General features: G+C 38.0%; 1 protein-coding gene across 1 annotated transcript; it reads right to left on the reverse strand.

Moving 5' to 3' along the window:
- Positions 1–1,703: 1,703 nt before the first annotated feature.
- Positions 1,704–39,936, reverse strand: NOX3 (NADPH oxidase 3). Its single transcript, XM_065834964.1, has 13 exons — positions 39,892–39,936; positions 39,143–39,238; positions 38,828–38,938; positions 36,759–36,843; positions 28,061–28,206; positions 25,357–25,538; positions 22,508–22,637; positions 19,342–19,434; positions 18,001–18,254; positions 14,234–14,396; positions 7,334–7,480; positions 3,991–4,115; positions 1,704–1,830 (listed from the first exon to the last, which is right to left on the reverse strand). The coding sequence occupies exons 1-13, from the start codon at positions 39,934–39,936 to the stop codon at positions 1,704–1,706; spliced, it is 1,704 nt and encodes a 567-aa protein (XP_065691036.1).
- Between the last annotated feature and the right edge of the window lie 32,153 nt (positions 39,937–72,089).

Consider the following 72,089-nt stretch of genomic DNA (forward strand, 5'->3'; position numbering starts at 1 on the left):
CAACAATCCCATATTTTTTATTTTGTTTTTCCCCTATTCCGACAGCATTCTTCTGAAGAAAGTGGCAGCTCATGGCTTGGATGGGCATACTGGGTAAAGAACTAGCTGGATGACCAGGCCCAAAGAGTTGTGAGGCAAATAGCAAGATCACAGCCCTGGACTTCAGGAGACCAGATTTTGGCTTGTTGAAGGAACTGCTTGGAAGGACCTCATGCAATATGGTCCTAGAGAAGAGTCCAGTCAAACATGATGATTTTCAAGAATCACCTCCTCCAAGCTCAATCATCCATCTTGCTGTGGAGTAGATCAAGCAAAGGTGATAGGAGGACTGCATGCATGAAAAAGTTCCTCCTGACAAAACTCAAGCACAAAAAGGAGGTTGTACAAGAGGTGACGAAAGGGACAGGTAGCCCAGGGGGAGTATAGAGACACTGAGTGTGCAGGAATGGGGCTAGGGAAGCCAAAGGTCATCAGGAGTTGAATTTGGTGAGAGAAGTGAAGGGCATCAAGAAGGGCTGCTGTGCATGCATAAGTCGCAAAAGGATGAGTAGCACAACATTGACCCACTGCTGAATAGGTGGGAGACCTGATACGCAAGGCCATGGAGAAGGCTGAGGTATTCAATGCCTTTCTCACCTTGGTCTTTACAGGTAAGGCTGACCTTCAAAGATCCCAGGCCCATGAGGCAAGTGGGAAAATCTGGAGTAACTAAGACTTACCCTCAGTGAAAGAGCATCAGGTTAGGGAGCATTTAAAGCAAGCCATGGGAACTGATGGGACGCACCGAAGAGCGCTGAGGGAGCTGGCCATTCTTCAATATCTTCAAAAGGTCATGGTGTTCCTGAGGACTGGAAGAATGTAAATGTCACTCCTGTTTTCGCAGAATCAGCTCTGAGCAGGGGGTTTGGAGTAGATGATCTCCAGGGATACCTTCCCACCTCAATCACTCCATGATATCTGTGATTCTGTATCTTTTAAAGCCCATTCTTCCATGCCCAATTTAAAAGACACATGAAACTTTTTTCCACAGTTTCTGTTGCCTGTCTCAGGAGATCTGTTTGCTGAGTGCAAAAATTTCTGGAGTCTGCTTAAAGTATTAACCCTTAGAACATATTAACTTGTGGCGTGCACAGCCACCACCACTGCAGAAATGGCAAGTTTAAATTACGCATAGTTTGGCAGGGCAAAAGGATTTTGTTGAACAGGTGTGTTTAAACAGTATTGCTACAGCACAAAAACTGATGTGAATGTGGATGCTGTAAGAAGTGCAAAATTAGAACACCAGGAAGGAAAATACCTTCAATGGCTGGGCATGATTTAAACAGTAGGAACACGAGTATTGCCTGTGGTAGTAGTTTGATCATAGACAACAGTGAAGTACAGTTCTAAATGTTCATTTTTCTCATGCCTTTTTCTTCAAAGTTTAGTGGTTTGTGCTTGCTTTCACATAGGTGTGGTTGGATTCACAGCACGGTCAAGTAAGAAATGGAATATCGACCATTCAGTTCTTCAAAGGAAAGGCTAAGGATGGGGTCCATATCTTTAGTTGGCAAAGGATGGTATTTTTCCACTGAAGTCAGCACACTTCAACTTACAACTCCTAATATCTGACATGAATGTTACAGAATGAGTTGAGGAAAGGAGAAGGTGAGGAAAAAAATACGCAGTTTGGTAGCACCTATTATGTAGTTGAAAAGTACAGCTTAGAAACTTTCTTTGTTGTAGTGAAACTGAACTCCTCTTGGATCAACTGATGAATACGAGTTGCACATCTTTCGAATGATCTTAGAGAGAGTCTTGGGTCCACAGAAGAATACTCCAATACTGTTGCTGTAATCGCAATAACAACAAAAACATGAGAGTAGCAGAGTAAATGGATGAACTGTACCTTTTGGCTGCCTCCAGCCTTGTCTGCATCTTTTGAAATGGCTTTTTTAGAAGTACATTTGAAAAAATTTGTGTGCTGTCACAAAGTATTACAGTATAATTATTTTAATACTTTAATGTTTATTATGTGTTATTGCATTATTTATTTGGCTTGCAATATTAGAGGTCACAAATGATTTTAAGTGGTAGTTCTTTGATTTTGATCTTCACAGGGTTTTTTTTTAATCATAGAAACAAACATGCAGCTTGGGTTGAAAATATTCAATGCTTTTTCTCCAGCTGAAGTTATTTGTTTTTTTCTAAAAAATGCACAACCCCCTCAGTTATTTCTGATTTTTCTTCCTTTTTTTTTTTTCCATTTTAACACTTTTCTGCCTATTGGACATTTTTTAAAGGGCTGATTTAATAACAAAATTTGTAAATAGATAGTTCTTATTTTTATAAGAATAAAAACATGACCGATGTAACAAAGAATTGTGTTCATAACGGCACAAATCTGTTACAAGGAACTGGAAACCTGGTTCCTTCCTGCAAAGTGCCTTAAAGGGTTTGCTTCTATAATAAGTATACAGCACATATTCCTTTAAAACGTATATGTACACACAGATACACATGCTGTGCTACTGGGGAAAGCTAAATCTACGTAAATGAATTGCAAGTGACAAGTGACAGCATGAGTTCCAAAACGTTTGCTTCTCTAAAGGAGGGGCTGTAGATATGATTTGGGTGTCCAAGACAGAGTCCCCGTAAGTCATACCCATATTGCTCCAGAGCTTGGTTGCACTAGGTTTAACCTGGAGTGGTATATTTCTGCTAAGCTGCTGAAAGACACAGTTGCCAGCAAGGGAAACTCCATGGACCTAGGTGTAGGGACCCAATATTTATTCATTTTGTAAAAGTTGATTGTTCCATCACACAACAGAAACTCTTGAGTTTCTTTGCCTCTTGAACCTTCTGTAACGCAGAGCAAGAAAAGGTAGGGTACTTTTTTTCTCATAGGGAATCCTTATTTTGTGCAAGGTGTTCTTTAAAAGGTTCAACATTGACCATAACATGACCCTCTAGGTTCAGAAGCAAATGCAGAGTTTTCTATTGCTTTAGCACTGGCTTTCTAAGAAATACCACAAGATCCAGTACAGAAAGTTAGTGCTCATCTCCCTCCCTGATTTTTCTCAGTTATACTTGGGAAAAGTAACAAAAAGTAATGCTTCAACTATAAGAGCTCTGATTATGCTGTAGGATCCCTATAAAAGGTCTTTCAAAAATCACATTTTCTACTCTTGCCCTTTTTCTCTTTTTAATCTTTCATATATCCTGATTGTATTTATTTTGACCTCCATCGAGTGGCTTCTCTATTACAGTTATTTTTGCAATTTTATGGTATTCTTGTAGCTTACTGCATTCTCTTTGATCTCCTTCCTTTCAGCATTTTCTTGAGTCTTTTTCATCTTTAAAAAAAGTTTTCTTCTTTTTGTATCTTTGTCTCCCAAGTGCAAGCCTTTATTTTGCATTAGCAGGTAAATGTTTGGAAATCATAAAGAGTCACAAAGATTCTGGACTTTTCTACTGCTGAACACAAAATATTTCAAATTCTTGCTTCAAAGGCTTTCAGGAACAAAGAAGCTTTTCTTAGACCGCTAGCAAATCCACCAAGTTCACATGAACTGTCTTTGCCAGCAGAGATGAACTAATAACAGCACAGCATAGGCTTGCAAGAGTAGCCAAATATGTTAGGGAACAAACATATCCTTGACATCATAAGAAAAAAATCACAGTTTATCTCTTTAATAACCATCTTCAAGGGAAATTAATGCTACTTTGTCCTTTGTGCAGAACAGTAATTGGATTGTGTGTTTCAATTATATCTGGACAAAGGCCAGGATATTGAAATACTTCTAAATATTAGATTTTCTTGTTCAAAAATTAGATTTTATTGGCATTCTCTTTCCGAGATTTCTTCATTAAAAGCTTCATTAAACATAAATCTTCTTTCCACACAGAAAAAAATCCCCTAAATTATTTTAAAAGGGTCATTTAGAAAGATTTGCCCTCACCTTCTCCCACTGTTTATTCTGAGAGTTACCTCAAGCCAATCTGCCTTACCTAGGATGGTTTTCAGCTAGTTTCTTGAACTCATTGTCCCAGTTTGGCCTCCCATAGCAGGTCTTCTGTCTCAAACCAGTAATTACATCTATCTTGTCATCATAATGCAGGGCTATGTGAGTAGCCTAAAGACAACGTTACAAGATAATAATTTTAGAGTCAACAACATGTATTCCAAGTAAGACAAAAAAGCAATAATGCTGCTTCACTGTGAAAGATGAAAGTATTAATGAGGGAAAGGAAACTGTAATTGGAGAGGAGAGAGGAGAGGAGAGGAGAGGAGAGGAGAGGAGAGGAGAGGAGAGGAGAGGAGAGGAGAGGAGAGGAGAGGAGAGGAGAGGAGAGGAGAGGAGAGGAGAGGAGAGGAGAGGAGAGGAGAGGAGGAATACTCAAGAGTTCATAATATTACTGAAAGTTTGAAAAAGCTCTTCTAAAAGTGTCAAAGACCTCAAAGGAGTTCAGTTTCTTGAGATGAAATGTTTGAAATTAGATGGGATTAAAATTCTGTCTTTACTAGCCTGGGCCTAAGTGCCTCAGTCACTTTTAGGGGCAGTCTTAGATTCTTAAACCTCTTATCAGCCTTTGAATATCTCACTCTACCCTTCCTTCACTGCAGATCCCAAAATGACAGTCACCATTTTAAAGCTAAGTTGGAGTTTAGGAAGGGGAGTGAAATGTACTGTAACAGAGTTTGACAATAGATATTAGAAATGACATGTATCTTAAGTAAGTCCAGAGCATTCTGCTGCTGATGGAAAAGACAACGGATGTACCAGCTCGGCAGGGGTAAAACCCTGAATGTCTTGACTCTCCTTCTCAGGTGGAGGTAGATGCATAAAGTGGATCAGCTCAGGTAAAGCACTGTACTAAGTGAGCTGCACAACTCCCAGTGCCAGTAAAATAAATCCTGACTTCATGGGCATTTACTGTCTCTAAGCTCCTATGCTACACCCCTTATGATACTGTGTGAGTACTTCCCAGATACATTTAAAAACAAAACCACTGTCTCTCCTAATTGTGCTGCTATTGTGTAGGAGTAATGTGCTTGCTTTCACTACAGACTATCATCATTACTATCACTGTCAAGAAACTACCACAGGAAAGCTAAGTTTAAAAATGGGCTTTGCATTTAGTTCACACCCTAGCATGAACTAGGCATCATTATAATCTCTTGCAGAAGTGGTTGCTGAAATTTAGATCCATATCCTGGAATATTGTATATTTCTCCTGCTAATGAGTCTTCTGTGTTGCTTAACAACTCAGTTACTCTGGTCAAGCACAGTTGTCACAAGAGGTCATGTTTCTAAAAGACTCTTCTTGTTAATTTTGGCCAGTGTCATGGAGGACTTGGAATAGTCTAAGAAATAACTTGAAGTGTTTGATGGGAATGGGAGGTGGGGAACTGCAAAATCTTTTAATTGTTTACAGCAAAATTGTGCCACTGAGCAGATGGGCTTTTTCTGTTCATATTAAGTGGAACTTTTCCAGGATTTTTGGTGTTAGCCATTGTTATAGCTCACAGCATTAAAGTTGCCTACGAATTTCAGGGGCATTGCAAGGAGCAGTAGGCTGAAACATGATTTCTTGTTGAAGCAAAGTCAGAAACTTGCCATTATCTGTTTGACCACCTGATGACAACATGGAACCTACAAAGAGCTCAGAGCATTGAAGAAACTTTATGTCAGTAATGGAAGGTGCACTAGAAGATGTAAATTGCCCATCCAGCTTGGGTTCAGTTTCACCTGACTACTGATCATCTCTATGGTGAGACAGGGAGAGAATGGGGAGAATGTTGGTTATGTTGTTTGCTAAGGGAGAAGTAAAGCAAAGCATCATTCAGATATTAATGTTGCTGAAGCTCAAATTTTGAGGAGTGATGAATGGGAGTTCATCTAAATACAAGTAAGACCTATAAGATGAGGGAGCTTTGTGGATTTTTAAAGAATGTGGAGCTATTACCTAGCATGCTTCCCTGGGCTTGGCCAGAGTAGGAGAAGCAGCCACTGAAAAGCATTCCTCTTCCCCCACAGCCCTTTAGAGGTGGAATTCTGGGGCGCTTCAGGAGCAGGAACAGTACCAGTGTAGGCTGGGAGGCAACACAGCTCCAGCGATGCTCCTGTGTCACCAGCAGCACAGAATAGGCAGTGCTGACAGGAGATGGAACGATGGGGCTTGAAGAGAAGAAGGAGGCACTTCAGAAAAGTGCAGGGCACATGAATTAAGAAAGTCAGGCATCCCAGCAAGAATAGTTGTCTCCCTACGTGACTCCTGGCCCGATGTTTGCCCAAGAGGGAAGTGGGATAATGGCAGTTGAGAGACGAGGGCAGCCTAGTGTTTTGTGAGGTTCCTCAATGGCTTCTTAGAAAACAGTTTTTAGGTAATACCCTGTGATATTGTTAATGCACAGTGGTGGTTTCTGTAACTGCCATATACCTCATGATGGGAGTAGATTTTTCTGAATACAGCTTTACACTCATACCTAATTAATTGACAGAAGCCCTAAGGAAAGCAGGAAGAAACGGTGGGGTTTTTCTGGCAGCAGAGGTAAGAAGGGAAAAACTGTATGAAATCTATTTTTTAAATCTCTACCAGAAAGTCCTTCATTTAACAGAGACAGCAGGAAATGAAACAGTAGAGCAAAGACTTTCCTGTGATAGGCAGGTGCCTAACTCTGATCTCAGTGTCATCTAAGTGATCCATTAAAAATAAGAGGGAGACAAAATCACCTCCATCTGGGTCTAGGTAGACTAAAGAAATTGAATAAAATTGACCCAGTCAATTAAGTGCCTCGAGTTGGGATGAACTGAATACATTATAAGAGAGCAAATTTGAAGTCAACCAGAGAAAATATATTTTCAAACAATGTGAATTAGTCCTTTGAGTTGGTTGCCAAAATGTCCTAAGCCCAGCAGAGCTCAAAAGTGTACTGGATGTACATGTGAACAACAAAAATTCTACAAAGTAATAAGAGTAAAAACCACATTTTTATACAATCTTCCATGTTTCAGTGCAAAAATGCCAGAATCTGTTGAAAGACTATTCCAAAGATGTGGACAAAATGCCCCTTCACAAGCTCCTGAAAGGCTTCCTGCACTTTTCTGCAAAACACCTGGTAATCAGCGCAGCCCAAGGCAAGATATAGGGCTGGAAGGATCACTGGCTTGATTTCTCCATTCCTGTTTTCCTAAATCCGAGATGGAAACAGACAGCTTGGTGTCTCTTTATTTACAGTTCTTTGTCTCTCTGCTTCATCCATCATTTATTCAGCTGTTCCCGTTCCATATGTTACCATACTGGAAAAGCAAGGTACATTAACTCAGACTCATAAGAGTTTCATTATTACCTGACTTTCATCCCAACCAGTAAGAAATATATGATAACTTAGAAAATAATTTTTCCCTTTTTCAGCCATTTTTGTTTCCAAATGGAACAGAAGATCAGCAAACCACTCAAATGCTGATGGGTCTCGACAAATCCAGTAAAAATAAACCTGTCAGATAAAAGTAAAGAGATTTAACAAACAACAAACTTTCAATAAAACTTCCCAATCATTGGCTCAAGTCATTAAGTACATAGCATATGACTGTTCTCCGCTGTAAATTTAAACATAATTAGACACCATTTTGATCATGTAGAGTTTTGATATTTTAAAAATTTCATTTTCATCTTAAAGACTGAGTGAATATGTTAATATGTTAGTGAGGATAGGCAATGTACAAGTCTCCCATCTCCCCCTGCCACAGCATCTCTAACTTATAATACCTAGCCCTGCATTTGTTGCAAATAACTTGATTATTCCTTGAATTTTTTTATTTATTTTCAGTCATATTAAAAAGGGAATTTCAGTTTCATTACTCACTGAAGCAATGAATTTCTGTTTCTCAAAACCATATGCCATAGGTTAACAGTTGATGTGGTCAAAAGATAGTTACATTTTTTAAGGCAGGTACCCTACCTACAAGCTGCAGAATGCTGTCCCATCATTGGTTTTCCATTGATTGAAAACATCCTCTTTATGAAAAATTTACACATTTTTTCTCATCCAGATTCCTCTAGCTTCATCTCCTATGTGCCACATCTCATTTTAGTGTATTGGATTGGAGAGCCTGTTAAGAAAGTTTTGTTCCCAGGTAGAAATTAGAGGCTGGGATCAACTCATGCTATAATCTTCTCTATGGTAAACCAAACACTCCTGGGATCTGTCACTGAGAGTCTAATTTGCCATTGTTTAATCATTCCTATCACTTATTTCTACTTATTCCTCTACAGCAGTCAGTCATATACAGAGCAGAGTTTGTTTAATTTAAAAAAGGAACAGTATGGAGGACAATGTAAAAGTTTAGAACAAAGGGATGGCTGGAACTTCTATTATTGTGACTGTGATTTTTATTTTGTTGCAAAATCCCTTGATTTTCTCCAACCTATATCTCTTTGTGCTCACCAACCCCTCTGTTTTGTTGTACCTCAATATCAAAAGTAATCTCAAAGGTCTGTCCCCAAGGAAATAAATGTGGGAGTTCTGATGATTTGGAAATTGTAGCCCTTTTTCATAGTGAAAAATCAGAGAAGAAACTAGAAAGCCATAAAGAGATTCCCAAAGATTTAATATACTAGGTTGTCAGGCTTCTGGTAAGGTGGTGTGAAAAAAAGATGTGGTAACACCATGCTTCACTGGAGATTTGGTGAAAGAAACTAACAGTAATTTGAGATGCTTCCTAGATCTGAGTGTACCGTAAGGGACCATCTGCAGTTTTTGTAAGAAATATAAATGAAGTATCATCCCAGGAAACAGAGAGAAAGCATTCAGGGTTAAGTAGGGTAATTTTACAGCCCAGGAATAGGAATGTCTGCAGAACTTTAGTACCAACCATCTTGGCTGTTTGCTTTTTTCCTTTCTATTTCAGTGTTTTGCCTTACATACAACCTCATTTCTTTACAGGGGGTTGCTGCAGATTTACAATGGCATAGATTATGAGGAAAATGCAAGTTCACTGACTTCATAGCGTTTCATTTTTGTGACCAACAACAGCATTATTTTAAATTACTGAAACTAGGTAAGATTTATAGCTTTAACCTTTATGTGGCTTTTTGTGTCTGAATCCTGAACTCCTCTCTTGTTCATCATCCTCAGCACCTCAAAAATCAGGCCACTGAGTGCTGTCAGTCTGTATCACACTGTGGCTGTTGATTTGTAGTGAGAAATTTCTTCCCCCAGCCTCGACTTGATCACCTTATTTCTCAGGTCTTTTCAGCAGTTCATTTTGTGGAAATGTATATTTAGTACACATGCATGGAGAGGAGATGTGCTTCTAAATGAATAATGAATTGTGCATGGAGTAGCACCTGGGAGTGTGGGGCAGGACTGGGAGCCATGCACATTCAGGGAAGGAGGAAGAAAATCCAGCTGAAGAGCTGAGACAACGTGGTCTTGAATATGGAGGACCATTTTCCAGAATATCAGGCTATGGAGCTTGAAGCAGTGCTTTTAGCTGGTTGCAGACCTAGCTGTCACAGTAACAGCCAGTCCAACTGAATTAGGTCAAGCTACCTCTGGCAGAGTCCTCTTGAGAATGGATGTAGCTTTCTGAAGCCACAGAAATTTCTTAAACTCATCCCCGGTGCAGTTCCGCTGAAGCAGTATCTGTTGCACTGCCTCTAATTTTTGCCTGTTTGAGGTGGAGAGCATTTGGTAATGAAGAAAGGCTGTCATTATAAGAAGTATTTTTGGTCATGATTATAATCTTAGTAAGGACATAGTGAAGAAGGATGGCCTGTGGGTAAAAGGTCTCCTTTTCCTCTCGATCAAAGAGGACTTCTAGTATAATACATTAAAATAAATGCTGTTTACAAAAGAGCCTTCCTTTCATTACACTGACTGCCCATAATATAGCACAACATATTACATGTATAATTAAATACAATAAATGCACAATAAAATTAATCCTTATTAAAACTGTAGAATAAAGCCAGCTTCAGTGCATTTCTATAATTAAACAATTATTCTGAATCCTATATTTTTTCCTTGTAAGCCTCATACTATTAACTGACTGCAATTATTGAGGACCCTTAAAAATCTGTTTTAGATTTCTGTTTCATTAGTCTCCACCCACCCTACCCCCATCAACTACATTCATCAGCTTGATGGCTTGCCCAAGTAAACTGTCTTAAATTTTCCAAGTGCTCTTTTTGCAAATTGAGTTAGATGCATTATTGCTATTAATCAGATCTGTAATGCGGGGGGTTGAGTAGTCACTTATTTCTGTGATACTCCGCTCCCTTGCAATGCATCCGTATTTATAATTCAGTTTCCCACATCCTGAATTTTGTACAATAGACAAGAGCAAGGACTCCAATACTTCTTTCCTGTAAGGTGAAAGAACACACTTTGGAAATCAGCTTCCATCATGCTGAAAGTTGTTAATAGTTACCTGTTGATGACCATCCCTCTGTTTCAAACTGCTTCCTGAAGACAGAGGTGGAGCTGCGGCTCTGAGCAAAGCCAGCTTTTCACCAAGGGGGCTGTTGTGGTTTAACCCCAACTGGCAACTAAGCACCATGCAGCCGTTACCTCATTTTGCGCCCCCCACCCTCCATGGGATCGGGCAGAGAATCATAACAGTAAAAGTGAGAAAAGTCATGGGCTGAGAGAAAGACAGTTTAATATTAGCATATGACCATAAATATGAGCAGAACAAAACAAATGACTCAATCACTACTTCCCATGGGCAGGCACGTGTTCAGCCATGGCCAAGAAAACTGGGCTCTGTGATGCGTAATGGTTACTTGGGAAGAAAAGACATCATAACTTTGAACACTACCACACTTCCTTCTTCTTCCCCCAGCTTTATGTGCTGAGCATGACATGATATAGTGTGGAATATCCCTTTGACCAGTTAGGGTCAGCTGTCCTGGCTATGTCTCCTCTCAAGTTCTTGTCCACTGCCAGCCTTCTCACTGCCAGGATAATGAGAAGATGAAAAGTCCTTGACTTGGTGTAAACCCTGCTTAGCAACAACTAAACTATCAGTGTGTTATCAACATTATTCTCATACTGAGTCCAAAACACAGTACGATATCAGCTACTAGAAGAAAATTAACTCTATCCCAGCCGAGAGGGGTATAAACGGTGGTGAAGCAGTGATGCCCAGGAAGGCACCTTCATCCCTGGCTCTTGCTGCTCCCTCTTAGACATGACTACTCCCTGCAAAACCTAGTCTTTCCTGCTCCTGAATATACCACACGGGCTGTAGCTTACCAAAAAAGATAGAGATCTTCCTCAGCCCAATTAATTGATTCAAAGGGCCACTACAGGGAAGGGGCAGCAGTGCTTGCAGCCTGGGGCATACAGGAGATGGGGCATCATCAGCCTGCACAAGGCTCCCATTTAGAGCTAGAGTGACAGCAAGCATCAGTTTGTATGAATGCAGGACAAGGTTTGAATTTATACCCCTAAATTTGAAGCAGGGGCCTAGACTGTTCTCAAACACAGCTCAGAAAGACAGTTACGTTTGATCGCAAAAAGAGCCCAGGTTTTTACATCTTCGGGAGGAGGTGTTTTGCAGACAAGTCTATGGGCTGGGGTAGAGCTCGAAGCAGAGGGTTACCTCAGGCAGGGAAAGTTGGTCTCAAAGCAAATGGAAGAGGATGTTATTGTTTTTCTCACTGCATGTAGCTGAATTTATTGCCAAACTTGCTGTGGCTGTCAAAGCTCTACATGGGTTCAAAAAGCAATTATACAAACCAATGGAAGAAAAATCTACTAACAGATACAAAACACAGAGATGCGGCTCTTGTATCAAGACGCTACTGAACTGCAAGTTGCTCAAAGGCAAGAAGGTGTCCACTGAAGAAGTATTGCTGTATGATTTTCTGGACTGTATACATTTCCCTAGGTGTTCATGAACAGCCACTCTCAGAGACAGCATATTAGGCTAGATGGATGTTTGGTGAGACCCAGCAGGAGCTTTCTTATGTCCTTATGTAGGGTGAAAGAGAAAGTGTATATTTGCTAATATTATAATCTGATGAATTAGTACAATTTTATCAATTTCAGCAGAAATTGGTCTGAAAAATGAGACCACTAATGTGAAAAAAAAATGATTTTATGCATAACTAAAACCAGTAAAAACTTTCCAGCCATGACTAGTTGTAGCGTCCTTCCTCATCACAAAAAATGATAGGGAAATGAAGGCTCTAAGGCTATTTAATTGTGAAGAATCAATTAGATAAATGTGTACTCCTTTCTATTTGCTGGGTTTTTTAAATTATACAGCTGCAGACATTATGGAAGCTATGAGTATTTATATCTGAACCGTATGTGGGCAACACTAAGAAATATTAGTTCAATAAGCGTAATGATAGCTGTACTCAAATCAAAATGAAGTTGTTAAAAAAAGAAAAACCTCTTATTTATTTCCTTATTAGACATTTCTATGGTACTCATCATGACAGAAAAAGAGTGCTGAATACTTTGAGGAAGATTAAATTATTTGTAATTATACCACAAGTGGAAGCTTTTAACCAATGGAAAAAAAATGTGGAGCTACCCTGAGATTAATCATTCCAACTAAGATGGCTGCTAAAATTTTTAAGTTATGCTGTGAACTTCCCCAGCACCTTTCAAAATATTTTACAAATACCAATGAAGTTTAGCCTTATAACACCTGTGAAAAATAAGCATCACTATTCCCACTGCAGCAATAGGGAAACCAAGATTATAGAGAAAGGATATATAGAAATCATTACACTTTTGTATTTCACAGGAATTCAGAAAAACTGAACTCTATAGCAGAAAAGCATGGCAGAAGGCACCATGCACTTATCTTTGTAGGCAGACTTACCCAAGATTCTCCCTAAGCCGTGGATGAACACCCTGAAGTATACTGTAATCTAAATGCATAGTTAAATTCTGTTCTTTTCCCCTTAAGATAACAACAGCAATGACAATAGTAACAATTTTACTTCTATACAAATAGAATATACATAATATATGTATATAATGTATATGTAGCTCTCCTTACAGTGGAAAAGATCATTCCGGTACAGTGGCAGTGTTTGCAAATGCACTTCTTTTCACATCTAGCACATATTTTCATTTTTATTTCCCTCCCTTCTCAGTGCTTTTTGTGCCTCAAAGATCCCTCCTGGCAATTTGAACCTGTCCTCAACTCCTCAGTTACTAAAATCCCAGATGCTTTTTCAGTGGCAGCTTGTCATTAAGATGCCAGTTTTAACACTCTTCCATTTAAAAAGATCAGCCCCTTGGTCCTGCAATCAGCTCTGTATGCACTGACCCTCTCAGAGATCTGTCCACTCCAATGCAATTTCAACGTCTGTCCTTAAATGTGAAATGTTGAACAGTTTCTCATTCAGCTTTTGTATTGGAAAAAGAGCTAAAAGAAGCTGTAAGGTCTGCAAGTTACCACTTGACATGATGGATAAGGAAGATAATGTTTAATGCTGATCTTTTTCTTTTTCTTTCTTATTCCTAACTCTACTTAACCCATTATCTGTACTTCACCTGTCCTTCCCCAGTGTTGCCTCATATATCCTTACCAGAAGATACGTAACAGGTTACCAGATCAAGAGTATGTTAACTTAATTGGTGCCATCTATGCCTTACAGACCCCAATATATTTTTTCAACAAAATAATTAAAGTGGTTTGAGACAGTAATATGCATCTCAATGTATGCATCTCATCCAGAGCTTAAATGCCTTTTAAAATTCCTTCTATGCTGGCTAATACCCTGATTTTGCAAGGTGAGAAAAGCAGCTAATGATTGCTGAATGCAGCACTCAGAACCAGGACGCCCAGCCAAAGAGCCCTCATGAAACCTGCAGCTGTACAAGGAGCAAGTGCTGCCCTTCACCTCTGAGATGACCTTGCGTTTTGGTTTTTTTTTTTTCCGTAGGAAAGAGGACAAATTTATCTTGTAGTTGTCTGACTATCTGTCTAGCTATGAAAGACGTTCCACATTTATCTGCAGTTGCTGTCGAAAATTTGATTCTTCAGCTTTTACTGAAAACACTGCGGCTAGAGATACCTTCTTCCTCAATAAATGACAGCGAATTCAAGAGACTCTACCCCACAACAGCTCCTGAGGCAGCTGCAAAGCAAGTGGCTGCTTCTGAGAGGGAGTTAAAGCACTCAAGTGACTCTCTAGCTTGGAACTGTCTCTCTAACCTGGGAAAATAGGCTCATTTGTGGAGCTTCTTGATGGAGCAATAAACTTTTTCACCTACCTTCTGCAGCACCAGTGCTGTGTTAAGGTTGCAGCATTTGTACCAAATGGATTTTAAAATAGAGGCAAACGGTGTGACTCCAATTCCTGCTGCAATGCACACACTCACTCGGTAGTGAAAGACATCTGTGGTTGCAGATCCGTATGGTCCATCTACGGCCAGTCTACAGCAACAAGACGTTCAATCAAGGGTCAGCAACAGATAAAATGACAGAAATTTGTTGGACTACATATTTTCAAAAATGAACTTCTGTTAAAATAAAAGAGAAACTGGCATATAAGTTGCCCGTACAAACACAATTAATTTTCAGTGGGTGTCATTTAATAGCAAAGCAACTGTTTTTTCTGAAATGAGAGAACAAGAGCACCCGTGTGGGCTTGGGACCTGGCCATCTAGTTAAGCATGCAATTGCAATTTTCTGGCTTTCTGAAATGTGATTAGTCATATAATTGCATGTCCAAATTTAGCTGTGGAATTTGCATATTTAATTATGAATTACTGAAAAGCATCCTGTTTTAGAGCTTTATTTTTCATTTTGTATATATCAAAGTCAAGAGGAATGGATTATATTAATAATTTTGAAAATTTCATTATATGTGTTAAAGTAAAAAAAGAGAAAGCAAGGAAAAGGTCATCATGTGCAAGGAAACTACTACTTTCTCATGTCTACCTGAAAATACAATATTTCAAAAATACATTTTAGCAATTATACTGTATTTAGTATCTGACATAAAGACAAAATTTGTACAGAGAAATAATTCTTTATGTTAGTAGCTCCTATAATCAACGTTGCTGATAGATTAATTTTAGTCAAAATTAGAGATGAAAAAAATTATTAAATAATCAGATTCATTCCTCTAGCATCATGGAATATAAATACACACAGTACTTTGGAGTGCTCTGTCCAGTCTGTCTTTAAATAACATAAGTGCTCTGGCAGACGGTTTCACTATTTAACACCCAGACTGTAGGAAAAAATAGATTTTTTCTTGCTTCAGATTTTCTGTTGTTCTGTGCTCTTTATTGCATGAATCATCTTTAAAATTGACTTAAATACTACAAGAAAATATGCAGACATAGGAAGAATGAAATGTTTTAACAGGAATATAAAGGGGGATCACTAAGCAGTGGTACACACAAATATAGGGACACACATATCCAAAACCCTATTGCTGCATTCTTAAAGTGTACCTGAAGTCCTAGCAAACATTTTTCCTTTCATTTGTATTTGTCACATGGTTTATTTTTATTTCAATATTCCCAGTGCTCTACAAGTGCAGTAGCAAATGAAGCAGCTACTCAAGGATAACTTTTGAAAATCTGCCCTCAGATATAGACAAAAGAAGTTTGCCTTTTATTTTTTTTTAGTATTTATTGTTATTCAGATTATTGCCCAGCCCTGTACTTTTTGAGCTTTTGAAACTTTCTGTAAAATATGGTTAATTTAGGGAACGTATGTAAAGTGCCTAAATAGTGCTTTCAGGTAAGCTTCCTATTTAGGACAATGTGGGCTTGAGAGCAATTCTCATTATTGCTGGTAGATTGAGAAAAAAATGTTCTGGAAGGAATTTCAAGAGATTTTTAAATCTGTCACTGTTCTATAAGACAGGATAAATTATTTCTGAATCATTCCTTCCAGAAATTTCTATCATCAACCTATTCCTAAATCCTCAGGTGACAGAGATCCCATCATTGGTTTGAACGCCTTGCTCAGCCATAGCAAGAGAGTTTAGTTGAACACAAAGACTCGGAGAAGTAAGAAGGAGAAAGTGGAGGAAGAGAAACTGAGCTATACAACCTGTTCATTTGATCTAGAGAGGGTGAAGGAAGGTAAGAACGTAGTAAACAAATTGACAAAAAATATTACATTTGCATTTGCCAAGGGGGGAGTAGAAAATAGGGGTTATAGATGTTTCTAGCTTGAATTATCCATGTTCTTTGTGTCCATCTACACAATTTCATCAGAAAGAAGCAGTGTAATTTTGGGGAAAGCAGGAGAAGTATCTAGTTTTGGAAAAGGAACATGAGCAGATTCTTGTATTATGTTTAGAATTTTAGTATTTGCTGATCAACATAATTATGTTGTACTCCTGATCATAAAAAAAAAGTTGTATTGTGTTAAAATATACTAAAAGAGCAATTAAGTGAGCCAAAATCCTGAAGAGGCATAGTATGGAACTTGATTATTTTCATGGGAATAGTCTATTATATGGTACTATCTCTCGAACTGACCAGTAATCACAGCTGTGTTTTCCACCTATATAAATACAGATATGTTTTAATTTAATCTGCCTGTGTTACTTATGATACAGATGCTTTATTTTTAGAACCTTGCCTTGTCATTCGGTTGCTGTATGGCTTCTGTCTTCTGCTTGGTTTCTGCTATATGTTATTTTTTAATGTAGTCACCAATTTGGTGTTTATTTTTGGATACTGAAACCTGTGAAAATGGCTTTTTTCCCCCTTTATTGCTAGGTTAACTATTGAAATACTCTTTTTAATATATTGCAAGAAAGAAATTGAATGATGGCATTAGGCACCCTAACAAGATTAAAAAGAAGAGTCTTTATATATGAAAGCACTGTTAATTTCAGCCCTGCACTGTGGCCAGCAATGTTTGATAACATTTTTCTCTTTCTCATTCTTTACACTGTCTGTAATTCACTTTGGACCATTTTTGCTCCAGTTCTGCTGAAACAGCATATTTCTCATTCCAGTTGCTTTAACAAAGGCATGAGTTTCATTTCTAATTCTTATTAGCTGATATAATACAAAGATTGGACCAGCCTTTCTTGTCTGCCCCCACCTTCTGGTGTGTCTCTGTAGCTCAGTGGTGTCTACAAGCTTTTTTTGGTGACTGTTCTTTAGCATCCAAGTCTCATTAAATTATATAAATGTAGTTAAAATAGTGCTTTTTTGCTGTTCAGTTTTACTAGAACTCACTCATCAAAAGCAGTTTTCCAGGAGGAAATAGTTCCTTCAGTCCCAGGCCCTACACACTCCACCAGGATTGAAATGATCCTGTGCTAGGCACTTTGCTGGAAATCTCTGGTATTCCTGCAAGGAGCTAAGTGGTTTGAATCTGTCATGTATAGAGCCAGATGTTTAGCTGGTGTAAGTCTGGGTGCCTCCAATAATTTCAACAGAGCCCTGCTGACTTTCAACAATGAAGCATCAACCTTTTGCTTGGATTAAGTTGCCACAGATACAGAATTTGAATGCTGAAAACCTTTATAAAGAGGACAAGGGTTTGGAGACTAGAGACAGAGTTGAGGGAGACTACTGGAAAGAAGTAAGGCTCAGAAGGAAGTTCCTGGGGCCACAAAATATCTAAGTAACTGAAAGAGAAAAGCTGGAAGTTTGGATAGCAGGTGATGGGTGCCCTCAGAGCATAAGCATATGGGCAAAAAGCTAGCAGAGAGCTTCTTGTGTCACTTAAATTCCATTCATAAGCACCTATTTGTCAAAATGCCTCTCTTTGGGTCTGGACATAGATGTCAGAGATTTAGATGATAGTGGCAGAGATGTAAATACTGATATGGACTTTAAATCTTGATTAGTCGTCAGGTCTTCTTGATAGCTATTGGGCTGAGTTCATGACTGCATTTATTTGTGGTTTTTAGCATAATGGCCTATTTATAGATCCATCATGATGATCTAATACTGTGTCATAAAGAACACACGCAAAATTAATTGAAGTTAAAATGTTAACATATATTTTAAGTTGTAGAATTAACATTTTAAAAGGTACTGTTTGCAATCCAAACCTTGGTAATGTCCACAGTTCCTTGAAAGCTCTTTCCTCAGCTCCAAAGGCCTTGAAGACAGCTGCAGTCCAATCCCCGGTGACCCGTATGTGAACGCTGAAGAAGTCCTCCTCAGGAGCAGAGGTGAGGGTGAAAGGATGCCACTCCAACTGTGAGACAGATGGGCACTGTAGGAAGATGTATTGACCAGGTCCCATTTTAAAGTCACGTTTCTTCATGTGAAGCTCGAGCACTCCAGAGGAATGTGTCACCACCTAAACAAGAACAAAAGGGCCTATTTTGTTTTCCTTGAGAAGAGTTTCTTTCCATTAAGTTACAAGGGACTTTGCAAGCATTTCTATTTGAGTTCAACCCCAAGTAAATACAATTTGGGATGCACAGTAATTTTTAAATGGCTTACGAATTATGGTCTAAAGTGCATGTTGCAATGCTGTTGCTGCACCACAGACTGAGAGCAAGTATAACATGTATTGTGGGGCAGCTTGCTTTGTGAGTCTAAGAGGCAAGGGAAAGGCTGTAACAATTCAACATTTTGTCAACTTCCAATCTTAGTAGAGCCTATGCAAAAGTATTCCTTAATAGACTGGAATAATTTTGCAGTTTTACTCTGATGTAACACAATTAACAATTGTTGATTTGGCAAGAAGAAAAAAGCCCAGTGAGCTCAATTCTAATATACTTTTATTAAGAGATGATCTCAGTTAAGCAGCCAGTTTTATATGTCATGCTTAGTACAGTAAGATTCTCAAATCACAGCCACTCAGAAATCAGCAGCAAGACTTATCCGACATGCTTTTCCCCTCACATGAGATAAGCCTGTTTCTGATTGCTGGCTTGATATGTATGGGCTTGCCTGCTTGAATCGTGGCATTCACCATCCATTCACTGTGAGTTAAATAGGCCCTTAGCACACAGAAATATTTACAACTGGAATAAATTGTTACAGTGGTAACAATCTCTCTTTCAAATCTCCAGATTTGAAAGAAAAAACTGTGTCCTACTGAAGTAAGAGTCCTGCAAAGACACGTCTCTGCCACTTACTGCAGCAGCACATGGTTTTCAGTTCAGTAAAAAAAGAGACCCTCTGTGCAGGAGTTTGTGTCATGGTGATGTAAGTCTAGGTAACCAAGTTTGGTCCTGAATGGAATGTTCATATGGTCTTGCTGTTGGAATAAGTGCAAAACCTAAAATCAATATTTGGCTGAAACCATGATAATGATAGAAGAACTACTGAAGCTAGGAGTGAAAATGAGGTCATAATATAAAGCAGTTGTGTATAAAAGATAAAAAGTCATCAGCATAACTTTTTTCTCAGTCAGACATGCAAGCTATGTTACATACCTTAGTAATGACCACCTCCTGTTGAAATCTCCAAAATCTAACAATTCTTTCACAGATATACAGCACCATAGGACTTAAAACCCACTTCCAAGCCTGCAGAAAGTTGCATATTAAAAAAAAACAAACCAAAACAAACACATTTATTTCAATTTCTAGAAAAATATTTTGCATTTCTGGTTTAAATCGCCAGTAGCCTAAATTATTTGTTTTCTCTCCTGTGACTTTGTTCACCTCTCTCAAGAAAGTATTTATTTCAGTTGCTGCTGTAGTAATTCTGGCTTACTTGTGGAACAGACATATGGGACTTCTTCACAGATGTACTCCAAAAGCAGTGCTAATATCTATCTGTATTCTGGCCAAGAAGAGTCCTTTAAAATATTTTCCTACTAAAAGGCAAAAACATTAATCTGTTTAGGTGTTATATATAGATGTCATTGGACCTGAAGACATATAGCTGCATACATTTAAAATATATTACCCATAGCTTTACTATTTTTTTGCTCTTCAAAGTCTAAAGTATTTCAGAAGGCTCAGATAGGAGTAGCTGTTACTGTCAGCCGTCAGTTTTCTGATGCTGCATGAGAAAACATTAAGTCCCAAATATTCAATTAGAGGAATGGGATATATTTCCATTTAATCCATTAGCTGTCTCTTTATCAGTAAATGTGGGTTTTTTTTATCTAGGATACTACGTTACTATAAGTTAAGTATTGTGGAGGATTGCAGTGCTTATACTTGCTAGTTGTATGTACTGGTCATTGTAACAATCAAAGATACTTGGCTATTCACATATGCTAGCTGCTGATTTCATTGAGTTGCATTGATAGGTAAGATAATTAGATGTAATTGAATCTTCATGATTTGGTATTTTTTTTTTCTACAAGAGACACTGTTTTATTTCCAGTTTTGTTAATCACACAGCTCATTCTAGCAAACTGAAGACTCCACAATCATATGGCTTTTAAAATCTTCAAAGAGTAACTTCACTTACTGAAACATGGATTTTGCTCCACAAGATGGGTAAGGGGGATATAAAGTATCTTTTATGAGAAGCAAGCCATAAAATTATGTGGCTTCCTTAGAAAGTGCTAAGAGGATAGAACTGCAATTTCCCAAGGTTAAGTCTCGAAAATTAAAAAAATGCATGATTTAATAATAGGAAGAAACCAGCATAAGCCAGAAGATTCTCAGTTAAAGCAGGAACTCAACACATCCGTTGTCCCTAAATACTACAGGTGTCTCTGCACAGTGGGTAATCTCACGCCTTGAATATATTTGCATATATCAAGCCGCAATAATGATGAGGCTTCTTTTTCCTCCCTTCTATTTGTGCTACCTGTAAATAAAAGCATGTGACAGGAATGTTAAGGCTGTAGGCTACCCTGTGCGAGAGCTCAGCTGAGATTTCAAATGTGCCATCGCTCCAGTGCAACAGAGCGTTCAATCCAAAATATCTTTTTGCTGGGTTGTGACAACCGGGCATCCACCAGGAGGGATGGGCTGCCCAGGCAACATGGCTCCTGGCTGGCTAGTCAGGGCATCTGTATTCTTGCCCAAGTGGTGTTTCCTCCTGTAATGAAAATGAATGGAGATGGGGCAGTAATGGCTCATGTGAAACTGTGAGGACAAATGTCCGAATGACCCAGGTGCAACTAAGGCATCAGATCAGATGCCCATGGGCTGAAATATGGGGTGGGGAAGCAGATGTGGCATGACTGAGAGAGGAGCTTTGCTGCGCTAACCTCTCCTGGGAGCTGTGGTCAGTGGGGTTTGTGCTCTGGTGTCACCTCACGTGATCCCAGGTATGCACAAGGCTGTGCTATCCCTGCTCCATCACATCCCCACCTGTCCCTGCTGGTGCTGCACAGGTCTTGCCATGGCTTTTTAGCCTCTGAATGAATTTGTGCTGTCTATCTGCAATGTGTAGCAGGTATCACACCATAGCACATTACCCATCCAGCAAAGCACCGTTCTTATACATGATCTGTATGCCATATGGAATTATCACAATTCATTTAAAGTAATATGAATTTGCAAGTATGGCCTTGAGTATGCAAGAAAGTGTGGCAAAATAGGTTTAACACAGAGAAGTGGAAGTTCTCTCCAGTTAGCTTTATGATAATGAATGGGATGACATGCTGTTGGAAGCAAGCTTGTGTCTGTATTCGTGGTGTGTAGCCATGTATTGATTTTTATGGTGACATTGTAGCTGAAATTTTTAGAGAGGTATTCATTTTCTCATTAATATGCAGGTTAGATAGTGGCTAACAATAGTTTAGTTTAAGAAAAATCTATGTCAGCCATTAAAGAGCTACAAGACACAGCATGCTAATTTTTCTCCTTTAAGATTTCCCTTGGTATGTTTTCTCTATTTGGAAGAAACAAGAAAAACTTGCATATGAGCAAGCTAAATCTTGAGCTGTAAATGTTAAATGATTTTGTTTGGATGCTAGACATCTGACATACTGTACAAGTCTGCTACTTAATTACCCCCTGTGGATTTGCAATCTTGTTGCAGCAAACCCACCCTTCTGTGGGACATTTTTCCTGCCTTTCGCCTTTCCTTTTTATAATTCATTATTTCAAATTCTCTCCTTTTTACCTAACTTAAGACATCAAGGCTGGATGATATGAAGCGTGTACCCCAAAGCAAGGACATAATTTGATCTCCAACTTATTCTCCCTTGATATATAGACTATCCATATTAAAGTGCTATTAGTTAAAATAATAATAGTAATTTGCATCCCTAGCTTTACTGTTCCATTGTATTTTCTGAATTTCTACCCTCATAATGTTTTCACTTGAAGGCTCTGTATGTGCACTGTATACATCAAGGATATTGGTGAATGCAATTCTGTAATCTATATCCTTGAAAAGGAGTGTTGCCTAACTAAAGGATCTTCCAGAAGTAAAAAAATTTGTTAATAACAGAAAAATTTTACATATCACACTTCTTCTGTACCTGCCTATGCTAATTATATAGGAAGACAGGATCACTATCTAAATGCATAGGGAGAGGCTATGGAACAGAAATGGGAAACTACTCTCTAAATATGACATTAAGTGCCAGTCACTAACTTACACTCCAGCACCCTGCTGCCTAAGATATTTGACCTGCCAAGGAAGCACATTAAGTTAAAAACAAAACACAAACATCATTCTTACCACAGGTTCGTTGCCAGAAAACTGCGGCAAAGGGCACTGAGTGGCATTCTCCCATTCCCAGTAGCGATCTTTACAGTAAGTGACATTGTGAAGCAGCAGACTCTGAGGCGTCTGACCTCGGACAAGCTGGCTTAAAACAAAAATAGTCATCAGAGATATGCTGCTTTGCAAGGTTTCTGTGCATCTGTAGGTTTTGCACTAGTAGTCAAATGCAGATTCTGAGATACCTGAAAGTTCAAGAACCGGCCATTTAACTCTATTCTGCCTTCTTGTCAAATTACCTTTCTTTTGGTTTAGCCATGACTTTTTGACCCAATGCAAGAAGTGTGCTATAGTATTGGTACACATCAATGCAGCTGTTTGTGGCAAAATTAGAATGATTTTCAAGTTCTTTGGAGCAGACACTTTGACCTCCCCTCTACAGGAGCATCTGGTATTGTTTAGAAAAACAATAAAAAGTAATAGTAACAGACCTTCTCTTTCCTTTGCTGCTTTCTAAATGCGTTTTTAAAAGCTGCAAATAAAGTTGGAGGACCATAATTAAATGTGTACTCTCTAAACATATTAAATTCTAGCTTCTTCAGAGAATGTTAATGAAGTGAATTTTCCCAAACATATCAATTCTGACTGTTCAGTTGAAATGAGTTTCAGCTGGTGCTGATTATGGGTCGAGAAGGAAGATTTTTATGAGGAAACCCCATTTGTTTCGTAGTGTTTCCCTGAATTTTCCCTTCCATCCTTACTTTGGCTCTACAGCGTTAGCCTGTCCTGCCCACTAGTCTAATGAGAGACAAGGACATAAGAAAGTGCTGCTGCCTTCTACATGGCAGTGTTGTCAGCTGTCAGCGGTTCAGAGAGAAAGACAGAAAAGGAGGTAGGCTTGACTGAGTTTTGTTCAGTCACCTGGGAAAGAGATGGGGAAGTAGATGAAACTTTGTGGTTTGACTCCTCGTAAATGATGCAGTGGTAGGGATGTGCTGGGGCAGCAGGCAGCTGTTCTGTTGTGTAGCACTCCCAGCCTGGAGTGAGCAGTGTGCTCACTGAATGCTATCCAAAGGACTGTTAAATAAGTGTCCCTTTTTCAGGGAAGTCTCTTGCTGGGGAACATCGATCAGCTGGCTACGTGGAGGGAGCTTACAAAGCAGAAGTTTTAAAGGGTTCATTATAGTTTTTTGAAATTGGGTTCTAAAGCATTTGCCAGAGACAGAGGGGAAGGGTACCAACAGGACAGAACTTCCTCTTGTGCTGAGGAACAGGGAGACAATCAGTGACCTCACAGTTATCCCTCTCTGTAAATGGCATGTGACTGGGCTAGTCATAAACATGAGTTGTTTTTTTTACTGTAGCCGTTTAAAGCTATTTCATAGTATATTGCCTATTTCTCTACAGTGAGGAAATTTGGGGTTCTTTTCCCTACAGAGAAAAAAAGGCAAAACCACGTTACATTTATAGATGTAGAGGAATAACAGAAACATGGAATCATAGAATCATAGAATCATTTCAGTTGGAAGACACTGTCAAGATCATCGAGTCCAACCATAACCTAACTCTAGCACTAAACCATGACCCTAAGAACCTCATCTACACATCTTTCAAATACCTTCAGGGATGGTGACTCAACCACTTCCCTGAGCAGCCTGCTCCAGTGTTTCACAACCCTTTTTATAATGAAATATTTCCTAATATCCAATCTGAACCTTCCCTGGCACAACCTGAGGCCATTTGCTCTTATACTATCACTTGCTCCTTGGAAAAAGAGACCAACACCCTCCATGCTACAACCCCCTCTCAGTTATAGAGAGCAATAAGGTCTCCCCTCAGCCTCCTTTTCTCAAGACTAAACAACCTCAGTTCCCTCAGATGCTCCTTATAAGACTTACGCTCCAGGCCCCTCACCAGCTTTGTTGCCTTTCTCCGAACTCTCTACAGCACCTTAATGTCTTTCCTGTTGTGAGAGGCGCAAAACTGAACACAGTATTCAAGGTGGGATCTCACCAGCCCCTAGTACAGTGGAATGATCTCTTCCTTAGTCCTGCTGGGCACACTGTTCCTGATACAAGCCGGGATGCTGTTGGCCTTTTTGGCCACCTGGGCACATTCCTGGCTCATGTTCATCTGGTCCTTTTCCGCCCGGCAGCTTTCCAGTCACTCTTCCCTGAGCCTGTAGCACTGCCTGGTGGTGTTGTGACCCAAGTGCAGGACCCGACACTTGGCCTTGTTCAACCTCATACAGTTGGCCTCAGCCCATTGATCCAGCCGGTCCAGATCCCTCTGCGTGGCCTTCCTACCCTCCAGCAGATGAACACTCCCACCCAACTTGATATCATCTGCAAACTTACTGAGGGTGCACTCAATCCCCTCACCCAGATCATTGATAAAGGTATTAAACAGAACTGACCCCAATACTGGGCCCTGGAGAATGGGCACAGGGACATCCACCACTAAGTAGCTGACATGCTGAAAGCTTGTCAAGCTTGTACAAGCTCTCTCACAAAATACGTTACAAGAGCTATGAGCATAAGGTCTAACCCTTACTACTTTGAACCCACAAATGTCTGATTCCTAATCTGCAATGTCCCCAGTTCTCAGGGATGACAGTTCATTCAGGCTGATGCCTTGATAAGGTGTAGGTTGTAAGATGTTATAAGAGTGGTTCAAAAAAACTAAATCACACTTCTAGTCCTCAGAAAAGTGGTGTGTTTTAATTTCAAAATGTTTTTGTTTTGTAATCTGTCTCCAAGCAAAGATACCAGCAGTTTGTTAATAGAAAAGCACAGAATTATAGATTTGAATCATGCTTTATTTCAAACTGTGTACATATACTCCATGTAGTTTATGCAGACACTTACCCCATACCATGGATTATTAAACCAATAAAGAAAACCACAAAGAGGTGGTGGGTATACCAGAACACCTCATAGCATGACCTTCTGATGAGCTCAGTGGATGAAGTCATGATCAGAATTAAAGCCACAGTTATCACAACTCCAGTTACTCCAGCTATGGTGGTAAGTACCTCTCCTGTTGTGTTCTAGAATAAGAATACATTATTAGTATTAGTAGTTGTTGTTGTTGTAATTGTTATTTTTATTACTACTTCTGTTATTATTGCTACTGTTGCTGCTATTACATGTGAAGCCAAAATCTAGGGGATGTGTTCAGCATAGGAACAAAACCAGAAAATGACATGATGGCAATGCAAACCCCCATTTTACCACAAAAAAAGCATGGAAAAACATGCCTCTGTTCTATTTTCACTCAGACTTATCCCAGACAGATGTGTACATGTTTGCTGCCACTCATTTGGTTCAGGACTTGAAAGGAGGAAATTAGTACTTCTATCCATTTTGCTTATGTTAAAGTGTCTCAGAAAAAAAGGGGAAAAATATTAAAGCAATGAGAATATTAAACCTAGAGATGTTAATAAGCAAAACAGCACTAGAAAACAACTTATTCATGTGAGAGTGATAAAGTCAGGTGCTAAGACACCTGCAACCATAAAGGGGTGTCTCTGTCGTGCTTATTTTACTTCAAAGTTTGTGGGGTTTTTAGCAGTCCTGAAATGATATACAAAAATGGCACACTCTCATTGACCTGAACAGCACACCTCATTTACTTGTTCCTTACATTTACCCAGAGATACATGGGATAATACTTGGTTTTATTTTTAAAAAGACATATTTATATTCACATTTTTATGCTTGTCAGTGATGAAACTTTAATATACAGGGCTAGAACATGTTCCTTCTTGTTCATGACTCACAGACATCAACACAGGTCTGTTACATCTGTCTAAACTCACTAAAATAAACTGAAGTGAGAATGAAGATGTATTTTGAACACAGCAGTCAGATGCTTGTCTCAGTTATAGAGTGAAAATCATTAAGAACAGCAGTAAAAGTCTCTCACACAAGATGAGGCTCAAACTAACTCTGCCAGTAGAGTGTAACTGAAGTCTTCATTTGTCCTGAAAAGTGCATATATCTGTTTCTTGGAACTGATGCACAGGAATGAAGGTGCTCAGCATGGCTTCCGTATCCTCAGTTGGTTGTAGAGCTTAATTCACTATGAGAAAAAATATCCTGTATTGTACTTGTAAAGTGTACTAATTTGATCTGGAAATCCTAGAGGTGATAAAATTCCACAGTGCCATTTTTACAGTAAAATGATTCTTTCATATGTTCACAGTTGACAGCACACAGTATATTTTCAAATTGGTGCCTGTGAAGAGTGTGTTCAGATCCCGTTACATATTAACAGGACTGATCTAGGTGATATTTTGAACACATGACAGTGGCTAGTTTGAAAGTTGAGATGAAACAAGGAAAAATGTCAAAGGCACTTAGTGCATTGCTACTACAAGGGCAGGGTGTAATTGAAAAGAATGCCTGCATTGTTGCTCTCCAAACTGTCTTCTCTGAAGTTAGAAGCAATGTATTTTTTGCTTTCCTTCTTAATTTATTAATTCTGAGTGTAGCTACTGAGACACAAGTGGACAATACAAGAAATATAAATATTAGAGGTTAGAGTAGAATCTAGGCTGGTAATTGTGGGACATATTACTGTGACAAATCTGGGAAAGGATCTCAAAAAATGCTAGCCTTCATCCTCAAGGGTATTTAGGATCTTTAATTAGAGAAGCAAAACTCTTTCATGCTGAAAGATGGCAGGTTCCTGTTCAGAACTGTGAGCTCTGTTCTATTCTTGGGGAACATATCACATGCATGTGGTGATAGGGGGCATGAGGTGCACAGAAAGACTGGGCAGCTTAGTCTACACTTGCTGTCCTGATTAACTACTTTGCCAACACTAACATCAAGACTTTTGTGTTCACACCATTGAGACCATTCATTTGCTTCGTTTTCTTCAAACTTGAAAAGAGTAGCTTATGCTGTTTTGAGATAGGCAAGGCATTAGACAGGAGACAGAGTCACTTTTCTTTCCAAAAGCAAGAAAAGCCATTTATTTTCAGGGCTGAGGTGTGCACAGTTCTACTTGTCTCTGTAGAGTACACACTAACACTGGCTTCCCAGTGCACTGACTCATAAATACATCAAACCTGTGGATGGTTATGCACATGCTCTTCTTTGGACAGCCACATTTGACATGTAACAGGGCAGAATCAAGCCCCAGATTGGGAAGATACTGCACAACCATGGGGAGAGACAAATAGCAGCTGTTAAAGAAATGTTGTTATGTGATTTTTTTGTTTTTCTTTCTGGAAAAAAAAAAAATGGGTTTGTTGCATATACTGCTAGTTTAATTTAGTTTTTAAAAATTATTTGCAGCTTCATTTCATTGTCTGCTATTCATAATACTCCTTATACCCCCTTAACTGTCTCCTGGCAAACTAATTAAAATACTGTAGACATTTATTTGAGCTTAGTAACCTGAAATTGCAGCTCTGCATAAGTATTTTCAGCTGAAATTGAGGTTAACCTTTGGCAGCACCTTCTCGCTCTGGTTAAAAAGCTTTGAAATACAGTTTTACTGACAATAGAATTCACAGAGGAAAACTTTTTAGATGAGAAAAAACAAAAAGTGACAGCTTACCATTTCATAGGTCCTGATTGGGTTCAAGTAGCTTTCATTTGGGCTCTTGCCAAGGCCAGAAAGTTTATTTCGTAGCTCCCCAGCTTCCTTTGACTGGCTGGTATGATACCGCTCAATGTTGATCAAGTGGGCAACAATATGGATGGCTGCATGAGAGAGAGTTGGTGTGAAATTACAGATACACTTGTATGCATCCACAGTGCCAGAAGGAACTTCATTACGCATGCTACAAGCTGTCTGAAAAGCTTGGGCTTAAATTGAGAGCTTTGCATGGGTTAATCTGACAATAAAAGGAAAATTTTATCAAATACTTGTCTGATTGAAGCAACTGCTTCACATTGAGGAGGAATGGAACAGCTCCAGGGTCACCTCCCATGTTTACAGTAAAGTGCCTGGCAATGTTCAGTGTCACCAAAGGAGGGACCTCTTAGATGATATAAAGGTGTTTGCCTCTGATTCAAAATTGTTCAAAATGAGGTAAACTGATTAAAATCCCTATTTTTTTAATAATGTACTAGAAAGTGTCACGGCCTGATATTGTTGCAGGACATTAACTTCTCCGTTTCAGGCATAGACCAGTTTGCAAGTTTTACCAAGGATGGACGTGAAATCTGTCCCCTAACAAGCAGTTATAGCATTACTTTGTGCAGGTGGAACCTGGGGAAGCCACAGGAACTATGATTTTAAGGGAGAAGTCTCAATCACAGTGTTGGATCTGATTTGCCCTCAGCGTCATATATCACCTCTGCTTGTGGCCTACTGGGTATATGTAATGTTCAGTTGAGAAAAATGCCTTGGAGGGAAAAATAAAGGACTTTGTTGTATTATTGGCTAACATAGATAGTCATAATCATGCTAGGGGCAGAGTTTGAGTTTTTGATATTTGAGATTCTCAGATCTGTTACAAGAAAGCAGTAATTAATGCAAAATATTAAATGCCAGAAGATGAAAAAATGACAATGAAAAACAATTATATGTTTACAGTAGAGCTATTAGGATATGCTGTTTCTATAATAACTTTTATAATTAGGTTCCCGTTATCATCTCTCCTTCAGTGTGTATCTCTTCCTGTCCCTCACCATTTAAAAACCTTTCTAAAAGGCAGTGTTTGTGGTAAATCAAATATGATCTGCTTCCTTGAATCATATCATCTCAAAACCAGGTTATTTTTTCTTATTTTTTCTATTTCTCTTTTTTCTTCTCTTTTCTTCCTTTTTTCTTCTCCTTTCTTCTTTCTTCTTCATTCTTCTTTTTTTTTTTTTTTTCCTTTTTAAAATTGTAACTATTTGCACGAAAGTAATGTCTTACTGTGCTAGTCACTATATAATCATAAATGAAAACATAGGATTAACTGCATAAGGATTTTGGTCATGCTAAGCCTTTTAGGTGCCTATCCACACAGTAATCTCCCTCACTCAGCATGCTGGAGTGCAGCTCCTTTGCAGTGCCTGGAAGAGCTGTGGATGTGGGAATATGAGTTCAGGTAGGGTGCTGGTCACAGAAGTGTTTAAAGCAGCCAGTGGAAAAAGGTAGAAGATTACACTCTTCCACCCATCAGTAGGTTAGCTCATGTGTCCAGGCTGGAGAGAGGTTATTTTCACTCTTCTTCTGAAGTGAACCTTCTAGAGCAATAGATGTGCTGTGGCTGGTTGACTGTCAGGTTGCACTTCATTCAAAATGTCATGTTAGCTTAGGGACTCCTCCCTGCCACTTCCTAACACCTGCTTCACCTCATTACCCCATGCGTAGATACTCATTGGGAGATGAAAGAAATATTCTAAAATCCTTGTTAGATCAAATTTAAAGTAGTGCTTTAAACCAAATCACATGTCCTGGTCGCTGGATTAATTAATCGAAATAATCAAATATTTATTGACACAGGCATCCAAAGTGAATAACCTGAGCACCCCAAACTCCAAAATTAAGATCCCATTTCTTCTCTGTCTTTGTCCCAATGAATAATATATTATTCATACAAGCTGGAATAACTTCAGCAGAATGGAAACTGAATCCAAATGGGTATGGACTGCAGAGATATAAAATGAACCTGGAAATTAGAAGACAGATTCAAGCCATCAAAGGCATGACACTATGAAATAACCTTTCAATAAACGGGATAGTGGGATCAAGCAATCTAAGCAGCTTTCGGCTAAAGGTTGGTCATTTTATGAAATAGCATATATGACGTGACTGTGAGCCCTAGAGGGTATTGGACTCAGTCACCCAGCATGTCCTGCATATGCTGTTACGGATTAGGTGCTGCATGTGAAACAACTTGGCCAACATCAGACATGAGACTCTCCCTGGAGCCTGTGTGTGAGAGGGAGCTCCCAACACCTCATCAGCACTGAGACATGGGAAGGCAGGTTGCACTAGACCACAAGCAGCGAGAGATGTGTGGATGCAGACTGTCAAAACCCAAAAGCCCAAGAGGCTTAGAGCTGCAAGATTTAGGTGACAGCTGTGTGGAGGCTGTGGCAATCTGTTCCCCAGTGCACAACTGATGTATAAGCAGTATATAAACACTGGTTTATGTATTTAAGTGTTTTAAGTGCTGAGTGGGAAGGGGGGGAACTGTTCCTACATGGGGCTTCTTTCAGAACAGATGTTTTGGCCTGGTAAAGATGTTATCAGATCCAGCTGGAAGGGAACCAAGTCACTGCTTGATGAGGACCTGATTTCTCTGACATGTGAAAGAGCTGACTCAGAGGATGGAAGTGCAGGGTAATGGACTGCTGTCTGTGGTAGGTTGTGGAATTACATGCTGGGTGTAGTTCAGTACCAGCCTAAGGGAAAGAAGAGAGAAAACTTTCAAAGGATGGAAGGCCTCGACAATGAATCTCTGAGTGGACTTCTACTGAACAGTTATACCTTGGCATCTGCTAGTGATTACTGGCACAACCACTAATGGCACTTCGGCCTCTTGTCCTCTATACCTGCATGATGCTCTTTATAATTCTGATATGACATAATAGTCACCATAGCCTTGTGACCCTGTGAGTTTCACACAGTTGTGATCCATAGTGTTGTTTTACCGAGGATTCCCTGCAGCATAAAACTGCAGGTTTTGGGCTATCCTTGCTCACTTATAATAGCAACATTGACTAGAGTTGGAGGTATCAACCCGTGTTCATAGCATAACACAGTTGCTCTCTTTCACCTTCGAAACACATAGATTTTTTTAAAAGTGATGCTGCAGATTGTGAAGTCTTCATGTGAAATGAATACATTTCCGTTGTTTAGAAGGCTACAAAATCTTGCACTTTCCTCAAAGTGCAGGATTGTTTGTGATTTGTACAAATTCTAGTCGTGTCAGCAGCAACAGGAAACCTAGTGCTACGTGGTATATGCTGAATTTTGGGAGTGAAATGAGGTGGAGGTTTCTTCTAGACAGACAGAGGTCCGTGTTTCCTAACAGAATATTTCTAGGCTTGAACAGAAAAACATGGGGTTGAATAGATATAGCTTCTCAACAATGTCTAGGACCCTAGGTTTAAAGAAGAGTAGTTATGTTGCAACATTTCCCTGGAAAAAGAGACCCACTTTCTGCAACTTAACCTAATGAAATTTTTCTGCAGGCTATTAAAGGACACCATTTTGTCCATCTGCATATTGTTCTGCTTTACTCTAAGTGTTACTGTCAATAGAAATATCATCACACCTTCTTCTTTGGGATTTACCGCATCTTCACTTCTGGGTGATATTGCCTCTAGCTTTCATCTAACAGGTAGAGGATGTTACAAGTGTAGCAGACTTCCAGAATGAACAGGAGAGGTTGTTTGGTTTTGTTTGTTTGGTTTTGCTGCAAGCTATTCTGCAGTGGCTGTTAATGTACAGGGTATAGTAATACACTGGAAAATATTAACATTCAAATTAACAATGTACTGAATATGTTGGTTTACCTGAGTCTCCTGTGATCTTAAATATTGCCTAGAGTGTTATATTCCTGATATTTTTTTGTGTGCTACTAGGAAAAAATGATGCAATCTAAAGATGATATATAGCTGAAAAGTGCAAAGATCTAATTCCATTTTCAGTGTGGTTCATTTAATATACAATAGTTGCAGCAGACTAAAAAGTCTGGGAGTGGATACACTACCATTTGCTAAAATAGTTTACATCCCTAAAGTGCATTTTCTGAAGGTCTTTGCAGTGTGTAGAATTTCCTAAGCAATTCCAAAATCAATATGCAGATTTCTGAAATCTGAGCTTACAACAGTAGGGTTTTTTTTCCCTGCATCCCTTAGATAAGTTAACCATGAGGGCAAAGTTTGAGGTACTACATCTCAGGATTTTCAGTTCAATTTTTTCCTCATTGTGCATGACCCAATATAAAGTATGGAATAAATCATGCAATCTTTTAGACAAAGTTCTTTTTTTACAACTGTGCACAAAGACCAAAGGTTTTTGACTGTTGTTTTTAACAACATCTGGAACCTCTGAAGCACTTAACATACATTAATTTGTATTTGACTCTGAGATCTTCTATCTAGTTCACCTCTGAGATCAAATAAAAGGTTTTATTGGAAGGAGAGAGGGAGAAAAAGGGTTGCTATTAGAGCATGGTGTTTACTGTACACATTCTTAAATACAAAGAGATGTAATTAAATTATCTTGAAAGTCTGATCAATTTAGCTAGTCTTATTCAGCCAATTGTGCCTTCAGTGAGGCATGCACAACTCTCATTGAACTAAACAGAAATTGCATGTGTTTATCTGAGGACAAGATTTCACTCTCTCGTTTTCTACATGCCTGTACAGGATAATAATCAAATTGGAGCTTGCTGCTAGCAGCTAAATGTTTTGGTTAACCACCCCATCATGATAAAATCTAAGGGTCAAATCCTGGACTTTCTGCCTGCAGTGAAGAGAACGGTTTTGCGAGCAGCTAATTCAGGCACGGAGAATTCTGCCCCTGACCAAGCCTGGGTTCTTTCGCCACCCACTGCCTTGTGCCATTTCTAGTTACACAAAGTGCTTAATTCAGCTTCATGCTGCCTTTGTGAACTAAAAGAGTGCAGTATGTGTAAAAATTACAACAACAATGACCACACACATACTTGCATTGGATTTTTATTCTTTTAGAATGGCTATAAGTATCAAATAAGAACACGACTTGAAGTATTTTTTATCCCAGCTGGAAGCTTATAATCTTTAATTTAATGTAGTTTCCTTCTTAGTACTTGCACTAAGTCTGGATTTAAACAATCTGACTAAAGAAAAATGCAGTTTAATGGAAATCTGACTTTCTGTAATTTCTGGAAGTGCAGCACTGAGATATCAGCTAAACCACTTTTGAAGATAAGCATCTGCTTCCCTGAAAACTTCATTGCTTACATAAAAATGTGACTCAGATCACCAAAGCCCTTCACATAGCCACCACTATGAAACGTGGTTGAAAATGGGAAGGTTTTCTAGTATTTTTAGCTAGAGATTTTTCAGTGCTTGTCAGAAGCCAAACATACCTGGCATCACTATACTTCTGTCTGCATTTTGCATGTTTTGAAAGAAAATCACACTGCTGGAATTTTTAAGGAGCAGAAACCACCATTTCAAACAGCCTAATTCCAACAAACCTCACTATCCTTCCTCTACTATCCCTTAATTGCTTAAGCTTTGTTCGTATAATAATTCAAAGGTTGTTGGAGCAATATATCTATATAGCCTTTCTGCAAACATCAAAACTACACAAGAAGCAGTTTGTTCTTCAAAATATGTACCATTTGTCAAAGTAAAAAAAAATCCCCTCAAAATTCCCTACTTCAGAAAAAGTATGAATGTGCCTTTTTAAGAGGGTAAAAACAACACAATAAGAAGGAGGAGTTGTACAAATCTTTGTTTACTATCTCTTGAAAGTATCTTTAGGTATCAGAGAACTGCCTCTCAGTTGAAAAGTCTCTTGCATTAGAAAGTGTAGAATGATTTGCACTGATCAAACTGAGAGTGCATGAAACTATGATTTTATTTTAGCAGTTACAAGTCTATAAGGAAGATTTATTAGTGGGTGAATAACTCCAAGGCAGCTCTTATCACAGACAGGCATGCAGAACGCAGGAAGCCAAACTAAGCAGAATTCCCTTTACTGAATTTACAATGATGCCCTTGATTATAGATAGCATTGTTTACTCTCTCTCCTTCCTCCAACTTCCCTCTTCCACTAGTCTCTAATTATATCCTTTTATGACCTGACCAATTAAAGTCTGCTCTTGAATTTGTATTAGAGCTGATGAAAAATTAAAGGTACAGATGTACTTTTTCCAAGGCCATGCACGCCTCAGCTGAGCTGGCTGCCTGTTAGAAGCCAGACAATAGTAATGTTGCACAGGCTATTTTTAGCACTCTATTAAATAAATATGCTGGAATAACACCACCTGGCAAGCTGAGATGAATACATGTTACTTTAACAATAAACTAGTCTACAATTTTATATTGTGAGGCTAAGCTTACTGATCTGATCTGCAAATTGGTTTAACTTCTTGCTGCCACATTTAGGCTATTGATCATACAGGCAAGAACATTCATTTAAGTAAGAATTACTAAATTGCAATAGACTAATAGGAGTTGACTATGCTTTTGTGTAACAAAAAGCAGTATAGGTAGTACTTGGATAAATTATGTGTCAGTTGAGAGGAAAATGACATCTATTTACACATCATTTTAATACTGTTAGATTTTATAAAAAGAGACTCAATATACTTGTGGATACCTCTTTACTCAGAAATGTTGCTTTTCTGTCACAATATGTGCTGTAGATTGTGGGGTTTTTATGAATTCAAAATCGAATTTCAGGCGACTGAGTTTCTGACCATTCTTTACCCAAGTCTGACTCTACAGTGATGTAGTGTTTTCCCAGATATCATAGTTGTTGCTCACTTGTGTGTTTGGGAAGCATAAGTTAGTAAGTTGCCAAGTTTTGTTAATTAGTCTTCCCTGTATTTTGTTTTCTTCCTCAAATATCTCATCAATTATTTGTCCATTTTATATTCTGGGGAAAAAAAAAAAAAATTAAAAAGTGACCCAGATAACAACAGAACGATAAACCCTTATTTTCTCTCTAGAGAGTTACAGAATTAAATAATGATGCTTTCTGCCATTTCACATCAGCTCCTGTGTCTTTTATCCTTGGAATTACTGAAGCTATATAGTAATCATTTTTCTGATAGACTTGCACTTCCCAAGCTGTCCACCTTAATGCACTAGCAAACATTTTTATATATATGTAAAAGCCAAAAACATAAATGGTTTGACTGTGCAGTTTTGCTTTCTTTTTGGAGCATGACAAATTCTGCACCAAGCAGAAGTTGGTTAATTTACATTGCTGGGTTGATTTGTTAATTAAAGAAGCAATGTTGCATTCTGTGGGAATCTGCTTTATGCTGAAGCTGAACTCTGATAAATGAATGGACATGACAGATAAGTAAATCATCATAATACACTCTAAGATTCACATTCTCATCCTCCAGCCTTCCCCTCTGAATCCTTTTGCACTACATACAAAGGACAAATTTTAGCTATTGATTCCTGATGGCAATTCTGACTTCGTGTTCTTATCATATAATAGAATCATAGAATGTCCTGATTTGGAAGGGACCCACAAGGATCATTGAGTCCAACTCCTGTCCCTGTATATGACAACCCCACAGTTCACACCATGTGTCTGAGGGCGTTGTCCAGTCTCTTGTCTCACTGCATGGGGACATTAACAGCCTATACATGCAAATGCAGCTCCCTCATGTAGACTGAAAAAATTATTTGGACCAGGATCCACCCTGACAGCCTGGGGGTAGAACCTTTACCCTACACTGTCTTATGCTTGCAAATAACCCTGGTTAACCTCTGTGTCTCCTTCACATTTTCTAAATGAACTGTCGGCCCCAGATACATCTCCCTCTCTATGTGCTTATGTTCTTTCTCATATCACCTTTTGTTCCTCCTTCTCTGCACATCCCTTTTGTCCATGCTATCTCCTGTTTCCCTCATGTTCTCTGAATTCCAACCAGCTTCAGTTATCTCAGGTCCTTTAGCCACCTGGGGAACAGGAAGGTGCCCTGTCTTCTTCCCAGCCAGGTGAACAAACACCTATAGCTCAGTAAGTCACTAGGACAAGCAGAAAAGATAACTTTTGATCTCAGGATGCAGTTTTTCCCACAAGAGGGCCATTAGTTCCCTGTACCCATCACCTATTTAAAAAAAACCCCACAAACTAGAAGCGTAATGTTTTTGAGACTGCTGCTTGTCTCAACTTCAGGTTAAATTTATTACCTGGTTGAAAAATTATTGAAGAAGATGTAGCAGTGGACGGATGAATCGTGTGGCTCGTAAGCACGCTTTCCTTAGGAAATCAGACTGTAACGACTATGATGACTATGTCATCTCCCCAAACATCTGCTCTCGGAGATTTAATGAAAGTTATTTACACTAAATGTTAAGAGCACACAAGTTGGTCACATTAACTAAATGGCAAATAGTAGTTACTATCTAGCTGAATATTTATTGACTTAACAGTCAATCTTTTCTCAAGTGAAAAAGGTTACAAACGGTTAATCAGATGGGACTCCTACACGTATTTAAAGCTGCAGTAACCAAATGATTGCACTAAAATAACATGTTTCAGAGCTGATGCGATTACAGCATAAGGCAAAATCACTGTGAAATTCAAAACAGTTCAAAGGTAAAGAAGAAGAAAAAAAGAAGCTTACTTGTATTTACAGCTATTCCATGGGCAACCATCTTGTGAAACGTGATGTTTTTGTCAAGCTGTCTCCTCAGTGCTCCTCCACAGCACTTGGTGAAAAATCAGAACTTGTTTTATATCATTACTATTACTATTTGCAACTCATATTTTGGAGAGGAGAAGAGAGGAGTTGAATAAGTTTAACAATTGAATGTTGAAGGAATTCAGTGGAAGTTTGGGGTTAGCCTTAACTTTGGGGCACAGGTAACTTTTCAGTATAGTGACACTCCAGGATTTCTTAAGCTATTCACCTTATTATCCTTATGACACTTTTATCTATCTATATGTATTCTTCCTCCAATTTTCACTTTGCAACTACACAAGAATGCCTACTTTGCAGCTACACATAATGGCTGTGTATTTTCTGCATTTGGCTATGTAGGAGCTCAAAACCAGGTTTGAAAAAACTCTGCTACATTTAGCTGTGTTTTGTGAGTGGTTTATCTGGGCTGGAGATTAACACATTTGCTGGTGTAAGGATCCCAGGCTGGGCCACTACTGCTTTGCAAGCCCAGGTTTAGCTACACAACCGAACTGCTAGCAAAGCCAGCTTGCTATGAAAACATTTTTTGCTGCTTTCATGAAATGCACACCCCAGGAGGGTGAGGCTGTCTAGACCTCAGGTGGCTGCATGCTAATGTGGTATTGAGCTGTCTTCCCATGATTGGAAGTGCTGGAGAGTGATGTGCTCGTGGCCAGCTGGGTGCCTCTGTGCAGAGTCAGTCTGGGGCTGGGGCACGTTGCCATGAGCCAAAACTAGCACACTCTGCTGGAACCTAGACAGCCCTCACGGACCTAATTCAGTCTCTGAACAATAGTGTGGGTATCTGGGTTGCTCACTTGACCTGGTACAGTGCCATGCAAAGATTCTGGCATTTATCCACATTGTTTCCCAGCTAATAAATCTTCCAAAAATCTGGAGCACTGTGGGGTGCAATGCCAAGACACAGCACCTCCTGGGAGGGTCACTGGATCCAGCCCTGTGCTGACCGTTCTGGAGCCAGCCAAGTTGCTCTGTACCATGCTCCTCAAGAGCAGAATATTGTCCAGAAGAGCAAAATATTAGATGTGAGAAGAGTTTCAGTTCTCCAAGTTCTTACTCAGCATCTAAGCATATATTTTACGCTATGTTATGTTATTTTTTTTTTCCTTAAATGCTCAGCTCCTGGACTCAAGCAATTATAAAACAGTGTTGACTCCCAGCCTAAAGACTTCTTGAAATGTAACTCTAAGAAAAAAAAGACAAACGAACAAACAAAAACCTACCCACCCACACAAAAGCCCAAACAAACAAACACAGAACTGAAATAAGAACCAGCTTACAATAAAATACATTAATGTTACAATTTCTAAATTCCTGTTGTTCGTGGAGTCATGAAGTGATCAGTGATTTTTTTACGCAAACGTGATATTGAAATTGCTCTGACTGAAACAATTCACTGCAAGTTGAAACCGTAGCTACTAGAGCTAAAGCCTTAAGTACTTAAGTACTTCCTACAGCTGATGCCAAAGTTAATGTAAATGCCTCTGAGCAGATGATCACTCCTTTGCAAAAGCTCCTGTTTACAAGAAGGGAAGACCCGAATGATGGCCACTCAGAACAATTTAACCATATTCCTTATTATCCTTATGACACTTTTATCTGTCTGTTTGTATTCTTCCTCCAATTTTCACTTTGCAACTACACAGGAATGCCTGCTTCGCAACTACACATAATGGCTGTGTATTTTCTGCATTTGGCCAGGTTTCACTATTACATCCCTGCTTTGTAGTTCCTCACTTTTCACCTCATCATGCCATGCTATGCGGTGGCTGCCAAAATCAGTGTTGCATTTAGAGGACTGCATCAAACAAGTAGTTTGTTTCTCTTCAGTCATGAATACTGACAATTTAAATGGTAATAACTAGGCAATAGTGTACAGACTTCTCTATGAAAAATTAAAATTCCGTGCAAAACGTTTGATGTGGGTAATACAGCTGAATTATGGAAATAAAAAGGGAGGATAATATGACTATTTGAGAAATGGTACTTACAATGCTTGCTCCTCTTAAGAATGAAATAAGATTTCTACTGACTGGTAACAGGATTAGCATGCAGTTAAAATTAAGGCATGTTGCAGAAGCTCTTGCCCAAGCCAGGGTTGACTGTACATATAAAATATAAAGAAATTCAATTACAAGCTAGGTATAGGAAGACCAAAAGAAAGAAAATACTATATTAACATAATACTCTTATATGGGTAAATTACTGTTGAAGGATCAAAAATATGATTATGAAGGATGTAAATAAAGTCAGACTATGCATACATTCTTCTTGCGGAGCCCTTTAACAATCAAACTCGTACTTACTCCCAGCATAATCCGTGTATAAATGTAAGCGTCTTCGTCTTCATACCAGTGGAAGGTATCAATAAACAAATAGAAATTGAGTCCCAGCCACACCAGCTACAAAGCAGACAGGCTACAGATTAGTGACATATGGTAACTTTAATGCACATAAAAGGAGTTATAGTTTTAAAAGTATCAGAGAGATATTTCAAAATCAGGGTGCAATGCAGCTCTTGATCACAGATGATAGAAATCACAAATGCCTGCTGGAATGAGGCTATCTTTTAGCAAATGCAGGATTACAATCCTATCCACACATCCCCAGTGAGTATATAGATGACATTTACTGTGTGATGGTAAACTTGATCTTAAACGCAGGGCTTAGCCTGGTCACTAAAAAGGCAATAAAAGCTAAAATTAAATAATTCCAGAAATGGAGGGAGTTACGAGCTGAGGAGATGCCTTTCACTGCCCAACACTCAATTCAACAAAGCCTCTGAAAATAATTCAGAATTTAATTTCAATTACAATTGCAAACCACATCCCCTTTATCTGAGAACTAAAGTACATGGATTTTAAAATAATTAAAAATAAAACAGTATGACTTTAAAATGTTTTAAAGGCTAGTTATTAAAAGGCTGCTGAATATTTTATAGCAAGTTTTACATTGAGCTTGGGAATATTACTGTAAACAAACCATAAAATGTCTTTTAAACAAGTTAAAATATTTATATATATACAATTAGATTTTTAATGCTAAAAATACTCACTAATAACAGCATTGAGAGTTTTTCATTCAAAATCCAGCATCCCATCCTGAGTGCCTCTCCCTGTGCTAGCAGCAGCTGACTCTTGCCTTCCAGTGTAACCTGAGTTCTACATCCATTCCTCAGGCTTTTCTACTAACTCTTTTTGCCTTTAGATTTTAATAAGCACCTAGTGGGAGCAGGAGATCTCTCTAGGAATTTTCTAATTAAGGACTCCCTGACAAGAACAGATCACCCAGGTGACATGTCTCATGACCTGTGTAAATAAAATGCTGGTCATTGTCCAGTCCTTCCTCTTTCCAGACTTATTTCTCAGCAATGAGAGATACTGTCATTAAATTGTCCTCTTCTACTAGCATTTATTTGTGGCTTATTGGGATTTTTTTTTGTCTTTATCGTAGCAGTTTAAATGGACTGTAACTGTTGTTCATGATTTGTCTTTTAATTTAGAAGCAAATGGGAGGATCCCTTTTGTGTATGTGAGACAGGAGCACTGCTAAAAGATCTTTGGAGTGGCAAAGCCACTCAGTCAGAAGTTGGGAACTGTCCGAATAAATAGTGCCTGTCTAATGTTTATGTGGATTTCTTGCATATAAAGATTATAGAAATGTTAAAATGCATGGTAGTTTTTCCTTCAGTTGACTGCAGTCATAAAATAAGCAGTTACTTTCTCCTGTTCACATTGTTTGGTATAAGGACACAAATCCTAGTTCTTTCTACATTAACCATTAATTTCAAGCCTCACAACCATCAGCTGCTTTCACCCATGATGTGTGAGGTCTGAGCACATAGGGGTTAGGACAAACCCTTACTTGCGCATGTGGCTGGAGCAGCCCAGCAGATGCTGTGGCTCTCCGTGTGCTCTGCACCCTGCTTCCACATTTTTCTGCAAAATCACGTCGCTTTGACAGGATGTAAGGTACTCAGGAGATATAAGCCTCTTCCAAATACAATCTGCCAACACTGCCCAAGGATTGACCTTACCCATTTTTTCAGGAATTGTTTTTATTTATAGAATCAGGTGTTCCTGTTCCTCCAGGTTTGTCCTGAGGACTGTTCAGCCTGCTTCCTTCTCCTCAGAAGTTTGCCCCAGTGAGGATCTAGTGAGCCACCTGCAAAAATGAGTCAGCAGGATTCAGTACCTCTTAGCAAGATCAAAACCTTTTGACAGGTCAGCGTGACTGAGAATGCTGTTAGTCTGTTCAAGACTTGTCTTTAGTAGGTGGTTATTTGAACAACCAGCACCATGATTATATTTAATGTGAAGAACACGTTTTCTGATTTGCCTTGACTAAGAGTGAAGAATTATTTATTGACTTTTTTGCACTTTTCCAGATGGAAATTGCTACCCCTTGGCCTCTCTTACATTGTAGAGCTGGTAGTAATTGATCTTAGCAGGTTAAAGAAGAGATTGCTGTGAAACAGGCACTGCAGGAGGGTCCTACGGGCTGACCAGCTCTTAGGTCCTCTTCCCTCCTATCCTGGTAAGCATTCTGCATTCACTCTTGTCTCCCCTTGCCAGCAACTGTGCAAACTCTGCTTGTGGTGGTCTTGTTCCTTTCCCCAAAAAAATATTTTTTGAGGGCCTTCCTGACTTGGCTGTGAATGAGGCCTTTCTGTGACAAAAGAGTTTAAAATTTCTTAAGATTGAAATGCTACTAAGCTCAGCAACTTTTAAAATCAGTGCTAATGGCCATTAACACGAGTTACCAGAACCATGGAAATGTGGTTATGAGTACTCTAAATACAAGCATTTACAAGAGATTTATTTTGAGTGTTTGTTTTTGTTTGTTTTGTTTGGTTTGGTTTTTTTTTTTTTGGATGGCAAAATTAAGCATTATTTATTAACAAACTTTATGACCACTCTCCATTATGTGACTTTGTATATGCTATTTCCACAACCACTCTCTCTATATTAGCTTTGATAATGCAGGAGCTAACAAGATCTTAAGTATTGCTGTATTTTTCAGAGAGGTCAAAAGAAAAGGAAATAATGGAGAAGGCAAGAAGAATGTGCAGAGGGTGAGGAGAAATACTGGTAAGGTCAGATGCCAATTCTAACTACCTAAAAAAAAAAAAAAAAAAGGAGGGAGCAAAAACCCACTGTCTGGATTAGCTACACTTCAAAGGGAAATGCTACACTGCAATGTTCTGCTTTGAAGTTCAGCCGATCCAGACAGCAATTTTCTAAAATGAGTCAAAACTGGCATCTGAAATAGATTTTTTTTCCAAGTACAGCAGATTCATATGCTGGTTTAGGCTCCAAAATTTGTCTGGATCAGCAGCTGTACTTCAAAGCAGCACATCTCAGTACAGCATTTGACTTTGAAGTGCATGTGGTCCAGATGCCAGTCCTCTTAAAGGAGCCCATGAATCAACTGCACTTTATTTTTTGTCTGTTGAAACAGCTATGTTTTTTCTCATATATAACGGTAATGTGTGTGGTCTCCAGTATGGTATCTATCAATAAAAACATAAAGCTAACACAAAAGCTCTTCATTGCTTTGTTTTCTACAAAGGAACTGGTCATAATCATTTTATTATACTGTTTTGCAGTGATCTCAGCCGATTTCTAGCACAAACTACTCAGTCAGGAAAGGAAATTTTGTTGATTAAACAACTAACTGTGTTCCATTTTGCAATTGTTTTATCATTATCATGATCTGCAACTTTCCTAAAAAGAATATAGAACAAGGAAGAAAAGGAATTTGTTCTGGTAGTTGGGGAAAAAGCAGTGATGAGCATGCTGAGATCCTATGCAAGAGACTCTATAATTAGCTTAAAAGGTCAGTTTTTGCATGGAAAGAGGTTTATGAGGTGCTGAATTCTTTCATGTAAGTATCTCAGCATTAATGTCAATGTTTATATCAATTACTGCTACAGATCTCAATCGCAGTTAGTTCTATTCTGTTTGACAGCAACCTATATCTGAGGTTGTTAATAATTTTTTTTATGTACTTTCAACAGTGCTTACCCTTTACAAAGCAAGTTAATTATTAGCATGAGACTGTATACATATACCTATGTATATCTCATTTTGCCAGGCTATCCTAATTTTACTACAAATATGCATGCCTTGTTTCTCAATGGGAAAATCATATCAGTTGACTCTGAACTCTGCTCTAACCCTTTCATAGTTTTTCTGAGTACTTGACTTCATGTCTTTTAGTAACTTGGATTGACTATGAAAGCTTCACTGTGTTACATATAGAGATGGGTGTAGGTAAACAAGTAGTCCAGAGGATGCAGACCATCTGACAGGCATTCAATTGCTGACTACATCAGAGTGCACACTTTGTATTAGATCGTACAAAATGGTGATACTGCTGTGTTCTCTAGTTTTTATATTATTCCTACATCATGTTTCCCACCAATGTTTAAGAAGTGAGAGGCAGTTTTGGCTCTGTTGAATGGATGAAGAAGCTGCACAACATATTTGATAAATGATTCAGCTTTTGTGGAGAGAGAAGATGCTGAAGGTGATTAGAGTGCAAACCTTTCCCTTTTTTTCTCTCTTTTTTTTTTTTTTTTCTTTTAAAGATAATTCTGAAACAACAGAGGACAGGGTTCAGCTTTGCTTGTTCTTCAATGCTCTGATTCTAGCTTTGTAAAAGAAACTTACTGAATTTCTATAAACAGCAGCTGAATGAGTAGTAGGAAAAAAACAGCTGAATAATTATTAGAGATTTTCCTTCTTTTTTTTTTTTTTAAATTTATCTACCTCATTAATGTTAATAGTTTTGTTGGGTTTTTGTTGTTGTTTTTTGTTTGTTTGCTTGCTTTTGTTTGTTTGTTTGTTTGTTTCCTAATGAACTGTACTAACATTACAGATGGGGGAACTGTTTTGCAGTTTGACAACATCAAAAAAAATCCCTAAGCTCTAAAACACTAGTGTAATATCACTGTTGTCAGTGCCAGAGATTCAAAAATCATCAGATTGTTCTAAAATTTATGCAATTTTAAAAGAAGAGTGTACAGTTTGGGGGAAAGTGGTGACTGAGTGCTGAGACTTCAACAACATCTGGCCTCTCATTTACAACTTTCTTTTTATAACAATGTGTTAATTTTTTAATAAAATATTAAAAATCTTGGCCTCAGAAGTGGACTTGAACAAAAAAAAATCATGCTGTTACCAAAACACTTGTGATATAGCTTGCAGAATTAGCAATGGTATAGTAAGTATTGACTTGTTCTCTGTTTGTGATCAGTTGCCTGTTATGTCTTCAAGACCTTCTTAATTTCTGAAACTTGGTGGGTTTTGGACAAAAAATAAAATATATTCACATTTTTATACAAGTACTGTGTCTACAAACCCAGTCATTGGTCACAAGGCACAAAATGGAGAGAAAGACTTCTATCTCCATCTAGAAAAGTAGAATAAAATTTCAGAACCCCTTTAAAAAGAAGAAAAGTCTTTTGATTGTAGGTCCAGCTCCACCTGAACTCCACAAGCCAGTGCAATAAAATAGACACAGTACAACAAACTAGTTCCTTTCCCTATGTTAGCAGACCTGATACTGCTATCAGGGGTATCTCAACTGATGGGCAGTGCCAGGATCTGGAGTCAAAGAGTACAACAGCAATGCCTGCAGGAGTCAAGAAAAGGAGTCAAAAGAATAGCAAAACACAAAAGGATCAAAGCCAAAAGTCACGCTGGAAGCTAAAAAGGAAATTGTCACTGACCAGCATGGGAACAACTGTTGTTTCTGCCTGAAGCAGGGCTCAGCACCCTGTTTGCAGAGTGCAACCCCAACTCTAACTCCACAAACCAGCAGAAAGGTTTATCAGTGAAAAACCGAATAGCTCTAGTGTGGGAGATAATGAGTGCCCAGCAAAACAATATAAATATTTGAATCCAAATATTTTCTTTCTCATGGGACTCCTTTATTACCATGCTCACACCATACTCAAAATATATTCAGGAGCAATTTCAGATGTTCGCAAGTTGTTTGTTTCAGTAAGTGCTGAAATCTCCCAGCTCTTGACTGTGCATCTCCAGAAATAGAGTATCCTACCTTCCTAATTATATGTGCAAAATGCTGTTTTTCCCATAAGCTGTTATCCAGCTTAATAAAACAAAACAACCCCTCAGAGCAGCTAAAATCTTGTACAAATAGACGTGTCCACAGGTTACCCAGATACATTTTCCTTTTAGCTGTTTTATAGTTAACAACCTGTGGAAAAGAGATTAAAGGTGAGCTGAGAAATGGGAAAAACAAAGAGTAGGAGGAAAAAGGGATGACAGTAGCATCCATGATGTTTTCTCTGTGTTGCCAGACCTGAAAAATCCCATAATAGATGAAATATTTTTAATCTGACCCTGTCTCATATGTTCATAATATGACACAAGCTAGTTGTGCATCTGCTGTCCTCCCTCCAGCTCTTCATCACCTGTACCAGGTACCACTACTAAGTCCACCCATGTGCAAACTGTGACACTTTTTTGCAGGACTGTCCTCACAGCTTGCCCCTGTTGGGAACAGACTCTGCCAGGCTGGGTATAACCCACAATAAATGGGAAGCAAGGGCTGTGCCAGGTGAAGTGACAGAGGGGAAAGATGGCTGTCATCTGGCTTTTCATCTCCCACAGAGCCAGGGCATCACAGACACAATGGAAAAGGTATTGAGAGAGACTCAATATGGATATAAAAGAGTTGTTCAGGTTCCGCATCAGCACACAGCCAATTCCCCTGCACTTCTGCACATGCATAATGCTATCCATGCTCTCCACAGCTGACCAGATCAGGGATGAGACCAAAGCTGGGGTATTCAATCCCATTTTCACCTCAGTCTTTACTGGTAAGACTGACCTTCAGTTATCCTAGGCCCTTGAGACAAGCAGGAAAGTCTAGAGCAAGGAAGACAGAGGAAGATCAGATTAGGGAACATTTGAACAAACTGGATATACACAAATCCATGTGACCTGATGTGACACACTCTTGAGTGCTGACCTGGCTGATGTCACTGTGAGGCTACTTTCAATCATCTTTGAAAGATCATGTCAATTGGGGGAGCCTTCTTCAGGTTGGAAGAAACTAAACATCACTCCTGCCAAGACGGGCAAGAAAGAGGATCTGAGGAACCTGATGTGGTCAGCCTCAGCTTGATGTCTGGGAAGGTAATGGACCAAATCTTCCTGGAAATAATTTCCAAACACCTGAAGGACAAGAAGGTGATCACGATCAGTCAGGATGGCTTTATGAAGAGGAAACAGTGCTTAATGAACCTGATAGCCTTCTATGATAAGATAGTGGTTTTAGTGTTGAGCAGGTGGGAAAAATGAGTTGACAGAAATCGAGTAAGTTTAACAAGATAAAATGCCAGGTCCTGCATCTGGGAAGAAATAACCCCAGACACCAGTACGATCTGGGGGCTGACTTCTGGAAAATGACTCTACAAAGAAGACCCTGGTGGTCATGGTGGTCAACAAGTTAACCATGAGCCAGCAACGCACGTCATGGAAAAAAGGCCAACAACCTAATGGGCAGCAGTAGGAAAGCATGTTGCCATCAGGTTTAGGGAGGTGATCCTTCACCTCTGATCAGTGCTGGTGGGACATGTCTGGAGTCCTGGGTCCACTGCTATGCTACCCAGTATATGAAAGATATGTACTTACTGAAATGAGTCTAAACAAGGCCACAAAGATGATTACGTCATCTTTCACAAGAGAATGAGCTGAGAGAGTTGGAACTGCTCAGCCTGGAGAAGAACAGAATCAGGGGGATCAGTGTGCATAAATACCTGACAGAAGGGTCCAAAGAAGGTGGAGCCAGACTCTTCGACAGGACCAAAGGTAATGGACGCAAACTGAAATACAGGAGGTTCTGTCTGAACATTGTATTATCACAGAATCATAGAATCATTTTGGTTGGAAGAGACCCTCAAGATCATCTAGTCCAACCATTAGCCTAACACTGGCACTAAAACATGTCCCTAAGAACCTCATGTATACATCATTTAAACACCTCCAGTGATGGTGATTGAACCTCTTCCCTGGGGACCCTGTTCCAATGCTTGCCAACTCTTTTGGTGAAGAAATTTTTCCTAATATCCAATCTGAACCTTCCCTGGCACACCTTGAGACCATTTCCTCTTGTTCTATGACTTGCAACTTGGAAAAAGAGACCAACACCCTCCATGCTACAACCTCCTTTCAGGTAGTTGTAGACAGCGATCAGGTCTCCCCTCAGCCTCCTTTTCTCCAGGCTAAACAGCCCCAGTTCCCTCACTCCTCAGTGTTCTCCAGACCCTTCACCACCTTCTCTAGACTCTCTCTAGTACCTCAATGTCTTTCTTTTAGTGAGTGGCCCAAAATCAAACGCATTATTTGAGGTGGGGTCTCATCAGCACTGAGTACAGGGAAATGATCACTTCCCTAGTCCATCAAGAAACTCCTTCTTACTGTTGGGGTGACCAAGCACTAGCACAGGATGCCCAAAAAGAGTATAGAGTTTCCCTCCTTGGAGATTTTTCAAAACCCATCTTCACACAGCACAGAGCAGCCTGGTGTAGGTGATCCAGCTCTGAGTAGGGAGGTTGGACTGGGCAATCTCCAGAGGTCCCTTCCAGCCTCAGCCATTTTGTGATATCTGTGATTTTCACTTAGTTTATTAGAGAAAAGTGAGTGGACCATTCTGAAGTTTCTTACCCTAGACTGTGAGCATACTTAATTTAACTAAATTAATTTGTCTTTTGTTAAAATTTTCATGAAGAAGTTATTAGATTAGTCTGATTTTATTTCTGGCTCTCATTCAGAACTTTGTGATCTCATTAGCAGTTCATTTTTATGGGGATGAAATGTTTTTGAGTGCTAGATTGAATATTTTTAGTGGAATATTTTATGGCAATTTTGGTTGATGTAGTCTTAAATTCTTTCACTGGATACACCAAAAACAGTGATAAGAAGGAAATATAGGTGTTTAAGTGACTTCATATACTTTAAAATGAGTAGCAACGACATGAATAAAGACTTTCATTAAATTAATATAAGGACTTGTATTTAGATATGTTTTTAAGACTATGATGTGCCACAAATCATTTTTCAAAAAAAACACATTACCGTGCAAATTCCTCATTTGCATAGTAGTAAAATTACCAGAGTTGATAAAACTGTATGTTATCTGAATGGTTTTCACTGAATGATTTCTCCTCATTTAGACTTTATGTTCCTTCTCAAATTCATTCTGAGATGATTATTAAATCCTATTCCATATTAAATTAAAAATGAAATACAGTTTGCCCAGCAAAGGAGCATTAAAGGGTCACTGCTATGTAGTCCTTAGTGTCAGTAACCATATGCACATGCAGGAAGAGTAGCAGTACGTACAACCTTTCCAGCTGGCTGTTCACAACTGTGCACAAGAACAGAGGTCAAGAGCTAAGAGTTCACCTAGTAGAAAGCATTTGCTAGCATGTTCAAAGTGGAAATTGTATTTTAAAGTAGTTACAGACCATCATTTTTAACACTTTAGTATAGCAATATATAAAAGCATGAGCTGTAAGTGTTCTGGACTCATTTCTCTGCCACTAAAAAGTTATTTGCTTCCATTACCTTAAATTCAAATAAGCCGGTGGCACTGTCTATAAAGCATCTCCCTTTTGTGAGAACAAGCCGTGAATTGGCATAGTCAGGGAGCAGAATAAAGATTGAGTACACCAAGAACTGGTGAAGAAACAAAGAATAAAGACAAAGTAGGAGGATGAGAGACTTTTAAACAGTATTTTTGTAGTCTAAGCAATAGTACCCTTGTGAGCAAAGATTTCCAAGAGATGTGTCTATTTCTCCTTTCAACATTTTTTCCCTATATCTTTATCCATTCCCCTAAACTTTTTCTAAAAGCCCTGTAAATTTTAGAAACTAAAAATAATTAGTCCTATGTCAGATTTTGCCAACATCTCATGACAACAGCCTGTATACATAAAATGTCTTTTACTTACTATTTGTGGCACACTTGATTTAACATGCTGTGGACAAAACAATGAAATTTTAGGACATCGGATCTATCCCAAAGGGCCAAGTGGTTGCACATGTTTAACACATTTAATGATTTGGTCCTTGAAACTGAAAATAAACTTTAAGCAACTCCTTTCTAATAAGACTCTGAATTCATTGATTCTCACCTATAAACTAATTTCTGATCAATAGGGGTCTGCGCACCGAGAAGCAAGCAGCAGAACAGCTCATGCTTCTTTCTCACCTCTCTTTGGGCAAGGCATGGGGAGATTTCCCTCCACTCCCCATCACAGGCAGGCTGGTTTCCTGCTCACGGTGCTTTCTTGAGAAAGCAGCATAAGCAGCACCACCATCTCCCATCTCCTCCATCCACGCAGTGACTGGCAAGAGCCCTGCTGACCTATCACTGCCACAAGCACCACCCCATTGCCCAGGCCCCATGGCCTTATCCCAGACATACCCACTCTTCACCGGCATCACCAGGGCTGCAGGAAGTTATCTCTTACATCATTTTGCTCTAAATTTAGATTAGCAATGCAAGTATTTCAAGGCTTTGAGTGTCTGCAATTTCTGTGGAGCTGTAAATTTACCTTGTAAATATGAGCATAAAGGTAACTGCAAGGACGTGGTGATTATAGTATTTAATGTATGCCTGTTTATATCGTAGTTGCAACTTAAGCTAATGAATTCAGTTTTGTTAAAGGTTTTCCCAATATAGTGCTTTAAAACAGAAGAGATTTAAGTTGATTTATATTCTAATATTGCTCATTTCAGATCTCATAGAAGTGCTAATAACTACCAATGGTTTGAGAATAAAGAAACTAAAAGAAATTTAAAGGATTATCAGTAAAATGCTATTAATTTCAAAGTTGAACAATATGTTAAAAATTAATTTTTTAGAAATAAAACCTTGAGAGAAGCCTACATACAAATCATGCTAATTTTTAAATTATTTTGGCAGAAATTGAGTTAAAATATTCTGTTTCATTTACTTCAATACTTGATAGTATTAGTACTATATGTATTTTATGATATAACTATTGTTTTATAAGAATATAATTTTAATAATAATATAATTTTACTTATAATAATAATGTATTTTTCATTAAATAACACACTCTTTTATTGGGAAGATTTTTTCATACTTGAAGTACTGTGCAAACATTTTCATTTAGTCTTTATGTCAAACTGTAAGATGAAGGTAATTTATTATAAGAAGAAAAATCAGAAGAGGAGATTGGGTAAGTTGCCAAGGAGTCACGGCAGTTGTGAACAGGTTGTGTCTCATAAGCATATCACAAGATTTTACTGTTTTTTCTGTTTCTTTGGAGAAAGCTGAAACATTCTTCATATATAAGAACTTAAAACTGCACTGCTAATTGTTATTATTGTGGAGAAAATGATAATGTGTGACCTCCAGACCCAAACGTTTTTACTGTGATTTGATAGATTACTTGAGAGAATGGCAGTGAGAAACAAACAGAAAGATGACTAGAGATTTATTGCTCAATTAATTATTTGCCTTCTGAAGTATTTTTCCATGACATATTACTAATGCTTGCTAAATGGGAGAATGCTGCCGTACCTTGTGAGATATGCTCCAGCATCCGTGTCCTGATATTACTGCTGATGCTGGCTTTGGTGACTGGAACCTATCCCATGGCAGGGTCTGATGTGTCAGGACCAGCTCCATCCCCTGCCCGGCCTGAGAGAGAATGAACCAGCCACAACCTTGTTGATTTCTCAGCTCACCTTTAATCTGTTTTCACCTTAATCTGTTTTCCTGCAACCTTGGCAATTTCGAACAAAATAGACTTCGAATGCTAATCTATATATTTAAGAATAAAACTGTATGCACTGGATGAAGCTTTGTTTCCTGGCAAGCAGTGACTTCAGAAGGGCTCGTGGTTTTGAGCAGGAAACTGACTCATCCTGAATTCCTATTTCAGTGAGTTGGCTGGGCAAGACAATGGGTGGTTGTGGGAGTCATGAGTAGGAGTAGGAATATGACTGCTTCATATAATAGCATTGGTAAAATCAATATGAGGAAAATGCATCCAGAGCTGACAGTCAAAAATGATGTAGAAAAATTGGTAATGATAGAGAAGATGGCCAGAAAGATCAGGGCTGAAAACGCCACCATTTGAAAAACTTCTGCACACAGTCGGTCCAAATATTTTTCACCTCTTGCCCAGGAACGATGCTCAACAATCCGAGCTTTCAGTTGACAAATAAATAAATAACATCCTAGACCTTGTGCTGTGGTGATAGCCTTGGAAATATACATCAAGTATAAACTGATCCAGCGATGCTTTCTGGGCCTTAAAGGTATCACAGGATGATTACTGAGGAACGTGAAGTGTCCTACACATATGAATGAACTATTTACTCAAACCTACAAATGACAGCCTATAGTACATTGAGAACTGAAATGGCACAAGCAGTATGAAATAAATGTAATGTCAGACATGCCATATAAATCATGTTGTGTGCAACAGTATGCACTGTTGTATTTAATCAAATAAAATAGTCCTTAAAAATAAATATTTGCTGCCATAAAATTTTCACTGCAGTTCCACAAAATGTAAGGAGCTCGTCTCAGATTGTGCTTCTAAGACAGATAAATGAGGGCTGTGGTAAGTGAGCAAGTCTTCTATCGAAGCTGGCCTAACTTTAGCAAGATCATAGAATGACAAGTTGTAGACTGAGTCTGTCAGGCAATGGGTGTATTTATTAAAACATGTAATTTATCCTTGAATTTAGGTGTTGCACTAGAGTAGTGTAGATTAAATGAGAAGGGGTAGAAATGCCTGCAAGAGAAAAAGCAATTATGAGGGTGACTAATTAAAGTTCTAAGGGAACAGATTTTGACTTACACTATCCCATAATTTGCTTTTCCTTTAATGACGTCCCTCTGTCTCCAATCCATGTAAATTACGCTGTCTGAACATCCACTGAATGCCAATTTATGCAATTTTTTTCTACCTCCATTCTCTTTCATCCAATTTCTGATCCTCAAAGCCATTAGAAAATTTGTTGATATTCAATTTTCCATCAGGGAATACTATTTGGTTGAATATGTATTAGCCAAAATTATGATATTAAATTTGTCAATATCTGTTTACACTAGTATTTTTACTCCAAATATGTTAAACTAACATTTTATATTTTTTGAAGTTTCCTTTTCTTCTTTTTTCCTCATTGAAAAGAAAGAATATCAGGAATTACCTTAAAATAGTCAAGCCCAACTGCTTATATTTTATATAATTGAAGTACTTTAACTGTCCTAAGCAGCTTTGGAAATGAGTGTTATTCAAACTGTTTCCTCACCCAATTTTGAATAGAAAAAAAATCAGAATTTGAATTTTTCATTGAATATAAAATTATTTTTATGAATAATAATGCTCTTCATGTCCAAAGAATAACTGACTGTTTGATCTGTTTGATAAATGTGGCACATTTAACCTGAACTGTGTGGCACCTACAGTCAAATGCTCAATCAAGATTCCATAATTGTAACTATCTGTTTGCATATTACTTTTGGCTTTTGTCCAAGAAGTTTATGAATAATTGGATTTTTTTTAATGTGAAGAGTGCATGCAAGAAGTCAAGAGAGGAAGTTATTTGTGCCCAGTGTTGATTACTTTCCTATTGATATCGAACTAGTCTCAGAATTTCACCTAAATTTTTCTTTCATTTGAAAGAATCTGTAATTTTCCAAGTATTTGTTAGATTCAGTGTGAATATATTTTAGCTGAATACATACTGAAACTACTACAAAATGAAGGTGCTTGATTCTTACTGAAGATGAACTGAGGCTGAGCTGGTTTGTGCTATACCTTATCTCTTTGCCCAAAGGACAGTGAGGGATGCCAATCTGACCTCACTCTGACCTGATAAATGATCAGCTTGGGACAGTGATTTAAGGGACCTGTCTATACAGTTTAGGAATTAAGGATGATATTAAGAAATTTTTAACATAATTTGAACATAAAGCCAGATTCTTGTCTTGGAGAATTGACATCAGAAAGATACAGCTCAACCTGCATTTGTGGATAACAGCCTAAGGGCTATGTGTCTGCATGGGTCCTCTATGAGCCAAAATGTCATGGTGAAAGGACTAACTCAAGTCATCTGAACTTTGTTTAGCCTCCTACTTACCTGGCACCTACCAGCTGGAGGAGGGTGGGGGATGGAGTCAGACTACAGGTGAAATGGGCTCTGCTGAGCACAGGAAAGGTACATGGGTAAAGGAGGGGCTTTGACTCTTGCTCTTTGGACAGAGAGGGTTGCCTTAGATTCAAGTTTGTTGTGTATTTGTGCAAGGATAGACTAGCCTAAGTTGAACTGTTTTCTGGAAGTTTGTTTTCGAATGACTTGGCAGCTTCACCTTTCTGAGTAAAAAGTAATGATGCAAGCAAATGTAATGCATTAAGGTGATCTATGATGCATCTATATCTTTCTCTACCTTTGCTTCCCTGTTTGCCGCAGGTTTATGTTGTGCGTTCTAGAGAGCTGAAGTGGGAACCAGGGAGCTCCCAGGTTTGACAGGAATAACGGGAAAGGACAGATTTGTATTACAGTGGAAGAGCAATAAAAACAATTGGATGATAAGAACAAGATAAGAAGGCAAAGTGTCTCTTAAACTCCAAACCAGTACAGCAACATAACCTAACCAAACAAGGGCAGTAAAACACGGACAGTGTTGGAGCCCTGTTGAAGCTCTTGAGGCTTAAAATGTTTGGTTGTTGGAGTAGTTGCTCTCCCTGACAGTAAACCGGTGGCTAGATGACAGGGACTGCTAAGCTACATGTTCTTACAGAGGCGTATTTTCAACATAATAGCTAGAACCGTGCACATATTTAATTAATGGGAACTGTTTCCGAGGTTGACAGTACATGCACCCTTCAATCTTCTACAGTTTTCATAAATATATTGTGAAAAACTTGGCACAGATTTTTTTCTTCTTTTTCCAGGTTAAGGATCCATTTGCAGTTTACTTTTTAAAACTACTTTCTTCTCATGGGAAATTCTGAAAACATTTTATATAGAAATAATTCTGTTTCTAGAGCGTATTTTTTATCACTTTTCTCTATTGATCACTAGAGATATTTGCATAAAAATACACATATAGGAATTTATGAGCTGCTGCTGCTTTTTCCTGACTTGAGATCAAAATCCCTGTGGAACAAATGTACTCCTAAGCAACAGAAATGTTCACACAAGTATTTCTTTTTAAATAAAAATAAGCAGAGGAAAAAAAAAAAACCTACAAAACATTACTTACTACTTTTGGAAAATAGTCTTTCCTAATGGCTTCCACAAAGCTCTTAATACAATAAACATGCTTTTAAAGCTCTCTCCTAATTTAGTTGCAACTAGTAGAGTTTAATGTAGAAAAATTGATAGCTTGTTCCACATTAGTATTGTTTTGGTCTATTCTAGAAGTCGTGCTCTACTTTCTAAGATGCTCTTGAAATTAAATTTTTGTCCTACATCTGAAGTTGGTTGAAAGAGTCATTTTACAAAACTGCCCATGCTGGGTGGAAAAATTCAGTGATGTTTTATGAATATTTTCCTAGGACATATCTTTAGTATTCTCAAGTAATACATAAAAGAAAGTCATTAAGTTCGTGTACAAACATTTTGTTGTCTGAGTGGCCCCAGGTCTTTCTAGTTATTTTACTTTTGTTTCTTTAATGATGACTAGCACAACAGGAGACTCCTAACTAGCCACGGTATTTTGAAATGCTTTTTCCTTGTCCTCTGTTACAAGTGTTGGGTGTTTTATTTTTTTTTTCTTATCCTAAACATCATGATTCTTATTCATGGTCCTGGACACACAAGGAAAAAAAAAATCTGGAAAACGTTCCATCTTGAAGATATCTAAGATTTTAAAAACAGGGCTAGACAACATGTTACTGATTGCTTGACATAACCTGCCTGACTTTGCACTGGCAAGATTTTGCTCACCCACATCCAGTGATGACAGTGACAAGAGCTGTTCCTTCTCATCTCTACCCAAGCTCCCCTGTGGTTTCTTTGCCAGCCCACCCTCTGGGCTGCTGCAGGGGTAGCCCACAGGCACAATTAGAGGACAAAGTGCAAACATCGCCTTCTGACAGTGTGGGTGATGAGGGAATTAACACTGGTTTGACACAACTTCTCCAGTGAACTTCCATTGATTGGAAATGAAAGCTGAATCAATATAACACTCCCTAACTACCATAGACAAGGTGAAGTTTTGATCTTAGCAGAAATTCTTTTTTAGAAAAAAAAAAAAAAAAGGCCAGAGGAATGGTAATAACAGGAATAACAGGTGAGTTCTCTTTATTTCTAGGCTCCAGAAATATAAGTAAGAGCAATTGGAAATCTTTTAGCTGCATGATGTCAGGTGACATCTTCTATGGCTTGTAAGAATAATGGAGACAGGGATCATCAGCATTTTTCTCTGTTTACAATTTTTACTTCCGAAAAAAATATGCTATTTACTGGTTTGTGGTCTATCCTGTCAGCTGTAAAAGAGTAAGTTCTTAATTTGTTTATTTCAGAGTATAAAATGTATTTATTTGATTTGGATGCTAACAGACTAATCAAGAAGTTTCCTGTAAAGATGGAAGATGTATGACATCATAAACTCAGCAAGCTTAAGGTAGAGGTGCATAGCTGGGAACTTACCCTCTAATTATCTCTGAAAGTAGACTCCAGCAAAGACAGGAAACAAACCATGTTGTCCTAGTATGGGGCAGACACACTGCACTGTGTCTCTGCCAACAGAACCTTCACCAGAACCATTTCTGCTTGCTTTAGAGTAGTGGCATTCATACTCAGCTCATTCCTGCTTTGGAAGGACATTACCCCACTTCCAATTAATAGGATCATAGAATACCAGTAAAGAAAGTGAAATGGAAAGAAAATCTGTCCAAACTTTGTCCAGAAACACAGACCAAAGGGAATGCTGATTCATCCTCGCCCAGCTATGCTATAACTGATGAAACCAGACTATGTCAGCTCTTTGAATGCTAAAAATGCCTGTTGCACCACTCATTTTCCCCCCTAACTGTCTCTGAGGGAGATGATAGCCCATTGATACTTCTCAATGTGCACCTCACCTGATAACAGTAACTGGGGCTGAAATTGTTTCCTCGCAAGGAACCACCTGGAAGTTGGAAAGGTATCAAAGGTGTTCTCTAATTAGTATGCTGATATAACTTTTTAAAAACTGTTGTAAGACTACTAAGTAAACATTTCTATTTTATAGGAAAAGATTATAGAACTCCTAACTCTTGAGAACAATACAGGAACTCTCATTTTCAATGAACTTTTATAAGAACATTGATTCTTCTAGTTCCACTTAGTATCAAATTGTACAGGAGGTTTTTATGTAATTATTACTTATGTCTAAAACAAAGTGTAACTACATTTTGCAATTAGATATGGTGATAAGAAAATCTTAATTTGGTGAATTTCTCTAAAAAGGACAATATGTAATCTTTTCTATTCAAGTGAGTAATAATGAGCATCTCTGTATCCCTTTCTTTAGTTTAAGGTCAGTTGACAGTATCTGTAAGTAATATATGAGCTCATATACTATTTTAGCAGAGCAGAACCTCAACGTTGTTTGTTTGGTGAATTAGTAAATGAAATTCTTTCATCCAATTTTCCAAGATTCTACAGAGTGAAAGTAGAATATGTTGTCCTTTATATGATACAAATAGATCATCCTCCTGGAGTGGTTTTTGTAATCTATGGCAGCTAAAAGGAAATAAAACCTGGAATACTGGAATTCTACAAGACATCTTATGGAATGTCTCAGTACTCCACACAACAGTCCACTACATCTGTGGAATTACGATGTCCACAAGAGGTCTCTTTCCTCAGATTTTTTTTTTTTTTTCCTACGTCTCTGGAGTCAGTCAAACACTAGGGACAGGACACACTTTGCCTGGGTTTAATCATCTAAAGTGATTTTTAATCTCTCTAAGTGCCTAATACAAATTCAAATGTTTAGAAATACAAAGATGTTTCTCTTTTGTGAAACTCGTACATCATTCTTTGATAGCTTAACTCACCTGCAGCTTTTGCCACTATACATGTAACCAAGGGCTTTTCACCCACTGATATTATCTGATTTTGTAGTTAGGAAGTTATTTGTACCAATATAAAAGTTCACGAACTTGTCTCACAACTTTTCAACAATTTAGTTGTGTAGGTGGACTTTACACTCTGCATTGATGTGTGTAATACTATATCACTATTACCATGATTTATATACTTAGTAATTCTGCTAGCTACTCAGTATGAACATTGAATTTAAAAGCATGCCCCTACACATAGTGATTGACATTCTGGTAACTTTGTCATTGACTTAAGCAGAGCAAAGTTATCACCTAGCGGCTTTCAACTTGCCATGAAGGTATCTGTGCTTTAAGAGAAAACAGAATTACATAAAGCTGGTGAAGCAATTGCATACAACACAGCAACAGTCCATGATAAAAAATATCAATTAAGAAAAGGCAAAATGTAAGAAGCAACATTTTAAAGACTCTTTATTTCTGAATTGTAATTTCTTCCGATAAAATAGGTAACCTTAGTAAAATTAAAAGGTGCTTTAAAGTATGTCTTGAAATCTGATGGTTAAGTAATTAAATTGAATTCTGTTTCACAGAATAAATATGTTGAATAAGGCCATGCCTGCATTGTTTCTGCTTCATACTAGGTGTTGCAGGTTATGCTTCAGCCGTGGCATTTCTGGTATTCCAAAAGATAGTATGTCCTTAGATTAAATTATGTCCTCCCGAGATTCATCAAACAAACAAACAAACAAACAAACAAATAAAGTTAAGAAACCCCCGAAAGAAAACATCAATATCTAGCTATAATACTGCCTTAATGCAACATGGAGATTTGGTATGACTACTGAGTTAATTTTTGAATACTTTTTAATGCTTTTTTGTTTAATATTCATAGAATCATAGAATAGTTTGTGTTGGAAGGGACCTTCAAAGGTCATCTAGTTCAATCCCACTACAGTGAGTAGGTACATCTTCAACTAGATCAGGTTTCTCATATTATGGCAATGTTCATGTGTATAAGCACCTAAATGGATATAAATCAGTTAGGATAATATTTAAATATTTAGTTTAAAATTAATTCTATGTGTGCTGTTTGGCTAAACATGCATACTTGCTAGCTTGATGTCAGCTTACCTGAACTGAGCAGTGGGAACTTGACAGAATTTGTCCAGGCAGGCTTTTTCCACCCAGTGTGTAGAAATGTGGTAGTTGCAACTGCTTGCTAGTAGCAGAAGCACTTTGGGAATTTCTAGGAGTACACTGCTCTACCTAGGAAATAGCTAAATTATGTGGTGCTTGTGAAATTCTCAAGGGGCAGATTGTGTTGGCTGGAATGGTTTGAGGATGCTGAAATGAGGTTTGGAGAGACTTCCAATCTTGTGGAGGAAAAAGAGGAGGAAGGAGAGGGAGTTAGGACTGCTAAATATTTTTAGACTGGGGCTTTGCTATAAAATAGGTGTTAAACTGGGCTCCTCAGCCTTGGGTTTTGAGTCAGATGCCGTGATATATTTGAGATCTATAAAACAAATGTTTTATGTGGGATCTTTTCCCTCATAAAAGTGAACGCATTAAAAAGCAAAACATGGAAAAAAGATACAAAATACAGAGAAATATCTCCTTTGTTTTTCATCAGCCTCACTGCATTTAGCTGTTTGCCTTAGGTGATATCAGTGCTTTTGAGAAATTGTTAACAGTGCCAGACTCTGTTTGCTGTCATCTGTATGATGCAAGAAAGGTAAAAAGCTTACAATGCTTTGCAGACAGCCTCATTGATAACTAAAACTGCTCACTTTCTCAGAAATTAGTAAGAACCATTACAGGTGCTCCAAAGGTGCAGATCAGGAGAATAAATATCTAGCCAGCACCTATTTGCAAGCTGGTACCTCCTCAAGCTGTAGCATACAGCCTGCTGTGGGGGCAGCAGCCTGTCACAACACACCCAAAGAAGAAGAAATCTGGGGCGTGTGTCACTGTGTTGGAAGATGCACACTTCCACTTTGAAAGGTTAATATTTGCTGTGATAAGGCCCCCGTAAGAATAAATCTATGTGAAGTGGAATCAAATGGTTAATTCTACTGCTAATGTGTCTGCTATAAACTTTAAGTCTATTTGTTTAAAGGGCAACTGATTACAGAAGCACGTCTCTGGCTTCTACCACATGCTTCAAATTAAGAGTAAGATCAGTGCCAAATATAATGAGAAGTGATTTTGAATTTCTGTATCACTGATACCTAGAAAAAAAGAGACTGTGGTATATATGATTTAACTTTGGTGGCAAAGAACACTTCTGCGAATAAGCTTGAGACTTACTGCCTGAAAAAATATCTGTCTTTAGGGCTCCTTCTTTATACATACAGTCATTCAGAAATAAACTTTGTGCCTCTCATGTGTCTTCAGAAGAAATATCAGGAATATAAGCTCAATGTAGAGGGTTTCAGGTTAGAGAAATTACTCATCTGCTTCTCCCACTTCCAAAGCAGGTCCTCTCAGACATCAGGTTATGACTGAGAATCTTGCAGAAATTTATGGAAACCTTTATTCTGGCTTCTTACCTTCTTTTTTCAAGCACTTCTGGACAGGAATTAAAATAGATGAGTGAGTATTAAAAATAATCCATACTACTTGTAAATTGAGTCACAGCCTCTATCTTCCCCCTCTCTAACTTCATCTCCATTACAGAACACGCATATGAACCTCCCCCATATAGGAACAGATTTGTTATTTGTCCTAATAACTAAGAAAGGGTTGCCACTGCTTCTTCCTTCTTGGACATCCTCCTCTGTATTTAAAAAACAAAGGAAGTGGCGATTGAAAACATCTCTCTCTCTCTGATGACCTACATATATTTCACTATTTAAATAACTCATCTTGACTTCCATGTGGTGACTTATGCTTCAGTAATGACCATTCTATATCCCATATATCTGTTGTTACCAGCAAGTGCATTCACAGCTTCCCATTAATAACAGCTCATTTCTTCACTTGAACTAGAATTGCAGTGTACATTTGTCTGATTTGTGAAAATGTCACAATTTCTTTATGGTCTAAATGGTGCTGTTTTCTTTGCTAGGATTTAAAATCAATGTGAACAAATCACATGTAATGCCTTATCAACTAATCCAATCTGTAAAATAATTACAAATTCCATTGGCAAAATTTTCATATTCACAGAACAGATTTCAGACCATATGTCTGTTGGTGATGAAACTGAGAATTCATCCTTAGTTCTCAGACAAGGTATGTTTAAAATTACTGTGTCATATGGCGTTGTATGTTAGGCATTTCCATAACAACATTGTCATGCCATCATTTCAGATGCTTTCAGTCATAGGTCAGATTCATCTATTGACCGTGCATTCACAGCCAGACATTTAGGTGCAAGAATTGCAAGCTGGAATCCTACATTTCTGTAAATATTCTGTGTGGAAAGATGTGCGAAAAAAAGACAAATCAGTTCTATCAAAAATCTTGGTGCTTCTAGACCAAGACAGCACAGAGAAGAGAGCAGAGGATATTTGGATCAGCCCCAGAAACAGATCACTGAAGTAGTTGAACAGTAGTAATATAACTCCATGTTGTTGCTCTAATTGGGAAAATAATTCAAGTACTTGAATAATGTAGTCATGAGGTATACAAGCATACAAAGAAGGGTGAAATCCTTTTGTTTACTAAGCAAATCTTTTGGGGGATTAGTAAAGATAAGTCAGTCCATTGGCAGAAAAGCTACTAGAGTATTTAAGGAGAGAAGCATCCTTGAGATGTCTTTGAAATAATAATATGTATTTTCTTACACTGAAAAGATGTTCCGATTTCACTGAAACCTACTGCCAAATGCCTTGCATGTTGCTTTTGTTGATGGAAAGGAAATGTGTCTTTCCCATTGTTTCTGCTTTCTTTGTGTTTCAAGGAAGATGAGATATGATAGCGACTCTTCTACTCCCAAATAGCCTTGTCAGTTTAGACTTTTAGAGCTTCCACATTTGTCCATTCCTAATTCTACTGCAACAAAAAGAAGTAATCTTGAAGACCTGGGAGATAATTATATCCTTGCAACCAAGTTTTGTGCATCTGTCTATAGAGACACTACATGGTTAGGACTTGTGCTATGCAAATTTCAGACAACTTTGATGTGAGTTTCTAAGACCTTTGTTTTCCTGACAGCTGGAAGAAATCTGATTCTGATAGGTAGAGGTCTGGTAATGCTGTCAATTTTATCAAATGCAGATCACATCCTAGAAATTAAATTGTTAGCCATCATTTTTCAGCATTTAATTTTATATATTCTGGTGTGCAGTACATGGTAAAGTGTTTCATGTGAAAAAAAATTCTTGTGTTGGTCCAAGGAAGAAGTAAAGGATTAAACTGGTGCCTATTTCTGATTTTTGACATATTGCTATAATCCTGTTTCTCTAACATTTGCTTCACAAATCTTTTTAAATACATGTCTTTGGAATGTCATGAAAACTAGTTATCATCAGCTCACTAACAAAGGTAATAGATTACTTTTATATTTTCCTGTTAATTATTAGCAATTCATAGTCATTTTACTTGCATGCATTTTAAGTTGAATAGTACAGCTATTATGGGTAAGCGTACTCAAAATAACCACATTTGGAAACTGGTAATTTCTTTGCACTTAATAACTGCTTTGCTTGATGGCTGAGAAGGAGCTAAAAGTGAAATGTTCTAAGATCTATTTATAGTTGCAGCTTCATAACTTTTTTATTTATTCACTAAACATTTTTCCTAGTAGGTTTTGAAATATGCCTTTTTTTTTTTTTTTTTTTTCCCCCTGAATGTTCAGATGGGGACTTTGTGTGTGTTCTGGTGCTAAACAGTCCCCAAAAGCCCCTAGTACCTCAGAGTGAGGTAGTTCCATGCATGTACCTACACTCCATGGAAAAATATAACTAACCTTTACCTTTGCTAGTAAGCTGATGATAAGCAATTATTTTAGTATAATTATCTTAAATGTATGCATGGTTCTATTGATTCCTTCTGCTATTTATTTTATGTTAATGATTTATTGTGGCATCTCTACACAGAACATTCTACCTTTGGTATAAAAATTTATTTATTCCTCTGATTTTTCCTGTTACACAGAGAATTTATGTTAGAACAGAACACTAGTGAAAAGTGGATTTGTTTGGGTAAATATGGCTGTCTATCAAGAAACCATGTCCATTGCCTATTGTGGAAATTTTTACTATAATAAGGAAACACTGAGACTTCAAAAACTTCACATCTGCATACACTAAAGGCCCCCTGTGTCACTTGCACAAGTATGGGCAAAAGTAATCTAGATTCAGTTGCATAGAAAAGATCTAGCTTTGGCTTAGATCTGTCTTCCCTGCAGCCACTCTCCACTGCTGTCTGTGAGTGTTTGGGCTTGGGACACCCATCCTGCTGGGTTCTTCTTCCATTGTTTTCCAAAGAGTTTAAATTTTACACCCAAAAGTTTGTTGTTATTTTTTTTAATTGAGTAGTAATAGCTGATGGTGGACAGGCACACTTGAATAGTTACTTTCTTGTGAAGACTGGGGGAAAAAAGTCTCTCTAACCGTATCTTCAAATCTGTTTAGGTCACTGAAACGTTTAGGAGTCAATGGAAGTTCAGGAACTTGATATCTTTGAATATCTAGGGTTTATGTTATACCTGGATGGCTTCTGACTGAGAATTTCTATATGTATTCCAGTAATTACAGAGACTGTGGATATGAACAAAAACTTTTATGACTTTAAAGGAAAAGTGGTGTGAAAGTTTCCTGGCTCCACCTTGTTTAATGAAAGGATTGCTGTGTGTTTTGACATATCTCCAGGGAATAAAATGGGTTAGCTTCTATATATCAAGACTCCTGTAGCTCTTCAGTTTAGGTTGAACAGATGCATAAATTTAAGGACAGTGCTTTTTACTCAAATTCAATTTATACAAGTTTGGTAAAAAAATAATGATCTATCCCCAAAGCCATACAGGTCAAATATTAAGATTTGGAATTCCTGTAGATAAGATGCGTGGTGATTCAATATATAGACATATTTAGCAATCTAGAGCAACAAGCAAGTCTACTAAAAAGGGAAGATTCAAACAAACGTTGTCTAAGAATATCTTCAGCACTTGAATAGAAACGTCCTGTCATTCAGGTGCTCATCCAAAGATCAGCAAACATTCAGTTCAGTACCAGAGGAAGCCTGAGAGGGAAAGAATATCAAGATCCCACCCACCTACATAATACTGCACAGTTTTTACTGTATAACTTGCTCAGGATATAGTCTCTTAGATGCAGAGCGTGTCTCTCAGAGGTTGAGACAGAAATGGTGGACCCCCCATTGTTTAATAAGTTGTTTGGATTCTCTAAGTAAAAAATATGTGCTGTTAACAACCCCTTATTGGAAGCATTTTTAGTGCCAACAGAGTTCCCAAACTTTCATTTTGTTACATTTAAATCCGCAATATTTCTCTGTGCTATTTTTGCACCCTGAGTTACAACATTGCTGATGTCCAGGATGCATGCAGGCACAGCGTAGATTTGTATTCTACGACTTGGTTCAGCTGCATCCAGTGCACAGTGGAGAGTGGAGGATGCAAATATCTCTTCCCTGCTGTGCCCACAACCCTGAAACAAGCCGTCACTGTGTTGCTTCATCCAGCTGCAGAGCTTTCTTCTGGAAACATCCACTGTAGGGGGCTGCGAAAGGAGCCTGTGCAGTTGCTATCTACGCCTGACTGCTTTCTTCTTTCTGTATGAGCAGGTAAAGGAGATAGAACAAGTGCCGGGAATGGTTCCATAGAGTCCAATTGCTGATCCATAAATTAAAAACACTTAATATGAACTCACCCCTCAGGTATAATTTACAAATTGTTTGCAGAATCTCGTTCATTTTCAGCCATCCTCAGAAAGTGAAAAGCTTTTGTCTTCTAATAGACAACCTTCAACTCTGAAAGTGTCCTGAGAACAAATTTCACAGGAAATATAAAATCAAGGAGCTTGATTCACATTAGGATGGTATAACTGATGAAGTCCAATTCAAACTTGCTATAAACCAAGAAAAAGAAGATTCTATTCAGTGTGCTTTTAGTGCAACAACAGAGAATCTGGGCAGTTCCAGCTAACATTTTATAGTGGGAAAACAACCTGTTCTGTGGAAATAATAACCTGGGTTAGTCCTTTTTTTTTTTTTTTTTTTTTTTTACCTTAAGATCTTCAATAAATTGGGACTGAATAGCTCCCTGCACTTTTTCTATTAAAGTCTGTGTTCCAAGATGCATTAAATCTTTTTTGTATTTTGCAATGACACGAAAAATTCAACTTTCGAGTTACAATCACTAACCTTGTTAAGTCCACATTAACCAAGATTAATGATTGACAGTGTACAGTTAATGTATTTGTTGAGTACTACCTTTATATTCTTTTCTGCTTTTCAAAGCAATCATGCCTTTCTGTTGACTGAAATTATTAATTTATGTAGAATTTCAATCATAAGAATATCAGAGGTATTTAGGGATATAGTTCTGAAATAAATTATATATACAGCAGTGTTCTAAAATGAATTTTATAACCTGATATTGAACTCAATAAAAGCCAGGATATTTTAAGTGGAACAGAAGGTACCTACTGGTAGATCAATTTATTTAGGCATTAATAATTGCAGATCACAGATTGTATATCATGTTACTCCAAAATAGTTGACAAGTCAGAAATGAGTTCAGATATGTTTTTCTGATTTTCTTCTGTGATGAATTTTTGCTTTTTGCAGTATTACTGAAAAGATTTCATCAGCATTCAAAAGCCTTGGTATTACAGTTTTGAAAGCATCTATTTTTCAGATTTATAAAGTGTTTGTGTGTACTTCTGTACATATTGGCTTGCAGAAAAAATAGAGGAGACTTCAAGAGCTAGCAATAAGTTTCAGAAAGCAATAAGAGTGTTTTAGAGAAACTTAATTCTTATCAAACCATTTTTTTTTCTGGTTTATAATTTCTCATTTTGCAGCCTTGCATTGTTTTAAAGTATTTGTTGTACTAACTCTCATTTAAGCTGCACTAGTAGTTGATGAAAATTTTTACTATCACTAAGCTTTTGTTTCAAGCACCAATTACAATTCAGCTAACATTTTGAAAAATGTATAAAGTGTTCCTGTATAAAACGAGATGGTAGTGAGTCAGAGAATAGAAATCTGTAAGTTTCTATACTTTGTAACGTATGACCATGAATTATTTACTATAGTAGTTACTCTTTAACATCTTATTTATCTTGCCTCTTATGTATAAGTAGTATCTTTTATAACTGAAACAGTGCCTTCTCCTGCTTGCTTTTCAGGAAAATAGTTTCTGTAATACTTCAAAAACAAACATGAAAGGAAGTGTTTTAATGAAAAAATGGTTGGAGAATATCTACAACAGCTTAGCTATGGAAGGCACCATTTACTTTGTACTGAGGTATTTTTAAGTCTAGAATTAGAATTGGTTTGTGTAGAGTGGGACTGTCTGCCAACAAAATGCTTTGTTTGACAGATCAAATGTTTAAGTGCATTTGTATTCTGAATACTGTAAGCTTCCATTATTTTGTGACTCAATGTGTAAGTCTGTATCAGGTGAGCTAAAGTGGTGGGAATGTTTTAATTTACTCACTGGTTTGCACTCCTTTATTAAAATTTGTGGTGAATATGGCTCTTTCTATCTTACTGTTCCTAAGAACTGCTATGTATTTTAATGTCATTGATATAAAAAAGCATTTATCACCAGTAGAAGTCTACTTGAGTATCTCATAACTTTGCTGTGGTTTATTAGCTTGTGATTCATATTTCATACAGAGAATGGTAATAAGAGAAAAATACGTCCAAAAATACATTCAGAAATTAGCAAGTACAAGCTCGGTCACACAGTCATATTCCAAATCCTTTTTTAATCTGCCTTCTGATAGCCATCACATATGCAGTCTGTGATAGAACCATGGGTACATCCAGCTTTCCTGGGCTTTCATCCTGTACTGTAACAGAAGGTGCTTTTTCCCCTACTGTAAAACATTCTTCCTTTAATCACAGTGCATTCTGAACACTTAATGGGATGGGGATATGCTGTCATGTCATTAAAGACTGTATCATCATATATAATAAATGGGAGCTGATTTAAGAGAACATCACCTTTGATGTGCTTGAATTTGCAACTGTAATTTTCTTCTTTTTGTATATTATTTACAATTATCATAAAAATAAAATCTGTTATACACAGCTGTATTGAAAACACATAGATCACTACCTGATCTACTCAGGACATCTACTTTCATGGATTTTCAGAGCCTTTGGAATTTCACAGGTTTGTGAGTTGATTAACTCTGCATAGCTTCTTACAGGTATCACCCCAAAAATGCCTCCTGTCACCTATTATCCCCTTACTGAATTTCAACTGTGTGCTCAAAAGCTCAGAAATTGTACAGCTCATCAAGTAAATAATAGTTATAAATATGGCAAAGTTACAGTTTTCTCTTTACTGTTAAGTAATTATTTTAATCATTAAACTGTATTCACCTTGTTGGCTCTCTCCTAGTGCCAGGGAGCCAGCACCCCATAACTGAGAACATGTCAAAGTGCTAAAACTGTGGAAGCACCCAAATTTATTTGGAGGTCAATGAGTTAATACAGAGAAAGAACTCAGGAAAAACACAGGTCCTGAAGTTTCAACTGTCCAGACACACATACAGGGTGAGCATCTCTCTAGATTTACCTGCAGTATTTTTTTGATAACTTGATGTCAGCCTTTTTAAAATACAGTTATTTCTGAGGTAACAAACCAAGACAAACAACGGTACCAATGCAATATCACATTGCTCATGATGTTTGAGTCAACAGCACTGATTTCTTAGTTACCCTAAGGAGAAAAGGAGCTTAAATAGAATGATGGGCAGATTTTGACACTGGTAGAAGCATGCTTTCCTGCTGGGAGGTTGCCTTGAAGATAGTGTATGGACAGTCAGGGAACTATTTCAACGCTGAAAGGGCACACACATGGGCATGGGGGCCAGGTGGATCCTACTCTAACCTGCAGAGCAGCTTAAAGTGAGGTCTGCTAATCTTGTATTGGACCTTGACCATCATGCATAAGGATTGCTTTTTAAAATTCTTTATTTTATAGTTATTACTTAAAAAAAAAATAACTCAAAAAAATGGGTGGATGGGAATGAAGAGGAAAAAAGGAGAATTTGCTTAGTAAGTGAAAGTGATATTATGCTGTTCTCATATGAATCATCATTTCTTTTTCATTGCCAAAACAAATACATGCAGAACAAGAAATGGTCAATGAGGTCTCTCCTCTTCACTGCAGTCATAAGTCTTCAAGAAGTAGTTTTCCCAACCAACTAAAAACAAGTTTCAGTATTAAGAGGGGACAAAATCCTGAGTCCAGGTATCAGAAAGACTTCTAACAATAAGTTAGAATTTAAAATATTGAATTATTCAGACTCCAAGCTGACATGGAGGTATACAGAACAACAGTGTTAGTAAACCAACAAAGCTATGAAGCAACCTCTCAAAATCTTGCATTCTTTATATCTAATCAGCATGTTTCTTATAAATGGAAACCAGTTGTTAAAACAGGTTGTCATACTTTCATCACCTCCATTTAGCTCTTTTCTTTTGAAATGAGCTGCTTTTAAACCACTGTTTAGCTCTACCTTTTTTTTTTTTCATCTCTAACATAATATCAATAAATAAGACACCAAATACATCTCAACCAGTGCCATTTTATTTTATCACAACTTTCACTTTCAAACTTTTGCTTATAATATTTTCAGAAATAACTTGTCTTCTAGTTTGTCCACAGCGTACCTTCGATGCCATACTTACAGTAGTTGTTTTATTTCTGAATATATATTGTCAAAAAATGGCCACTTGTGCATCCTTGTGTACATTTGACCTATTGATCTGGATATCAGAGGTGCAGTGACAATCTTATTACTTTTTTGGCATTGAGTTCTTTATTAAAAATGGACAGTCTACTCCACATGTCATTTTGGGCAGGAGCCTAATATGAATTCTCTAGTCAAAGAACTTAATTCCCATATTAGTGGAAAACAGCTATATCACACAAAGCTGTCTAATGATGCATGCTCCTCAGAGATAGCTTCATGGTATTTCCCTCCCATGCTTTGACAGGCACAGCTGTAGTCTGTCCATCTCCAGAAATAGCTCTGTCAGTACAAGCATAACTTTCCTGATGCTTGACATACCCACCTGTACCTGTGTCTGCTGCCTCTATTGCCTGACACAGATCAGTGACCACAGACACATTTCGTTTTCCTCCCCCCAGAAGGAGGGTGTCCTGGGGGAGACACTGACATTCCCTCCTTCTCCTGCATGTTGGCATGGAGATCAGGTGAATGTTCAGGAAAAGTTGCCTTAGTTCTCCGAGCTGAATTGCCTGGTGAATTTTAGGACACAATAAACTGAGCTGATGCTTCAAAGATGTCTTTTCAGTAATGTAATGGAAACAACTTCTCTCGAATGGACTGAAACAACTTGGGAAAAATCTTTTTTTAAAGTGGAAGCATGATTCCCAAGTTAAATTTATCCCTGAGGATGTTGTCAGCATTTTTATGTGTGGTGTAGAAATAATACTTGGATGACTTTGAAAATAGCTCTCAATGTTTTGCACCTTGGCATTTAAAGAAATAGTTTTAAGTAAGGCTAATTATCTTCAAAGTAGTAAGGACTAAAAAGGGATTTTATTTATTTATTTTTAGCTAAGTGCTGTCTTAAATGAATCATGAAAAATTAAAATTGTTACAGTGCCACCCCTATAATTTGATCACTGTTTAATTTGATTTTTTATTTTATTTAATCAGAGCCACAGGAACCAGCTCATTTGTATTGTAAATTACACAACTTCTGCCCTTTATTTCATATACAGTTGATCACTTTTGGCAGATAAGATTGGATTATCTAATCATTGGCTATATGAAATTGCCATTTAATCAATAGGGAAGGTCAAAATTTCTAAATGTGATCCAGAAACAAAGAATTTAAGGAAGTTACAGGCTGGTGAAATCCAACTAAACTTTTATGTGTTTGAGACATCATTATTGACTATAGGAGTCATTATTACTGTAACAAAATGCTGCCTTTATCTTCTCTTGCTACTTATAGTTTGATAGACAAACCAGTGGCTCTGGTTATTGATTGTGGCTACTGATGAGTTGATGAACTTAGCTCTTTTGCTCAACAATGTCTATGATTGTTGTCAGAGACCAGAGATAATGAGTTTTATACTGCCTGTTCTGCAAATATGTAGTTAATGACTAGACATCTTCAGTCACTGAATATGTCACTGTGAATACAAAGCTAATTTCTTACTATTTAAAAAACATATCCACAGTTATTATTTGATAGTCTACAGATAGCGATAAACTGGCAGAATATGTTTCACACTTATTGCTCTATCAGCAGTCATGTAAGCCAAGCAATACTAGCATCCTGTGCTCTGTCTTTTGAGTTGTGGGTGTTTCAGGATGGGGATTTTGCTCCTTGTTACTATGTTTGACTTTTTTTTTTCTGGATTACTGTTATTGTTCTCAAGTTATGCTCTGATTCTTGACCACACTAAAGACTTCCTCTGTCACACATTCACTTCTTTGTTAAATATTTGACATGTATGTTGAGACGCCTAGTTTGAATGGTTTCTGCTGTGTGCTCCTCTCACTCTGACAGTGTTTTTATCATTCCCTTTTCATCAACACAAATACAAATACATTCCCAGCTCAGCAAGTCTTAATATCCCATTCTCTTCATTTTATTTCAGCTATTCACTTCAGCTGTGACTTTTTTTTTTTAATTTTATGCAGTATACTTATTCGTAAGAATGTCCATATATTGGACATAAAAGGGTGAATAGATGCCTGAAAGCTTAATTATCACAACAAACACATCTGGAAACAAGGAAGGCTACTGCTGGCTACCCAAACAGGATTTTGCTGGCCTACAGAGACAGAGCAGGTAGCTTTACTCACTACTGGTAGGGAAATACGTTGTTTAAGGAAGAGTCTGTTCCTGGCACATATGATGTTCAGTAGGATGAAGGATTAGGAACAGAAACTGTTGGTTTATTTTCAGCAGTAAATGTAAGACCCATAAGTTTAGCAGCTCAAAGCTGGGGTGAGCAGAAAATATCTGTATTGGGTCTTACTTGGACTTTTCTGGAGAAGGATTTGCTGTTCAATGGCAACCCAAGTCCCTCATGCATCCTACAACTCTTTGTGGAAGTATGGAGGGAAGGAACTGAAGAGGATCATTGTAGCAATGCTGAGAAAGAGTTTTACATGAGCAGCTCTTGCTGAGGTTTTATGTGCCTCATTTGGAATTTCCTTTGTAGACTGAGATTCTGAAAGCAGCAGGTTAAATGAGTCAGAGGAGCAGGACCATCCTGCAGAAGAGAAAGGTGATGACAACAGACCGGTGACGATAGTGACAGCAATGGTAGCCAGATCATAGCAAGTATGTGCTCTGCTCTGTGGCTGTCCTTAAGAGACCTCCATATCAGAAACCATTTCCAAATTCATGGCTAAAATGACACTTAATAGCAATACAAGAAGGATTTCAGTTTACCTTCAGACAACACCTGATATTTCTCCTGGCACAGGAATTGCTACTTCCATCTCTATAGGTCTCACAAAATGATCAAGGGTTGGTATCAGTGTGTGAGTCTGAACCATATGGCAATGGAGTACAATAACAGAAAGACAAGTCATGGGACTCAGACATGCATGTTTCTTGTTTTAACTCTCACAACATACTGCCTCAGCTCCCCATTGACCAAAGCAGAACGTTTAGGAGCTCCCTATGCTCCTCTCACTCCAGAAACATATTTTCTCACTTGCACGTATCTTCACTGGTAGGAACCATGTTAGTGACCGAATGCCTCCATGTCTAAATCACAGGAGTATACAGGGTATTATCCCAGATTTTCTTTCAAAGTAACTGTACTCCAAAGTCACTAAATATATATAAATACCTGTTGGCCTCATTTTCAGTTAGACACCTATTGTATTTATTTTGGACCAAATTCAATCGCAACGTGGTAATGCCTTTTTGACCTGAATGAATCTAACATTTATTTTTTTTCAGCTGCTTTTTGTAGTGTGAATTTTGTTTGGTTTGTTTGTTTCCAGAGCACTGTCTTCAGAGTACGACAGGCCAAGCAAAGAACAATAAAAAACCCTCTTTAAAAAACACTCTGACATATACAACATCACTAAAGTCACCTTGCTAAAGTTTAAGTATCTAATTCACTTTAGTGGTAATTTTACTGGATCCTTGTCAATAAAACTCTAAAACTACCAAAAAGAAAAAAATCCAATGAACTTCTTCCATAAAAATATACTGAAAAAATATAAAAATCATAAAAATAGACTGAAAAAAACCGCACACATGTATTTTGTACAAGAGTTTAAAAGATGAAGCCACAGGTCAAACTCAAGTTGCAAACCTCTCAAGAATAATAAGACAGTAAACTTGACGTTGCATGATATTTGACATACAGCAAATCACTATTTACATTTTATCCCAAAACATTTACCTGAGAAAAGGTCATGGCGTTAAATTTGGAGACATTTGCAGCAATTGCCAAATGTTTACTATCTACATGAATGTCATGCTTCTTAGTCAAAAGAAGGTTGATGTGCTAAATGTCAATTATTTCAAGTTGTTTGATGGCAGCACAGATTGCCAAGCAATATAAAAGGAGGTTTAATACATATTGTATACACTGTTAACCATTAATCTTGCCTAGCAGAGGTTAGAGTTTCACATAGAGAGGATTTATTACATGCAACAGTGCAAGACATTAAAACTCAATTATTGTTGTCCTGGATGAAGGCATTATCATTAAGTTGTGGAAGCAGTACCTTGTTTTTTCTGATACTGCTGTCAAACTTGGGAAAGCATCAGAGACAATTAAATTACTTTAGGAAATCATGCCATTATACTTCTCCTTGCAATGTTTTGTCCTTTTTACAATAAGCAATGAAAGGACTAGTCAGTACACTTTGCAAGGAATCTAGAAATTCAAACTGTATCTTCTATGTGAGCAAATTTTTCCTAGGACCTCAGGTTTTTGAAGCTAATCCAGAAATTACACCTGTAGGAATAGAGGTTAATGACATGAAAATTTTGTGTCTATTAAGTAC

This window comes from Patagioenas fasciata, chromosome 3 (assembly GCF_037038585.1).
Source record: "Patagioenas fasciata isolate bPatFas1 chromosome 3, bPatFas1.hap1, whole genome shotgun sequence".
In the NCBI taxonomy this organism is placed as follows: domain Eukaryota; kingdom Metazoa; phylum Chordata; class Aves; order Columbiformes; family Columbidae; genus Patagioenas; species Patagioenas fasciata.

What these genes read in the sequence shown, in the direction of transcription:
- NOX3 (XM_065834964.1), bottom strand. Translation starts at nt 39,936, where the DNA reads ATGGGATGCTGGATTTTGAATGAAAAACTCTCAATGCTGTTATTA. An exon ending in ATACACGGATTATGCTGGGA is followed by an intron (nt 38,939 to 39,142) that starts GTAAGTACGAGT and finishes TTATATGTACAG; the next exon opens with TCAACCCTGGCTTGGGCAAG. An exon ending in CAATCAGGACCTATGAAATG is followed by an intron (nt 25,539 to 28,060) that starts GTAAGCTGTCAC and finishes TTCTTATTCTAG; the next exon opens with AACACAACAGGAGAGGTACT.